Source organism: Thamnophis sirtalis, unplaced genomic scaffold, assembly GCF_051295495.1.
Source record: "Thamnophis sirtalis isolate CommonGarterSnake01/CBP01778 unplaced genomic scaffold, rThaSir2_p1.2 scaffold_7, whole genome shotgun sequence".
Lineage (NCBI taxonomy): Eukaryota > Metazoa > Chordata > Lepidosauria > Squamata > Natricidae > Thamnophis > Thamnophis sirtalis.
Genome location: NW_028261387.1, coordinates 93,029,229 through 93,095,101, shown reverse-complemented (window position 1 = coordinate 93,095,101; position 65,873 = coordinate 93,029,229). Strand labels below are relative to the sequence as shown.

The 65,873-nt window shown below is 39.6% G+C and overlaps 1 protein-coding gene across 2 annotated transcripts; it reads right to left on the bottom strand.

The window, feature by feature from the left end:
- Window positions 1–10,518: 10,518 nt before the first annotated feature.
- Window positions 10,519–62,573, bottom strand: ZBTB46 (zinc finger and BTB domain containing 46). 2 transcript variants are annotated; one of them, XM_014072978.2, is made up of 6 exons: window positions 61,938–62,573; window positions 52,102–53,071; window positions 38,303–38,584; window positions 32,124–32,293; window positions 29,438–29,489; window positions 29,121–29,351 (listed from the first exon to the last, which is right to left on the bottom strand). In XM_014072978.2, the coding sequence occupies exons 2-6, from the start codon at window positions 53,036–53,038 to the stop codon at window positions 29,179–29,181; spliced, it is 1,614 nt and encodes a 537-aa protein (XP_013928453.2). In that variant the 5' UTR covers window positions 53,039–53,071; window positions 61,938–62,573; the 3' UTR covers window positions 29,121–29,178. The 2 variants fall into 2 exon arrangements, with proteins under 2 accessions (XP_013928455.2, XP_013928453.2); XM_014072980.2 differs by lacking the exons at window positions 29,121–29,351; window positions 29,438–29,489; window positions 32,124–32,293 and adding exons at window positions 10,519–13,141; window positions 18,246–18,421.
- Between the last annotated feature and the right edge of the window lie 3,300 nt (window positions 62,574–65,873).

Sequence of the window (65,873 nt, the reverse complement as noted above, 5' to 3'; positions counted from 1 at the left end):
TGTGTCCTATCAAATGCAGGGGGGGAAAAACGTAGCTCTGGGAGAGAGTTGGACTTCGCTTTGCAAAGATGTGTAACGAGTGACCGAACTTTTCGTTTCTGTTAATTCAGGAAGCTTTCTATGTACACTTAGCCCAGACGTGCGCGCACACCTACTTTTGAATTGGTAAAAAAAAAAAATACAGATTATTATTTTTAACTGTACGAGTCTTGTAGGCTTTACCGTTTGATCATTGGCTAGTCGGGCTTAAAATTGGGGATCGAGCCTCACTAGGAGCGTTCCAATCGGCAAGGAAATTCCATGGGGGAAACCAGATTCGTTTAACAACCGTGTTACTAACTTAACTGCTGCGAGTCATTTAATAACTGGCAAGAAAGGTGGTAAAATGGGGCAAACCTCACAAGTGCCTTGTGGGAGTTTTGGGTTGAATTGTGGCTGTAGGTCAAGGACTACCTGTATAGTCGGATCCAGTGGCCAGTGTGTAATAGGACAACGCAGAACTTCACAATTTCCAGCCACAATTGGGAAGCGGAATTTCCATGGCTAAGCAGTTTGTTATTAAGTGAGCCATGCATGATTTTACAACCTTTTTTTTCTTTGCCATGGTAAAGTGAATGTGGTTAAGTGGATCACCCAGTTGTTAAGTGAATCCAGCTTCTTTGAAAGCTGGCTGGGTCATAAAGATGCTGACAGGACCCCAGGATGCTGCAACTGTTATGCATGCATGCATGCATACATACATGCTGGTTGCATGGCCATAAAATATTGAAAACAATAGCAATAGCAGTTAGACTTATATACCGCTTCTTAGGGCTTTCAGCCCTCTCTAAGCGGTTTACAGAGTCGGCATATCGCCCCCAACAACAATCCGGGTCCTCATTTTACCCACCTCGGAAGGATGGAAGGCTGAGTCAACCTTGAGCCGGTGAGATTTGAACAGCCGAACTGCAGAACTAGCAATCAGCTGAAGTAGCCTGCAGTGCTGCATTTAACCACTGCGCCACCTCGGCTCTTAAATGCCATAAATGCAACCAGGTTGCCAAGCTCATGAGCAAGTGGAGGGGTGGGCAGCAATTTCCAATTCGGATCGGACCATTTTTGGGGTCTCTTGTAACTTCCGTTGCTAAGTTCTACCAACTTAGTAGTTCAAAGGCACGTAAAAAATGCAAGTAGGAAAATAGGAACCACCTTTGGTGGGAAGGGAACAGCGTTCTTTGCTCCTTTGGTGTTGAGTCATGCCGGCCACATGACCACGGAGACGTCTTTGGACAGTGCTGGCTCTTCGGCTTTGAAACGGAGATGAACACCGCCCCCTAGAGTTAGGAACAACTGGCACATATGTGCAAGGGGAACCTTTACCTTAAGTCAGTTTCTATACTATTTTAACAGTAGCATTTTTCTAGAAAAGAAGTCTTTTAGTGGTGTTTCAGCTCCAGTTCACACAACACATTGAAGCAAGACAATGAAAGCCCTAGCACCGTGATTGCAAACTTATGGCATGCCTGCCACAGGTGGCACACAGAGCCATTTCTGAGGGCACATGAAGTGTTGCCTTGTTAACTCCAGCACGCATGAGCACACTGGCCAGCTGATTTTGGCCTTGATTTTCAACCTTTTTTCGCCCTCCATACCCTTCAGGAAAGCCTCCTGAAGCCTCCGGAGGGAGAAAAACAGCTTATCGTAGGAATAGATACCACAGGAAACCAATTTAGGTGGTATTAAAAATTAAACATGGTTACAAGAGCTAATTCCAGGTCCTGCAGAAAAATTTCCTTCACTATTAGCCTTCCAGATGTGTAGATTTAAGCTCCCAGAATTCTCGGAGATAAATCATGTTGGTTGGTGAATTCTGGGAGTTGAAGTCTGTAGCACAGGTGGCACTTGACTTACAACAGTTCATTTAGTGACTGTTTAAAGTGACAACGGTACTTGGAAAGTCCATTTTTCACACCTTTGTAGCAGCCCCATGATTATGTGATCAAAATTCATACTTAATGACCATTGATGTGTCCCGAGGTCAAGTGATCCCCATTTGAGACCTTTTGACAAGCAAAATCAATGGGGAAGCCTGGTTTGCTTAACAACTTTGTTACTAACTTACCGACTGTATTTAACAACTGGGGCAAGAAAGGTCGTAAAATGGCAAAATTAAGTGTCTCGCCTTAAAACAACATAAGATTTTGGGTTCAATTGTGGTCAAAAGTCTAAAGACTACTATTATAGCAACAGCACCTAGACTTACATACTGCTTCACAGTGCTTTCCAGCCCCCTCTAAGCGGTTTACAGAGTCAGCCTATTGCTCCCAACCGTCTGGGTCCTCATTTTACCCACCTCGGAAGGAGGGAAGGCTGAGTCGACCTTGAGCCTGGTGAGAATTGAACTGCTGGAAGTCGGCAGGATTAGCCTACAATACTGCGTTCTAAGTACTGTGTCACAGTATTGAGAAGTCCTTCCAAGTTCGTCTACCCAGGGATTTCCAACCTTGGCAAGTTTAAGACTTGTGGACTTCAACTCCCAGAATTTTGGGAGTTGAAGTCCACAGGTCTTAAAAGTTGCCAAGTTGGAAGCCCCCCGATCTAGACCAAACCCCCTGCTTGGTGCCGGACTGAATACAGTATCTCTGTTAATTGCGCATCCAACCTTAGTTTGAAGGAAACTTTGTGAATGCTCCAACACTGGAAATCTTTTAAGATGTTGGATAACCATTTGTCTGTAGGGCTGTAGGGTTTCCTGCCTAGGCAGGGGGTTGGACTAGAAGACCTCCAAGGTCCCTTCCAACTCTGCTATTCTATTCTATCTGGATTCATACAACTTTGGCTTCCCCCAAAAGTCAACGCAAATTATATTTTCTCAATTTTTTGAAAGGAGCTACCAAGGAGAAAACAACACACAGAACACTGACAGGGCAAGCTCCTGTATATATAAACAGAGAGAAAAGCCCACTCCCTTCTAGCATTGATGATGTTACCTAGTTGGGGTCATGAAACATCTTTCCAGAAAGCAACCCAGCTGAGAGGGCACCAAGGATCCCACAATTATCCTCTCCACACACACCATTCTAGCACTGATGATGTTACCTAGTTGGGTCGTGAAAGATCTGCAGGCAAACAGCCAAGCTCAGAGAGCACCAAGGATCCCACATCTAAATGGCAAAACTCGGGAAATTATTAAAAGGAATACAGTGAAATTATAAACGGATACACTTTAGCAGCAATGTCCTGATTTATTGAAAGTGATTTTTTTTTTGTACGCATTGAAATTAATCCCATGACAAAATCTAATCAGACAGGCAGACGGTGGGCTGGCTAGGCCTGTGTTTCTCATCCTTGTCAAATTTTAAGAGAGGTGGATTTCAATTCAACTGTCTGGGGAATTCTGGGTATTGGAAATCCACATCTCTTAAAAGTTGTCCAAGTTGAGGAACACTGATCTAGACGCACAAAGTTTGAAATGGTTTAGAAAACAAAACCGGTTACCTGAACTATGGGGAAAAAAGTACAAACGACGTATATCCCCAAGACCTCGGGGCATTAAAATCTTTCGTCCCCTCATCTCCCCAATATTAAACATTGCCAATACAAACACAAGTTTATCATAATATATAAAGTCAGTATAATATAGAATATTCTCAAGGGGGGGAAAAAATCAGTGCTTAAACGCTGTCCTCGTTCTCTTTAGTAGGCAGGGTGAAAAAGCACACCGAAAAATAAATATATATATATATATTTATGAAAGCGCACAGAGAGAGTACCCCTTATTCTGAAGGAATCCTTAAAAAAAAAAGGCAGAAATCCAATTCATACATTAGAGCAGTGCTTCTCAACCTTGGCAACTTGAAGATGTCCGGACTTCAACTCCCAGAATTCCCCAGCCAGCGAATGCTGGCTGGGGAATTCTGGGAGTTGAAGTCCGGACATCTTCAAGTTGCCAAGGTTGAGAAACACTGCATTAGAGAACCACAAAAGAATTTTTTAAAAAAACACCATTTGGTATGGCTTTTTTTTTTCATCAACAGTTGCACGTGTCACAGAATGAAATAAAATGTCGTTGCTATTGCATTTTTTTCTCCCAGTTTTTGCATTTAAAAAAAACAACAACAACACCTGAAGTTTTCAAGTCTGGCATTTTAACAGAGGAAGAAGCTGTGCAAATGTGGAAGCACGGAAATGAGAACGGCCTAGCAGAAGGCTGCTGGGATTGAGCCCAACAAGCGCTAACTTCAGAGAGGCAAAAAACCAAATTGCAATCCTGTTAGACATTCTGATGACTTTTTTTTTCACTAAAGTGAATCAAACTTCTTTCAGCCAGCATCCCTTGAAGTTATCCACCATGGCTGATAACGCCGTTCCGAGATTTCTGGCTGATGTTTTTCCTGCAATAGCACGGATTGAACAAGGGCTGTTCTACAAACAAGATTCAGGCAAATCTATCTTAATTATTGATTTTTGTAGCGATCGCTTCAGAGTTTCTGGTGCAAACACATGTACAGAAGTTCCTTGCAGATCTGCTAACCGAGCGTTTGCCACAAGCGTTTGAGGGAGGCTCCATCTCCTGGAAGAAGACAAGTCACCGAGTGGCCTCTTTTCCCTTTTCACCATTCTGCGCAGCGGGGGTCAGGCTTCATTGTAAAAAGGGGAGGGATTGTGGTTTTAAAGTCCTGCAGGAGAGGCTCCTCAATCCCTCCCTGCCTTGGGACGAGGTGGGGAAGAAAACCCAAAGCTAATGGTATTTGAAATTGGAAGGAAATTCATCCCGGGAAGACATGCAAACCTAGTATCTCAGGATGGTTTTCAATCCTGGCATCTTTAAAATGCTGGAAGGATTTGAGCAGATATTTTAAAACCATAGATTGGATTCCTGTTTGCCTCCAGGAAAACGTTTTCTTAATCTGACGATTGCCAAAATAGAATCGGGTGTTTCAGATTAAATCTCTGATTGTGTCAACTTTTTCTTTCTTTCTTCCAACTTGCCCTCCCTTAGAAGAGGGATGAGAGACAGCTCCTGGATATAGAAAATACTTTTTAGGCAGAAATCTACCCCGTAGCTGCTGCGAGAAGCAAAATAAAGCTATTGCCAGTTCGGAAAGATCAAATATATTCAGACGATGTCTGGCTAATTCAGTGTGATAGCTTTACGTCAGAGGTGGTATTCAGCAGGTTCTGACCAATTCTGGAGAACCGGTAGTGGAAATTTTGAGTAGTTCGGAGAACCGGTAAATGCCACCTCTGACTGGCCCTGCCCCCATCTATTCTCTGCCTCCCGAGTCCCAGCTGATAGCAATAGCAATAGCAATAGCAGTTAGACTTATATACTGCTTCATAGGGCTTTCAGCCCTCTCTAAGCGGTTTACAGAGTCAGCATATTGCCCCCAACAACAATCCGGGTCCTCATTTTACCCACCTCGGAAGGATGGAAGGCTGAGTCAACCCTGAGCCGGTGAGATTTGAACCGCCGAACTGCAGAACTGCAGTCAGCTGAAGTAGCCTGCAGTGCTGCATTTAACCACTGCGCCACCTCCTGATAGGGAGGAAATGGGGATTTTGCAGTAACCTTCCCCTGGAGCGAGATGGGAATGGAGATTTTACAGTAACCACCTCCCTGCCATGTCCATCAAGCCACACGCACAGAACCAGCAATAAATTTTTTTGAGTCCCGTCACTGCTTTACGTGTTCAAAAGCTGCATGGAGTCAAAACTGTCGCCTCCAGTCCCAATAAAAGGTCTTCATCAAATGAAACGAGGAGGAACTGCCATAATTAATTGTGGTTTTTTTTTTTCCATCCTTCAGATCATTGATTGCAAAATACCCCCCAGTGCTTATTGCGTTGAAATACAAAGGAAATTCTTTCAACTCATGAAACTATTTTAATGTGGGGTGGGGTGGGGGGAGAGAACCTGTAAAGCTGGATGGATCTGCATGACAACCGGTAGGGTTTTCAACAAAGATGCAGCTTGCATGTTATGAGTCCTACCAAAGATGGAAAAATCACGTCAAAGCCTCTTGGGACAAAAGCCAAGACCAGCTATCATAATGTCCTTTTCTGAGATCACGAGTAGATGATTGGACTGGAAGGGAAAAGAGTTTCCCTTAGCACAATTGAGGTAGCAGTCCAAGGATTTCAGGAAGAGTTGGGTACAATAGCCAAAATAGTCAGCAGACTGTAGCGCCCATCACCCCAATCTCTCTTCTCCCCCCACATCCCTGCAAAGGGGATGGTCTGATGACAGCCCTGTGGGTCACATCTTTGGAAAAAGTTCAGAGAAAAGCAACTAAGACGATCAAAGGCCTGGAGACTTGGGGGGATTTGGGTTTGGCTACTTTAGAGAACAGAAGGAGTAGGGGGGACACGATAGAATTCCAGTGTTTGAGGGGCTGCCCCAAAGAAGAGGGAGTCAAGCTATTCTCCAAAGCACCTGAGGACAGGACAAGAAGCAATGGGTGGAAACTAATCAAGGAGAGAAGCAACTTAGAACTGAGGAGAAACTTCCTAACAGTGAGGACAATTAACCAATGGAAGAACTTGCCTCAAGAAGTTGAGGGTGCTTCATCACCAGAGGTTTTGAAGGAGAGGCTGGACAGTCACTTGTCTGAAATGATATAGGGTCTCCTGCTTGAGCAGGGGGCTTGGCTAGAAGATCTCCAAGGTCCTTTCCAGCTCTATTCTATTCTAACACCCACTTTGGCAACCTTAAGACATTGGACTTCAACTCCCAGAATTCCCCAGCCAGCCATGCTGGCTGGGGAATTCTGGGAATTGAAGTCCAGAAGTTGCCACGGTGGGCAAACCCAGCTGTAATACTTGGTAGGCAGCCAGAGGTACTACAGCATCCATCAATGCCTCTCGTCAACTCTTCAAGGCACCGAGACTGGATACATTTTTTCCCCGTCCTACGGTTTACTATTGAATAATCCAGGAGTTCCCAGCTCCAGGGGACTGCGGCCCACTACCGGACTACGGAAGTGGCAAATGAATGAGTGTGTCTGTTGCTCACACGCTTACCCTCATGCCCCCTGCCCCGCCAGTCCGCAAAGCTGGAAAGGTTGGGGAACTCTGGAATAATCCATAATTGGCCATGAAATGGGCTGCATACAGCACCTGAGCCCCTTTTCTATTTGGTCCTCTATCCGCACCTGGCTATTAATTGCAGAAAATTCAGTGGCAAGTTTTCCTGGCATTTCTAGGCATGGAACAGGCAAAATGTAAAATACAATACACCTCCCAATCCACACCTAATCATTCCTCATCGAAAATCAAAAGCCAGACGTAAATCCATGTTTGCGAACTCCCAGGGCTGGATTTACACAAAAAGTTAAGTCTAGCGCAACACGCGAGCCCGGCCTTTGATTTCCTTTGGCATTTTGCCTGTTTTTTGTACAGATCGCCGCAACTGCTAGAACAGCAAACATCCCCGGCTTGTTTGCAGAACAAAGCAAGCATCGCATTGGAGTCGGTGGCTGGCCCCGTTGAGCATTAGGATTGCGCAAGATTGATAGAACTCCATTCTAGCAGCTCACAAAGCAACCGTAGATAGGAATGACCCATTAACAATGCCTCCTAGGTAGAATCCCCTCATCATCATCATCATCATCATCCTTTTAACAACCCCATAATCCCTTGCTTGGTGGAATCTGGGCAACTGAATGGAGCTGAGTATTTACTGGCCGAATGCCCTTCCTGTTGCCAGTGCTGAGTTTTGATCAGCAGATACATTCTCATTGTGCCCAGAGACAGAAATATCTGCCTCTACCTAGGATCGAACCCACAGTCTCCTGATTGTGAGTTGAGAGCTCCACCTCTAGTCTACTGCACCATTCTCCTAGGCAGAATTCCATGAGGTGGATAAAATAGCAGTAGCACTTGAGACTTATATACCACTTCACAGCCCTCTCTAAGCGGTTTACAGTCAGCATACTTCCCTCCCACAATCTGGCCCCTCATTTCATCCTCAGAAGGATGGAAGGCCGGTCAGGACTGAACTCCTAGCAGTAGGCAGACTTAGCCTGCAATGCTGCATTCTAACCACTGTGCCATCATGGCTCTTAAAAGCTGTGCAACATGGCTTATGCCCCATAACAGTTACGTTTCCTTGTTCAGAAACTCACAAGATGTCAGCTGCTTTTCCAAAACCTCTCTATTTGTGGAATATAAAACACAGCCTGGCCCAATGGCTCAACCTCAAGCATCATGTATTCTACCGAATTTGATTAGTAAAAATCTGGAGGCGTCCCCCTTGTGCACAAAAGAATTGCAACCGACATTGGCCATAACTTTACAGCCTTTAATGTGGTTGCTTCTCCTCTGCGTTGTCGATAAACAGCTGCAAAAGCAAAGAGTCCACTATTTTAAGCAGAAAGGAGAGAGAAACGAGAGAATGAAGAACAAAAACAAAATAGCCTCTTCAAAATATCATAAGTAAAATCTAACCAGCATGGAACAGGGAAAGAAAAGGGAACGAGATAGTGACTTAAAGAGAACAGGGTTAGGTGGATTGTATTCAAATCTTTTGCCACAGTTATATGCTAACATTGCAGATTAGACCAACTAGGGACCGATTCTGACCACACTTACAAGGGCAGAGGGAGGAGAAGGCACAAGGAAAGATCCAGGAGAAATTAGAAGTGCTCCCCCATCCCTCTTTTTGTATAGGACTGCACTTCATATATGTAATTGGAAGTAAAACCCAGGTTTGCTGGAGTCCTACTTGAATAAGGCAGCAGAGTGGGAAATCCAGTTCTCAGGTCTGGGTAGGAGGGAAATGGAATGTCTCCGAAACCTGAAAACTGCCCCCCCCCTTAAGCATCAGAATTTGAAGCCAGCTGTTGTTGTTTCTTTTTAAAACAAAGATGCCCGTTGAGATGGAATCAAGAGGGAACTGAATCTTAGGAATGCTTTTGGAACCATCATTGAAAAACAAGAAAGTTGCTAAGGCAAGGGAGAGCCGAGAAACTGAAGAAAAGGTTTGTATCCTGCACCCAGGGAGGTGGGTGAAATTGTTGATTTTTTTCCCCCCAAGCCCTTTAAAAAAGTATACAAAAACCTAATCTTAAAATATCGCCCTCTGGTTAAAATACAATATAAAATGCAAGAAGTTGCAAAGATCTGTTAAAAATTATCCTTCCCCCCCTCCGATTCGCCTTTCTTTCATTTGAAAATGATAATATTTGGTTGGATGTTTTTTCAATGGTTAAATGAACACACATCTTCACTTCTTCAAAGAAGTCCACATTCATGCAAAAGCGGTATTTTCTCCAACCTGCTTAACCAGGGCAGAGCCAGACTTAACACCTGCATCTATACCTTTATTTAATTATTTTATCTTTTTCAAAAGGCAACTGGTGAACCGATGAAGCTTCTTAGATGAGAAGCGAAACCTCTTCCTCAAGGAAAAAAGAGGCCAGCTGCCTTTTGAAAAAAAAAACACTTTTGAGACAACTATGACGTGGATGACTGAGAATCCCCAGAGACATTTTTCAAATTTATGTGCTGCTCGTCTTGGGGTTGAATGCTAAACTTGGTTACTTTTAACCTTGGTTTTGGTGTCTTAGCAGGTGGTCTGAACTCTATTAGGTTAGTTTATGGTTCAATTATTCTGTAAACTCAGAAAACAAGTTGATGCAGTAACTATGGTAAGCATGTTGGGTCAATGCAGGCAATAAAATGCATTCTTTGACTTCAAGAAAGGAGTAGCTTAAATCGCAGCCCTCCAACGAATGGGGAGTGTGGGGAAAATAAAAACTATGATGGGGAAAAGGTGAGAACTGATAGATTGGAAAAAGACATGAGCAGAACAGCATGTTTCTTAAACTGCCCTCTCTGTTCTCTTTGCTGTACAAGCTCCGCTCCACTAAAGGAAGAAGGAAAGAGTGGAGCTGTGATATGTACTGAAACAAAGATAGGTAAAATATACAGCTTGGGGGAAACTGCTCCTTAGTGCAAACTTGAGTGTCATTTTTGATCGGACCTCCCCAGTGAGAAATGCAAAATTTAAACAGGGAGCCTTTTAGCACCGATAAGCTGCTTCTGCCATAATGGCTACTGCCGCCTTTCTTTGGATTTGAAGCCCTTTTAGGGGAGACACAAACAATCCGCCTTACAAATTAAGTTGCAGGATGCCTGGCATGGAGCCCATCCAGTCCCTGGGGCACCCTCCTAGAATCTATAGAAGCATAAGCAGATGATTCTATTGCTCTTAATAATCCGTTATTTTCTGTCTTTCCACGATCTCCGGTTAGATTAGACAGAAGCACAAGTATAGGCAGTGTTTGAAGCAGGGTGTGTTTCAAGGCCAGCCCAAAGTAAGACACCCAAATTACTGCATTGATACAATAAGGCCTGGATGTACTTTCTTGTCATGATCACAGGGTGGATAATGCTACCTTAAATCTGGCTCTGTCAACTGACGTAGGGCCCCTGATACGGGCATCCTGTTTTGGAAGTAGACTGGTACAGATCTCTCGCCTCCGTCCCACCTGTGCGTTGGTTCTTTTTATCTAATGTTACTTTTAACGCGTCAGGGTTCGATGTTGCAATGTTCCAATTCTGTGATTGTTTTATTCAGTTGTTTGTAACATCATAAACTGCCCAGAGTTATTTGCAGAGCCATGGGCGGCGTACAAATTTAATAAATAAATTTAAAATAACCGTAAGTACAAACCCCTGCAATTCTGCGCCACTTCGGCACTCATTTTCTAACTGGCTTTTGGTATGTTAAGCCAAGGGTGCTCCTCTACAAACCTGCATAGGAAGTTCTTTAACTAGGAAAGGATGCTTTTCTTTCACTTTCTCTCTTTTAGAAACATTCGTGCGATTCTTTCTGGAGGATTAACCGTGCCAGGTGTCGTTCATTCTTGTACACTTCTCCCTCCTCCACTGACTTATGAAGAAGCTACAAATGAAAAGCAATAGAGAAAATGACACAAAACTCTGAAACCAGGATGTTCCCAACTCCTTAGGTTACATTATTAAAACATTCAGAGATTCCAAAAGTTAGAAAAAGTGCCAGAGAAGGAAAGGATATATTACTCTTTAGAAATTATGATATGTTACCTTGGTTATCAGATCTGACAATACACAGATCCTGTTACACACACACACGCACGCGCGCACACACACACACAGAGCACCTTTAACTGTTTGACCTCTCTAACTTGTTTTTTTTTTAAGTCAGTTTTAAGATAGTGGTTTTGAGGCTCACGGTATTTGGAATGAAACTGCAGGTTCTGCAGCTAAGAGCTTTCAGATGCACTTTTTCTGCTTCAGTGCAGGAGGCAAAGATGAAAGAACAAGCATTATTGGCCAAATGACCTTTTTTAAAGCTGTCCCAGAAAAGTAGTCAGAAATCCTATTCAATCATTACAGAGAAGAAAGGACACGAAATATCTTGTGTAAATACAGAAGGTTGCTACCCCAAATGTGCAGATCCTAAAACTCCAGGTAAAGAGGTACTAAGGCCTTTGGACAGTGGTGGGGTGCTGCCGGTTTAACAACCGGTTCGGTGAGCATGCACTTTGTGAGCATGTGCTTTGCGCACACGGTGCTGAAAATGGGAGCATTTAGAAGCTCAGCTGCTGCTTACTTACCAAGTCAGCAATGGTAAGTAGAACAGCTAAGTTGAGCTTGAAAGCAGGAAATAAAGGAAAGGACAGAGCGGGGGGGGGGGGGGGAGCAACCGATCATTGGAGCAAACCAGTTCGCTCCCAGCTTATCGTGGGAGCTACCGGTTTGCCCAAACCCCCACCCCTGCTCTTGAAGGAATATGTGAGATTTCCTTAGGGCGGTCAAAGACATCTGCTATCCAGGCTGGGAAACCAAGTGGAATTTTCCTGCTCATGATGCTTGCTATATTGATGTGGTCTTGATTAGAACTCATGCCTTGAGAGGGGACTGTGCCACAGACAATCTGTACAGGCCCCCCCCACTCGACCCAACGGCAAAGATCGGCCCAGCCGACGTAGTGACTCGATGCGTGGCTTTAGTAACCACAACCCAACCCAGCCGTTTCTTAATGGAGCTCGGCCAAGAAAACCTTTTGGCTCCTCACGCGGCCACGATGCTCGGTTCCAACATCGCCTCTGTCCCTGAACGAGCGAGAAAGAGACACATCCAAAGACAGAAAAGTGGATTTTCTTTTGAGACTCAGCCACAAGGGGGCATGTTTGTGGCGTGGGTGTCTCACTCTGCCCTCATTTAGCAAGCAAGTTATAAATGGAGGCAACCTGAGGTTATTCAAATGCCAGTGGGCTAAATTAATCCTTTGATCAGCCCACTTCAGGGAAAGAGGACAACAGTTCTAGAGAAGGCTGCTACAGGCGGTCAGACCTATTGTTCTCTCCGGCTGGGCTCTCAAGCGCTCCCACTGTTTTGTTTACCACCGGTAACCTTGATACCACGTTCCCCTGCTGCGGGAGGGTAGTTATTTTCAAACATTTTTGACAATTATTGTTGGAGAAGCACATATTCTCTCTGTGTTAAGTTTGACCGTGGAAAAAATAATATATATATTATTATTTTCTTCTTTTCCTATTTTTAAAACGGTTGGAAGGATTTAAGAGAAGGAAGTGACAGCATCGAGGGAAAATGCTTATTGATGCAAAAAATCCGACAGAGAATTTATCTTCGACCAAAAAAAAAAAAAAAAGGTCCTCACACATAGTACGTTTCTATACACGGGGACAATCGCGAGGCTGCTGCAGCTTTCCTGATACAGCTCTTTCCACCGTGCGATCCCCAAACCGGCAGGAAACACCCCCCCACCAAAATCCCTAAGAAATCCAAGCGAAATCCTTCTCGGCCTCCCCAGGGTTCTCCGGGGCAGAGTCAGCGCCATCTTTGTCGTTTTCCAAGATGGCCTCGTCTTGTGAAATCTCCATCTCCTCTTTCCATTTCAGGTCGTCTTCCTCCTCCTCGTCTCCTTCCGCCTTGAGGTCGTCGGGGTCTTCAGCGTAAGGGCCCTCGGGGCCGAACAATCCATCCGGGGACCCGTCTCCCCCACCGGCTTCCAAGCGGCCAGCCATGCCGTGACCGGAACAGTCTGTGCACACGCCGTGGCGGCGGGAACCGTGCTTGATGCCCACGCTGGCGGCGGACATGAACACCCGGCTGCAGACTTTGCAGACGTATTTTTTGTCTTTGCTGTGAACCTGGGAAGGAAGACAAAAGTTAAAGCAGGTAAATTAGCGGAGGAAAAATGCCCTCGGGGTATAATGTAGGTCCGTGATGGCGAACCTATGGCATGCGCGCCACAGGCGGAACGCAGAGCCCTCTCTGCGGGCATGCGAGCTGTAGCCCCAGCTCAGCTCCAATGTGCATGCGCCTCCCACTATCCAGCTGATTTTCAGGTCACTGCCATGCATGCGCAGGAGCGTGGCGCATGCGGGAGACATGCACGCATGTGTGGGGGGTAGCACAGCCCCCCTCCCCGCGACCTGTTTTTGATCCCAGGAGGCTGCAGGGAGGCTTTCGGCATGCGATGACAAAAATGTTAGCCATCACTGATATACTTTATACAGGGGGTCCTCGACTTAGGACAGTTTGTTGTATACTGTTATTTAGTAACCGTTCAAAGTTGTGATGTCGCTGAAAAAAAGCGACTTACGACCATTTTCCACATTTACAACTGAAGCAACACACTTAATTTACATTCGGATGCAGGGTCCCGGGGGTCAGCTGATCTCCTTTTGAGACTTTCTGACAAGCCAAGAAAATGGGGAAGCCAGATTCCCTTAACTACTGTGTTACTAATTGAACAACTGCAGTGATTCACTTAACATATGTGGCAAGAAAAGTCGTGAAATGGGGCAAAACTCGCTTGACAAGTTTCTCACTTAGCAACATAAATTCTGGGCTCAACTGTGGTCGTAAGTCGAGGACTACCTGTATTGTATCAAACCCTGGTTATGTTCTTTTAAGTACTGCCGAGATTAAATTGTGTTGGTCTTAATATTGTTCAAGTCTCCACACAACTATATATCTCGACAGGCAGAATCTGTGCCAATCATTCTCTCCCTGCCCAGGCATTTTGTTGCCAGATATAATCAAAAATGGGGGAAACTTTTAAGTATATTTTGTCAAAGTGACCACAGATAAACAAATGTTTATTTTGATTTAATTCCATTTTATTTTGCCTCCAAAGGCCTTGGTTATTATCTGTCCTATGCCACAAAAGCATAGCAAAGCACAAATTAAATATAAATATTCTTTATGAAATAGTGTGTTATCGCAACTTTATTACCTTGTAAGTAAGTCAAGGCGGTGAACATACAAAATATTCCTTGAGGGATCATGGTGCTCTTGGAGCTTGGTTGTTTTCTTGCAGAGGTTTCATTACTCAAATTAGGTAACATCATCAGTGCTAATAACAACATCAGTAGCACTGATGATGTTACCTAGTTGGGTGATGAAATGTCTGCAAGAAAACAACCAAGCTCAGAGAGCAGCAAGGGCTACTCTTTTCAGTTGCTATTTTCCCCACAAAAAACAACCCCTATATATTTGAAAGGACATAAATATACAAGCATTTTCCTTTTTTTTGCATCTTTGTGCAGATAGTTTTTAGTTTTCATTATCAACTGATGATAGCTTGTCCCCCTTGTGCATGCCTTGCAATCTTCCGATTTTTATTTTTATTTTAAATGTACCTGAAATTCGACCACTGCGGTGAGTTTAGTTTCAAGAAAGAACAAAGAAGAGATTGGAGGCATGTGTGTCTGTAGCTGAATTAATGTCTCGGGCTACCCAAAGCCCGCCCCAGTGGAGCAAATCAAGGGGCATCTTGGGAGCAATTGGTCCCTTGTCCAGATGGCCGAGGCAGTCATCCGAATGGACAAGGATTCGCAGAGAGAAGGAAGAAGGCAGCAGGTTCTGGGTACTATGGCAACAGAGTGTAGTGGCCCCTAAACATTGCTGTTGAAGCACTGCAAGCTAGCTGCCCATCTTCATCTACAAAACGCCGCCATTTGGCAAGGCAAGATGCAACCTTGCACCTGCGGTAAGCAGACAGTAGCGTTATCAGCTGAGCGTTGAAAGGTTTTTCCCCATGGGAAGGAAGACACGCCATTTCCAGGAGGCAACTGGGTGCAAGACAGCCTGTCTGCAAAATATCCTGCCCCCATATCCAGAGAACAGCTGGGAGGAAACAGGATTTCTTTCACGGATGCGCTTCCTATGTTTGGCTCTTGCTACAAAAGTCTTGGGAATGGTTGAAAGACCGATATGAGACTTCCATTCAATATTCACACACATTTTTTTTCTCTTTTAAAAATCTGAAGCGTTTGAAATATTCTGATGCCAGGAGGCCACCGATTTCTTCAAACTAAATACGGGAGGAGTGTGTGGGGATGGATTAGGAGAACTCTGGTCTACTCATAAAGCACATTTAACTGGTTAATGATTTAACCTGGTTTTAAGTCCAAACTGACTCCTAAAGTATTCCAATGGACCGAATGTGCATGATATGACATGCTACTAAAAACTATAACCAAGATTTAACACTAAACCTGCTAGGGTGGTGATGGCTAACCTTTTTGTCGAGGCGTGCCAAAAGCTTGGGGAGCATAGGAGGGGTCAGGCATGCCCACACCCATAATGCAATGCCCTCCCCCTGTGCCTCACTGAAGCCTTCGTACGTCTAGTTTCTGTGTTGGGCTGTTTTTCTCCCTCCGGAGGCTTCAGGAGGCTTTCCTGAAGGGTATGGAGGGCGAAAAATGGTCTAAAATCAAGGCCAAAATCAGCTGGCCAGCGTGCTCATGCGTGCTGGAGCTAACAGGGCAACACTTCATGTGCCCTCAGAAATGGCTCTGCGTGCCACCTGTGGCAGACGTGCCATAAGTTTGCAATCACGGTGCTAGGGCTTTCATTGTCTTGCTTCAATGTGTTGTGTGAACTGGAGCTGAAACACCACTAAAAGACTTTTTTTCTAGAAAAATGCTACTGTTAAAATAGTATAGAAATTGACTTAAGGTAAAGGTTCCCCTGCACATATGTGCTAGTTGTTCCCGACTGTAGGGGTCGGTGCTCATCTCCGTTTCAAAGCCGAAGAGCCAGCGCTGTCTGAAGACCTCTCCGTGGTCATGTGGCTGGCATGACTCAACGCCAAAGGCGCAGGGAACACTGTGACCTTCCCACCAAAGGTGGTTCCTACTTTTCTACTTGAATTTTTTACTTGCTTTCGAACTGCTAGGTTGGCAGAAGCTGGGACAAGTCACGGGAGCACACTCCGTTACGCGGTGCTAGGGATTCAAACTGCTGAACTGCTGACCTTTCTGATCGACAAGCTCAGCATCTTAGCCACTGAGCCACCGCATCCCCTTAGGAACTGACTTACAACTATTCATTTAATGCTGATTCAAGGTTACAAAGGCGCTGAAAAAAGTGACCTATAACTGTTTTTCACACTTATGACCATGGCAGCATGCCCACGGACATAGGATCAAAATTCAGGTGCTTGGAAATTGACACCCTGACTTCCAACAAGCAAAGTCAATGGGGGAAACCGAATTCATTTAACAATTGTATGATTCACTTAACATCTGCAGTGATTAACTTTTTTGCCTTAATAGCTGTGGCAAAAAAGGTCATAAAATGGTGCAAAAACTCACTTAACAACTACCTGGCTTAGCAAAGAGGTATTTTGAGCTTAATTGTGGCCGTAAGTCAAAGACTATCTGTAATACAATATCTTATCACCAGATAACAGGCAGATCGCTTAATTAGTCTTCCTGAAATAAGTTTCCCATTAATTTATTTCTATTTATGGTTCATTTCTGAAAGTGACAGGAGGTATGTAGTTTTAGCTCACTCAAGAAAAAGAATTCAGAAAAAGTCATGTGTAATACTATGAAAAATAAATGCCACCATGATTACCATTAAACTAGAAAAGTACTCTTGTAGTATAAAAGGAAATATTTAGCTACTTAAGTAATCTTTGGAGCATCACTTATCCCCAAAGCAATCTTCTCTACCAACACGTATATCTTACTAAATGCTGATCACATAATTTGGCAAAAATACTGCTCTACTTTATAAACCTATTGATTTTCAACAACAAAACAAACTATCTGTCAGTTTTATAGGATAAGTGGCAGATAAGAAAGAACGCTGCTCACACATACCAGGAATGGGTTTTTAAAACCTGCTTCTCAAAGTCAATATGTAGATTCTGTTCATATCGAACATGCCTTGTTAATGTTATTTTACTCTTTAATTTGGTCTACTGGTTAAGGAAGCCAGGAGACTGAGAGTTCTAGTCCTGCCTTAGGCACAAAAGCCTGCTGGGTGACTTTGGGCCAATCACCAGGAAATGGTAAGTTCTAGTTCCGTCTTAGGCATGAAAGCTATTGTAGCTGGGTGACTTTGGCCAATCACAGGAGACTGTACTAGTCCCGCCTTAGGCCCAAAAGCTGGTTGGATGACTTTGGGCCAGTTCCTCTCTCACAGGATTGTTATGGGGAAAATAGGAGGAGAAAAAAATACCATGTGTCTTTCCACCTTGAGTATATATTTATGTAAATATGGCTGTACGTGTGTGTATGTTCCAGCATAACTCTGGAATGCTTCAAGCAATTTCAACCAAAATTGGTACACAGATGACTTACTCTCTGGAAACAAATACTATGGGGGTAAGACACCCTTAACACCGCTCAGTGTGTGTGTCTGTGTGTGTGTCTGTGTGTGTGTGTGTCTGCGTCCGTGTGTGTTCCAGCATAACTCCAGAACTCCTGGGCCGCTGAAATGAAAAGGACTGAATTATATCTATAGTGTCAAGTCACAGTACTTTTGACAGTGATAGTGTGCATTTTGGATTCAAGTTCTGTTAAGATAAGCCTGTTGTGCCTTAAAATGGCTTCTACTGTACAGCCCAGTGGAATTGCCATGGTAACAGCTTTGCAATACTCCACAAGGGGGCTCCCTCTAATACAGGATTGGGATAAAAACATACCCGGGCTACACCGGGTTATCAGCTAGCTATTTATAAAAATATAATGAAAGCAGAATAGAAATAAATAAAAACAAAACCATATTCTTGTTTCGAGCGTACTTAATGTTTTCATAGTTCTGTTACAAATTTTTAAATCCATCACTATATGCGATGTTGGTAAAAATTATGCCCCAATAAATAGAAAGGAGGAAGCAAAAGCTGTGGGCATAATATCTCAGTCAATCATCCCTCTGCTCACCCACATCCTCTTTCTTGCAGATCTCAAGTTTCTATCCCACTTTGCAACGTCTCTAGAGGTCCCAGCTTACCAAAGTGTGCCGCTTCATGTGCTCCCGTCGGGTGAATTTCTTCCCACAAATTTCACACGGGTAGGGTCGTTCTCCTGTGTGGGATCGCATGTGCCTTTTCAAGATGCACTGGTGCATGGCTGAGAAGCTGCAATAGGGACACTTGAACTTCTTCCTGATGACTGTGAACTCATTTACTGAAAAGAAGCACATGGCAATTCAGGTTACAGCTCTCTCTTTTGAGGTTTTGGGCACAATTTTGTAAAAAGAATGAAGGCAGGATACAAACAAACAAACAATAAAATAGCCAATCTGATCATTTTTCAGAGAATCTCTGCACTGTCTCTGGGTTTGGCTTCAGAAAAATAATTGTTAGCTTATCTTGTAAGTTTTCAACATTTTAAAGATAATATAACTGTCATTTTTTTTACTGTGAGCACACTAGGTAAAGGTAAAGGTTCCCCTGCATATGCATGCTAGTCATTTCTGGCTCTGGTGGGCAGGGCTCATCTTCATTTCAAAGCTGAAGAGCCAGCACTGTCCGAAGACGTCTCTGTGGTCATGTGGCCGGAATGACTAAATGCTGAACGCTGTTTCCTTCCCACCAAAGGTGGCTCCTATTTTTCTACTTGCATTTTTACATGGTTTCGAACTGCTAGGTTGGCAGAAGCTGGGACAAGTAATGGGAGCTCACTCCGTTATGCGGCCTATGGATTCAAACCGCTGAGCTGCCGACCATTCTGGTCAACAAGCTCAACGTCTTAGCCACAGAGTCCCCACGTCCACACCATGAGCACACTAGCTCACATCAAAAAATGAAATTCTGTTGCCTGCTCAACATTTTTATTTGTGTTGATGACCATACTACATTTTGCAAGGAAAGAATTGGAGCCATAACTTAACTGCTTCCTCATTCAGGGAAAGGGCTAAAAGAAAAAAGAAAAAGTTTAAAAGATCCTTTGAGGCCCAGATATGGGCCAACACCCTTAAGTATTTCAGAATCTCCTCTAGCAACATCTGATCAATATTGTTTTATAAAATGTAATATCTATTTACACGTCTGTTCGAGCATTCTGTGCTAGATGACTGATTATATAATGAGGCATGGAATAAGAATCTTTAGTGAAAGACCATTTTAACAATTACAATAATTTCTATAGATTTAAAATTATAGGTAATTGAACAAAAATATTGCTGTACATGTATTGGATTACCTATTCCAGCTGGTGGAATAGGTATTCCAGTTCAATGGGCAGGTTCAGCTAATTGTGGGAGACGGGTAATTTAAATCAACATTTGTTCATTTAATGGAATCACACTCACTGTCTTTCAAATGTAATGTACTTATTTCAATAGAAATATCTCTAGATGTGCTGAACTTAGTTGTTTGCCTGCAGACATTTTATTATCCAGCTAGGTTACATTATCAGGGGTAGTGAGTGTGAGGTTAGCTGCAAGTAGCTTATACTGCCAATTTGGTAAGGGTGCAGTCTCCTCCTTGGTTGTTCCTGGATTAGAATATTATCTTTTGCCTGATTTATTTCTTGTTGTTATTGTTTTGAAGTTTCATTGGTTTTTTTTTTCAAGTGCTTACATTATTTCTAAGTATTTTTAAAGCGTTTATATTGTTTTCTGGAAATGAACAGCAAGATAATGGAAATAGTGTGTACTTTTATGTTGCAAAGAAATTTACTTATTCTGTCTTAGAATCTGGAATGACTCTCAGAGGTTTACACCTTAAAATAAATTTAGAATGGCCCTTCGAGGAACAGTATTAAGCAATAAAATTGATTTAAAAAAACAACCAACATGACAAAGTGATCAATTGGGAAAGGTAACATTAAACTTCAAATACCTCAAGAAAAAGTTCTGTCTTAAGGAATGATTTATGGGTTAGAGCAGTGTTTCTCAACCTTGGCAACTTGAAGATGTCTGGACTTCAACTCCCAGAATTCTGGGAGTTGAAGTCCGGACATCTTCAAGTTGCCAAGGTTGAGAAACACTGGGTTAGAGACACTGGGCCTATCAAGGGAAGGCCATTGTGTTAAGCACTGGCTACCCCTGGAAAACTTTAACTGACCCCACAGTTCTCACTTGTACATGTAATCCTCAACTTACGACCACAATTGACTCCACATTTTTGTGGCTAAGCAGGACAACTATTAAGTGAGTTTTGCCCCATTTTACAACCTTGTTTGCTGCAATTGCTATATGAATCACTGCAGTTTTTAAGTTGTTCCAAAGGTGTTTTTTTTTCCAACAGGCAACTGGACTTTCTGGTTTTTTCTTTGAGGACATTTCGCTTCTCATCCAAGAAACTTCTTCAACTCTGTTAAGTTAATACCAGTAATATGGTTGTTGAGGGAGACTTTGCTTGTGAGACGGTCGCAAAAGGGGCTCACATGACCTTGGGATACAGCAATGGTCATAAATATGAACCAGTTGTCAAGCATCTGAATTTTGATCACATGATCATGGGGAAACTGCAAAGGTGGTATGGTGATGACATTTTTCAATGCCGCTTTGTAACTTTGAACTTTCTAACTTTGAACAGCCACTAAACAAACTATTATATGTATAAATATGAATTGAGGATTATTTCTTTAGTACATAATCAACTCACGGCAGGCAAAAGATTGGCAGATCACCCCAAATTCTTGCCAGAAGACATGATGAAAAGACAATCTGACAACACATGTGCTATTCTCAACCACAGTCCAACCCCATGGGCTGTTCTCAATCACAGTTTCAAGTGGAAAACTATTAACATCTTGGATTGAATCCAGAAATATTAAGGAGTTCCTGGAGGCTGGGCATTCAGACAAATCATCCATCAACAGACACATAGAGACAAACCACATTTACACACCTTTAAAAAGAGATAGTGCCAAACCTAGGAAGGAAGCAAAAAGACTGCAATAGTATTTCTCCACAGAAGTCAATATTAGATAAACAGGGATCAACATCAGACAAACAATCAGGCAGAAAACAATTCTTTGATCAAGGAACCACCAAGGAAGAAACTACAACCCCACCAAAACTGCCAGAGCAAACTACTGCATGTAAACAGGCAGTTAACCTCTCACTGACTCATACTGATAATGTTATCTACTTGGGTAAATAAACATCTGCTAGCAAAAAATCAGGTTTAGAGGGAGCTAATAATAACCCCATACGTATGAATCTTTAAGGGTCCTAAGGCTTTTATCTAAATTAATGGCTAAACAACTATGTTCATTTTTTTCTATGACTATATCACATATTTAATCTTAATATTTGATAACCAAATTTGTTATATCAGTTAGTGTCAGAATTCAATTGCCTTAGAAAGAAGATCCAGCAGGTGAAACTCTAATTAGTATATTGACACTATAGGTAATGAAAAGAAAACAGGATTGAAGAAAACAAGAACAACTTTATAGCCAATAATGCAGAAAATATGGATTTTGTCACAATTCCTCATTTTAAAATCCCAATGAAATTTGGACTTCTGTAGTAAAAGAATTATCGAAATAAGATAACATTTTGTATTTGAGATTAGAAGCAAAGAAATGCAAGGGAGTAATAAATCCACTCACACAAGAAAAGCAATTATTCCTCTATTGCCCGATCATCTCTAGAGAAAACCAGCCTATTCCCTCATATATATAGAATTCCAGGTAGCTACTAGGTGTCAAGATGACATATGCCAGCTTCAAACATATCAGATTGTTAAAGATGAAGGACAGAGATTCAAGAGGAAAGGAATAATATTTGAGACTGAATAAACAGGTAGGAGAAAACAGTAGCTATGGCAGTGCATCTCAGAGTGGTTTCACTCTTTCCAATCAACAATCTAATCTAATCCTAATCTAATCATTTTATAGGCGCTCAAGGCGTCTTTCTCTAGGATACCCCTTCCTTTTATTCTCACAGCAATTATCCTAGGATATAGATTAGGTTGTTTAATTTGCATCCTGTCTTTATTATTTTTACAACCAACTCAAGGTGGCAAACATACCCAGCACACCTTCCTCCCCACAAAGAAGAGGGGGTCAAATTATTCTCCAAAGCAGGACAAAAAACAATGGTTGGAAACTAATCAAGCAACCTGGAATTAATAGTGAGGGCAATTAAGGAGTGGAACAGCCTCCCTCCAGAAGTTGTGGGTGCTTCATCACTGGAAGGTTTTAAGAAGAGATTTGTTTGGAATGGTATAGGCCCTACTATACTAAAGGGTTTCCTGCCTGAGCAGGGGGTCGGACTGAAACAGTGGTCCCCAATCTTTGTGGCTTGGCGGCCTGGATGTGGGGGGGAGTGGAAGTGGGTTGCACGAGCGGCGCACATGCATGCAGCTTGACTTGTGCAAGCAGCAAACCAGCACGCACATGCACGATTGCCCACTGGCCCACCACTCGTGCAAGTTGAGCTGCGCACATGCATACTCCAGCCCACCACTGGCATGGCCCAATTCTAAATAGGCCCGGAAGTGGGCCAAGGACCAGAGGCTGGGGAAATCTCTGGATTAGAAGACCCCCAAGGAGACCCTCCAACTCTTGTTATTCTTTGTCCAGATGACCTCTGGAAGACCTTGGAATTGGCTCACAGCTTGTAACAATTACCTTGTCAATGAACAAAGTTGCAAGGCTACACACTCCTTGGAGTGAGCCTTGCTGGCATCATCAGCTTCCACTGAACTGTAAACCAAGTGGAAACAACCCGCTGAGAGCATTTTGCATAAGCCCAGCCCTTGGGGAATTCAATTTAGTGGGACATGCATGGGAGCCTCTCGCAGGCAGCCATTAGCTTCTGGCCTCAGCAAGTGATCTGCTGTCTCTTTCTTAGCCTAAAAAAAAAGAACCAAAACCAAATATTCCAGAAGCCGTTTCCCCCCAGAATATCAAATCTAATCTGCTGATCTCTGCCGGTTCTTGCTGTGTTTTCTTCTTTCCCCACCCACTGTTTGCCAAAGAGCACAATAAATTATTTAGCAGCCGCCAGACTATAAAATTGCAGGCTAACTGTGTTAATTGGAAGGAGACAGGAAAAAAATATATGTTTGCATACATGGCAAACATTTCGCTACCGGTAGTCCATAAAACAGGGTAACAGAAGAGTTTAAAAGATTTGCTATTTAAAAGGCAAAGGTTGCCTTTTAAAGGCCTCATAAGCTTGAGAATAATTTCTACTGATTTCCACATAAGATACCACAAGGGGAAAAGTTTGCTTGGGTTTCCCCCCCCCCCAGTTCAACTCAATACAATTTATATTATTTATTTGTTGAGAGGGGGGGATAGAGGGAGAGAGAGGGAGGGAGGGAGGGAGGGAGGGAGGGAGGGAAATTATTTGCACGTCTCTATTTAAGGCATCAGGCTTTCAAAGATCATTGAAATTTGGCATATCAACCGCTATGTGAAGAATTCCAAGATTGAGTATTTATGAAAGGACAACAGGACAGAATTTCACCATTCTGTAGCCAACATATCTGAAAACTACCTTAATCAAGAAACATAAAAGACATGTTTTAAATTATTCTACTAATATTTGGTCCCTGAAACTTTTTTCGTTAGCTGCTTCTATGATTGGTGATTCTATGATTCCACGATGTAGAAAAGATGTGGAGACTCTAGAAAGAATGCAGAGAAGAGCAACAAAGATGATTAGGGCACTGGATGCTAAAACATATGAAGAACGGTTGCAGGAACTGGGTATGTCTAGTTTAATGAAAAGAAGGACCAGGGGAGACATGATAGCCGTCTTCCAATATCTCAGGGGTTGCCACAAAGAAGAGGGAGTCAAGCTATTCTCCAAGGCACCTGAGGATAGAACAAGAAGCAATGGGTGGAAACTAATCAAGGAGAGAAGCAACTTAGAACTGCGGAGAAACTTCCTGACAGTTAGGACAATTAATCAGTGGGACAGAAGTTGCCTCCAGAAGTTGTGAATGCCCCAACACTGGAAGTCTTTAAGAAGATGTTGGACAGCCATTTGTCTGAAACGGTATAGGGTTTCCTGCCTATGCAAGGGCTTGGACTAGAAGACCTCCAAGGTCCCTTCCAACTCTGCTATTGTATTGTACTATATTGTGCATTGGTGCCTCTGCTTCTATACACAACCAAGTTAAATATATTTCAATCAAGATAGCTTATTTAAAGAGGCTGTTAGAGGAAAGTACAGGTAGTTCTCAACTTATGACAACTGAGCCCAAAATTTCTGTTGGTAAGCGAGACATTTGTTAAGTGTATCTTACCCCATTTTATGACTTCCTTGCTATAGCTGTTAAGTGAATCACTTCAGTTGTTAAGTTAGTAACATAATTGTTAAATAAATGTGGCTTCCCCATTGACTCCGCTTGTCAGGTGGCCGCAAAAGATGATCACGTGACCCTGGGACAATGAAACGGTCATAAATATGAGTCTCCAAGTGTCTGAATTTGCATCACATGACCATGGCGGTGCTACAACAGTTCTAAGTATGAAAAACGGTCCTAAGTCACTTTTTCAGTGCCGTTGTAACTTCGAATGGTCATTTTCCTAGGAAAGAAATAAGAGTTATGCATACCAAACCTCAAATATTGCTTTCTTCTGTGTCTTGATAAAGTCCTCCACTCACTGTTGACTCTTGGTAACATCATGGACACATCCATGTAGTTATCTTGGCTTTTAGGATTTTTTAACATTTGTTTTCCTACCTCTAGCATATTCTAGTGGTCTCCCTTTCAAGGGATAACTAGGTCTGACTTTGTTCAGCCTTTTATGTATTCAGCCAATCATGGCTAGATGCAGACAGTCCTGCTTAAAAAAATCCCTGTCCAAACAGCACGGCGAAGCCTAGCAAGACTAGCTTATCATTACCTGAACTGACATTATATGAGATACCATCTGAAGTGGATGGAGATATGAAACCTGCTAGTCTAGAGTAAAGGATTCCCTCATTGTATTAACTGCACAGATTCACTTCTTTACGCTTTATAGAATTACTTGTACTTACTAATCACTTCTCTCGGGGTAAAACAATAAAACATACTACAAAAAGAGAGAAATTACTTCACGGGACACCCACTTTTGCACAAAAGTCCTTTCCCAAACAAACTTGCGCATAGATAAGGGGAAAAAAAGAAAAGACCACCAGCAGTTTGTGTGACACAGACAACACAATTTCCTCACTAGTGCATTTACTACCAGAGAAAGCACCCACTCTACCATGATAATCCACTATCCAAATTGTCTTCCCTGTGAATGAATCCATGTTTTAAAAAGCTGCCTAGAATTATTCAAGGGTCTTTAGTGACCCTTGGCCAGCACAAAGCCTCTTTCACAATGTGTTTTTTTTTCCATTCTCTTTTCAGCTGGCAGCTTAACTCTGTGACTTAAGTGTTAAAAGTATTGATCTTGCCTTGAAGCAGATGATATTCAATTTGACCTGGAAGCCAGGCCTTTAATTCTACAAATCACACTTACGCACAACTGTTTTGCAGATGGGCCTGCAAGCACATTGACTTGGCAGTTTTGAAGGGAGTTGTGTTTCATAATTATAGGTGAGGACCTGAGGTACCAAATTATTTTTCAGAAGTCAAGTGTTTTTCTCACAGTAGCATCCAGCTATCTTATTAGGGATCTCCTTGCCTCGCATATACAAGTTCTTCACTTTTTTGCAAAAAGAATAAAGGGCAGCACAATTCAGGGTTTGCCTTTGTGTACTTGTATTGATTTGAATTACGTCAAACAACTTCTTGCAATGTTGCTCTGATTTTTAGTACAGGAGAATGAGAGTTTGTAATTGAATCAATGTGGAGAAATGATAAATATGAAAAAAATACATAATATGTTGACAACTATCAACTTAAAAAAAAAGGTTATGATAATAAAAGATTTTTTGACAATTTCTTCCAAGTAAGGATCGGGATGATCGGGTCATTTTTATATTTTAGCGTGCTCAACATTTTCCAACAGTTTCAAAATCACTATGGATAAAATTGTCAAATGGGTGAAGAAACTGGATTTCAGAAAAGTAGATGTTGGCCTAAGATTAGGAAATAAAACTTTTAACACTAAATATTGCAATCGGTTCGGCTGTTCCTTTCAGGACCTACTGGATTCCTACTCCCATACCTGACATTTCATTAGAGTATGTTGCTACAAATACAACTCTCACTAATGAGAAAAATCCTTACGGTTCATCTTCATAAACACTGATACTACCACCCTTAGAAAGAACGGTTTGATCACTAAGTTGTCTATAGAGCTAGTCTGGTTTAGTGGTTAAGGTGCTGGCCCAGAAATCCGGGGACTGTAAACTGTAGTCCCACGTTAGGCACGAAAGCCATCTGGTGATCATGAGTCAGTCACTTCCTCTCAGCTCAACCCACTTCATAGGGTGCGGGTTGTGGGGAAAATAGTGGGAGGAAGGAGTATTACCGTATATATGTTTGCCACCTAGATTACAGTACTGATAAAGTAATAAAGGTGGGATAAAATCTGTAGGAGATGAGCAGGCTGAGCAGGAGGGCAGGGTTAAACCCTTCCATCAGTTTGAAATTATTGCACCGAAGCAATAGACATAAGTCAACAACACCACCACCACCACCCCGGTGAATTCCATTCATCCTTATCTAGGGTCAATTTACCTTGACCATTACTAAATGAGATTCTTGTTATAGGTAGCAAGAATAGATTCTTAGCGCTTTGAATTCAATTCCTGTTCCTGGTTAAGGGCATGGTTATGCAGTGGTTAAAGTGCAGTGTTGCAGGCTAACACTGCTTACACTGCCAGAAGTTCAATTCCTTCGATCCTGACCAGCTCAAGGTCAACTCAGCCTTCCATCCTTCCGAGATCAATAAAATGAGTACCCAGATTGTTAGGGGGCAAGATGCTGACTCTGTAAACTGCTTAGAGAGGGGCTGTAAAACACTGTGAAGCAGTAGATAAGTCTAAGTGCTATTGCTATTATTTGTGCCTGACAAAATCTAACAACAACAATCTAACTTCTTCAACTGTTCACATGAAACAGAATGATGGTTATGAGTAGCTTTTCTAGTCCCAAAGAACAAGCAGTTCTGTTAATTATAAACAAATAAAGTGTGTGGGTTATTATCTCTCTTTTATAGGACATCCTGTAGATGCTTTTAAATTAGGCTTGTATTATGCAATCACCCTACCACATTCACAGACAATCTATTACAAATGAACTACAAAAACTACTCTTTTTTTAAACTGTCAAACAGAGAGTCCTTGATTGGATACCCTCATGTAGGTGATGGACTGCTTCCTTTCTAACTTATTTTAAAAGGCCAGAAGAATTTTGTAGGCCTACATCAACAGACATAGAATGTATGCACATATCCAGGAGGCCTGGGGGAGAAAAATATATTTCAGAATAAACGTAGCAAGATATAAAGTTCCAATGAAGACAAAATTTGAGAGACCGCTTGCTGCCAATTACCTCCCACAGACCCATTAGATCTCACAGGGTTGGCCTCCTCCGGGTTCCATTTACTAGCCAATGCCATCTGGCTACTACCCGGGGGAGGGCCTTCTCTGTGGCAGCTCCAGCCCTCTGGAATGAACTCCCCGCAGGGATTCGGACCCTCACCTCTCTCCAGGCCTTCCAAAAAGCCGTCAAAACCTGGCTTTGCCGGCAGGCCTGGGGGTGATGAGTTCCCTCCCCTCTCGACTTGTATGGTTGTGTGACTCTTGCTTATTTTAATTATCTGTAGTTCGTTTTATGTTCCCCTTTTCCCCTTTTGAATTGTTCGCCGCCCTGAGTCCTCCCGGAGAAGGGCGGCATACAAATAATAAAATTCTATTCTTCTATTCTATTCTAAAATATGGTTAATGTATTTTTACTCTGTTGAAGAATCAACGCAGATGTACTTCTAACTAGTATACCGCTACTAAGGCAGAATTACACTAGGATTGCAAAGTGCTGATATCACACAGCGTTAAAATGAAATATATTATAGATAATTTAAACCAACTGTGAAAATATAGTACAAAAATATTCTAAATGTTTTCTCTAAAAATTATGCATACCAAATCTTTAAAAAATTAAAACTTTCACATTTAAGATTTATGCATAGAATTTAGAAATGGTAAGAGTAAACAATCCCTTTCTGTACCTGATGTTAATCAGGATTTACTTTACATTAAAAAGATTTATACCGCAGGACCAGCAAAACTTAATAGAGGTAGCCCTCAATTTACGACAATTGGAACCAGAATTTCCTTGGTTAAGCAAGGCAGTTGTGAACTGAGGTACATCCCATGTTATGACCTTTTTTGTCATGGTTGTTATGCAGTTTGTTAAGTAAATCGGCTTCCCCCACTGGCTTTGCTAGTCAGAAGCTAGCTGGGAAGGCCACAAATGGTGATCACGTGATCCCTGAATAAATACATGTTAGTTGCCAATCGCCCCAATTTTGATCATTTGATAGTGGGGTTCCTGCAACAGTTGTGTGTGCGAGGACCAGTTACAAGTCTCTTTTTTCAGTGACATTCTAATGGCAGCAAATGAACCGTTGTTAAATGGAGAACTACCTGTACACTACCCAGATGAGGTGTTAGGTATTTCAAGGTCTGAAGAGCTGAATTCCATGCCACTCCTAGTTTAAGATCATATTCCTGATTTTCAATATTCTGTCGTAGACGTTCTTCGGGTGGCTGCGTGGAAATTAGATAGCAACCTTTCTTATGAGTAGTCAGGTTTTTCCAAGTACGAAAGAAAGCCCTTCCCACAAGAAGAGACATTAGCTGGAGTGTACAGACATAGAATGCTGATTTAAGTCCGTTTTGTCTCGAAATAATTTGAGGCCGTGAGGGCACTGCATCTTCTTCCAATTGAAAGGGGTTGTTTTTTCATGCCGATCCATGTTTGACTTTAGTGTGAAGCTTGCGGGACATTTTGAACACTGGAAGCGGGCAAGGAGACGTGTGCTCAGAAGAACCAGTCAGGTTGGGCCTAGGATAGTCAGTCATATCAAGAGGAATAATCATAGGGAATGTGTGTTCTTGGAAATGTCCCTTTAGTTTTGTCAAACATTAAAAAAATTTCCTGCAGGAAATACAGCACAGTGTCCTGGGTCCTGGAAAACCCAAAAAACAAATCTTCATGGTCCAAGTCCATGTCTTCAGATTGTGCAGTATTCATATCTAAAACAGGAGTGAATACATTAAATTTTAGTTTTTATACTTAGAATCATACATGACTGAGCTTTGTGTTTTTTTTCCCCATTTACCTGTGTGAAAGCCATCTAAACGCCACAATGCTAGAAATCTATCATGAGTGATCTGAAATAGAAAAGCATGATTAAATTAATGAACAGTCAGAAATTCCTTGTATTTGGTTTGATTCTTTCATATCCTGCAGCACTAAAGATACAAATAATATCTATTTCACAAATAATTTGGTACTGAATCTGGCTGTAATTTCATAAATATTAATAAATCTTCTCCACAATATTATTTTTATCCCCAAAAGCTAAGCATGCTTTTCCTGGACATCCAAATTCCAAGAACAAGTCATTGAACATCTATAATTTTGCTCAATTTTATTGTTCTTAAAATCAACCTTGTTTCAAGTGAATAATACAGAAATCAAACCTTTCTTTAGATATTACATTTAATACTTGGACAGAGAGTTGACTATAATTTCATATCAATGCACTTTTTTAGGCTATGAGTAAAACAAGTATTAAATTTCCTTATTAAAAAGTAGTAGTATAGCAACAGTTGTCTTAATTACTTCATTATAAATTTTGATTAACTGAAACTGAAACATTTATATAGATTTACATCTTGCCATTCATCAAAGAGGATTAAAGTGCCACATTGGTTCTCTGGCCACTAGTGTTTTTACTCATTAATTCTTGAACTAGCTAAATTTAGGGTTAGGGTTTAGGAGATAATAGATTATATTTAGCCCATAGATTTTTGGCCATGCAATGCAATTTTCTCTTCCCTCCTATAATCCCACCATGTGCTAAAAAAACTGCTCTGGGGGAATGGAATTGGCCACCTATAAAACATCTTCTGAGGGTGATTTCTTAAGTGCAGTAGAAGGGAAAATCTTATACATCCCATTTCGGCATGGACACAAATATTTTCACCTCCAAACAACCAACAGGACTCCATGTAATGAAGTGCTCAAGAGCTCCCACAATGCTTCCTAGCTGTGAAGAGATTTGGAATACCTTCTCCAATGTATTGGTTCTATTTATAGAGGACTCAGCTGGTGAGAGGGGAAAGTGAAACTCTCTCATGCCTTCTCACTTGCTGCTTTTAGAGAACGTTACTGAATTTCTTACAAAATTGTTTTATTCAACCTAATATGAAACTATTCCTATACTGTTCCTGAACAGAAAAAAAATCCCCAAATTTGAATAATTTATTTTGAAATTTCCAAACAAGGGCAAAACCAGACCCATTTTTGGTGAAAATGGGACGCGCAGAAGGTTTGGGATGCCGGCAGAGTGCTCCTGGGGGCTGGGGAGAGTAAAAATGGAATGTGCACAGGGTTCGGGAGATAAAAAAGGAGCCCATTTTTTGCAAAAACGGGATGCGCAGAGGGTTTGGGAGGCCTGCAGAGTGCTCAAGGCGGCTGGGGAGGCCAAAAATCGGACACACTGAGGCCAAAATCTATTTTTTCTTCTTCTTTTACTCTTCGAAATCTAGGTGCACCTTATACCCTCGTGTGTCTTATAATCCGAAAAATACTGTATATCTCATGTGAAAGATCGTTCTTCTTTACAGGATTAGCAGATATTAAGTCAGGACACTAATCACTGAGAACACTATGAAACTTTTAGCTAAAAATTAAATGTAAGTCTTTTAACCTACATTTTACAGAATTTTAAATTACATTTTACAGTTATCAAACAGTACTTCTCTCATGTGTTTGTGTTTAGAATAATGGCAAGCCTAAAATAATTCCATATATCTTGATCATATATTTATCTAAACAACGGTTTGTGCTTTATGATACCTGTGGTATAAGGCTGGCTTCCAAATGTATCTGAATCTGTCCAATGAAAACCTAAAAATAAAATCTGTCCAATAAAAACCTGTATTTCTAAGCAATAAACAAATGTGTTTTCATGTTTGTAATATCGTTAACTCCAGAATCCATTGACTTCAATTAGGCTTATTTGCAGAAAAGTAAATACAAAATAGCTGTCTAACTGGTCTACATATTTAATGCAGACCCACTACTGTTTGAAGTGGAAGGCATAAATCACCATGTATCTATGCATTACAAAGATATCCTTAGCCTTTACAAGAAGAGGCAAAAGAGGTGTACAGGTAGTCCTCGACTTACAACAGATCATTTAGTGATCGTTCAAAGTTAAATAGCACTGAAAAAAGTGACTTATAACCATTTTTCACGTGTACTTTTGTAATATCCCCAGGATCATGTGATCAAAATTCAAATACCTGGCAACTGGTTCATACTTATGACGGTTGCAGTGTCCCAAGGTTATGCAAACCTTTTGCAAACTTTTGACAGCAAAATCAATGGGGAAGCCAGATTCACTTATCTACTGTGTTACTAAACAACTGCAGTAATTCACTTTAACAACTGGGGTAAGAAAGGTCGTAAAAAAGGCAAAACTCACTTAGCAAATGTTTCACTTAACAACAGAAATGTTGGGCTCAATTGTGGTCGTACGTCGAGGACTAATGTATAATGTTAGCAATATAAGATCATGTATTTTAATAATTCTGTGGTCATAAGACGAGGACTACTGTATAGTGTTACCAATATAAGGTAAATAATGTATTTTAATAATTCTGAAATATTACCCCATCTAACAAAGTGCGGTATGCTACCTCAGGCCACAGGTTCAGGATTAATTCTAAGTATCTCCCAAATATTTGACAATACCTGGCCCCATAAAGCATAATCATAGTCAATTATTATCTTACCTGAGTTGAAGATAACACTCTCTTAAGAGTTTCTGGAGATACGTTATCAGATGTGGTAATGATGGGAGTGGAGATCTGAGTGGCAAGCTGTGATGAAACCAGCTGCGGAGGTGGTACTTCCATTTTGCCATTACATTCGCCCCTGGAATTATTCAACTGGGTGCCAGCCCCTGAGGAACACAGGAAACGGATCTCACCCACATGAATTACCATCAGCTGATGGTTTTACAAAAGTCAGAGAATGGACTGCTGCAGCTTAAATCTTCTGTCCGTAGAGGGAACGAGGAGACAAAACAGTCCACGACCACAGGTCACTTTAAATAATCTCCCCACCCAAAAGTGCAGAGGGAACCAGGAGACAAGGTGATGAGAGCAAATTCCAGATGCCCTTTGATATTGGCATATTATTCCGTCATCATCTTTCTTCAGCATTCAGTAGCATTCAAAATATTTTCAAGTATCGCTTTTCCAAAAGGTTTCTCAAAACTTTTTGAAATAAAAAATGATGCCATAACAACAATGATTTTCAAGTTACTCTCAGTCAAATGCTGACTTTCAGATGTTTCCAGAGAGGGATTCTTCTATAAAATCAAACTGCTTCGATAATTAATTTTACAAAGAGGTTCAGATGTCACTGTCTTCGAGGTATAACATAATTGTCCTTTTCTATTCTTTGATCCTATCTTTTTTCTTACCACAAAAATCAGTATTTGTGAGGAAAGAGTGCAACAGATGCAGTCTGCTTTTTTATTAGATGCTTTGGAAGGGTCATAATTATCCTGTCTAGTTGAGCTTGATGCCTGGCGACTTACAAGACTGTTTTTCAGTAACAATACAGAAGCCATCTGCGTGCCTGTAGGAGGGTTTTTTTTTAAAAAAAAACTTCTCAAAATAGACTGAAACTCTGGGATTTCCTGGTGGTCTCTCCTCCAGGTAACTGAACTGACCCTGCTTAGCTGTTCCAGTATCATCCAAAGTTGGATATGTGCTGTAACACAGCTTCATAACAAAATATATATGAATCTCAATCAATAAGAATGAAGATTTGCTTAAAATACCAGTGGAAAAATGTCAATTTCATTAAAAAAAAAAAGAATGAAATGTTACATGAATTTAAATTTTATGGTACCTATGTCCCATAGATTATACAGGCTGAAGAGTATAAAATATTCCTACTGCTGGAGAAAATAACATGCACCAAGATAGAGCTGAGTGTAGCTAAACCAAGCGTAAGCGCTCACTGGAATCACAGTAGTTTTACATTTTAATAGCAAATAACTTACTCTATAGAAAGACATTCAAGAAAATATAGCATGTAAGGAAAATCATTTCTCAATCTCCCGCATTAAGATGTAATCTAATTCATATATCATGCTGAAATCTAACATGGTTTGCTAGCTTAAGCATCAGTGCTGAAAGAAATGAACTATACAGCACCTTATTGTAAAATACTGTTAAAACTTATAGCAGATTCTTATGAAAAGAAACAACAGCAGCACAGCATGATATGGCTGAAGGAAATGTAAGACTTGATTCCAAGATTTGAACATAACAATGAAGTGTACCAAATATGCAAAGCAGTTGTTCAAGCATTAGGGATGCCAAGAAAACACAGTTCTACAACTTGTACTTCCAATGCAAAAAATGAAGAGCAGTGTGCAAACTTTCATCTTATTATCCTGGATCTTATTTATGTAACTTATGTAATATATAGAATAAGTAGAGAATATAGAGGCATCTCAAGTTGGGGGGGACCTAATGATTTCAATCCCTTCCACTAAATATTGTGTATGGTTGTATTAAAAATGTTCCAAGACAGTAACTTCACCATAACTCTATGCTTGTTCCTATAAAAGCGGTACTTTATGGGTACTACATCAGAGCATAACCCATATCTAGAGCAGTTTCTAAAAAGAAAGCTGATAGAAGGAGCTGAAAGAAGATTATAAGGTTATCTAAGTTAATTAGGCAGACAAGAGCTTCTTCTAAAAAAAACCAAAAGAGATATGATTAATAGGTTTTAATGCTATACTGTATATCTCCTCCTCCTCCCTCATTTTAGAAGTTTCAAAAATCAAGCAGGCAAGTACAGAAATATTTAGTTTTTAAGTTGTAGAAAATTTGACTACTTCATATTTTTACATTACAATAATGAGCTAATGAAACAAATACTACAAATGTAAAGCTGTGAATGGCTTAACTCTGGATAAGCAGAAATAATAATATTTGAAACTCTGATTACAAATAATAAGACCTATTCACCATACTTTATATGAAAGCATATCATATAATCAAAGGCAAGGGAAACCACTTATGACTGTTTCAGCATCCCCATTGGTCATGTGCTCAAATTTTAAAGGAAGATCTTTTGTAAGAGGAGAAATATATTTCCAGGGTATTACCTTATTTTTTGCCCGGGGAGGAAAACACTCATTTCCAAATAGGTTCCCCCCCCCCCCGTCCCTGCGCCACACACACACACACTGACAGCTACAGCCCTTTCTGAAAAATAACTACTGTAATTCTTCTACGATGGTTATCTATGTAAAGCCTAAAGGAAGAAAAAGCTGCATTCCAGGAACCAACATGTCTTTTCTGACTCTAGCTGCCATTGTACCCAAGGCCTTGGAGCGCACTTAAACATCCAGTTCACTTTGTCAAGAGTTCCCTAAGGATGATAAGACAATTAAGATATTACACAATGACCCTGCAGGAGTGCACAAGATTACAGATGTACCTTGTGTTTCCAAGAGTAAGAAAAATGAAAGAAGACTGGTTGTCTTATTGGCAAGGGACCACTGATAAATAAGAAAACACGCACACAAACACACATACACCGCCTCACACACACAGGATGAGAAAAAAATGAAAGTCTGTTCTCATTCTCTGCATTTTAAACAAAATTAACAAACATAACACCCTATTGATCAACACTATAATCTATTATGAATATAACTAGGTCCATTATTAATGTTACAGTACATGAGCAGGTACAACAGGGCTTGAGGACACAAGAACATTGATGCCACTTCAATACTAACTTCTAAATTAACTGTCCCAAATATTCCATTTAGGTATGAAGTAGAAACCCTATACAAAACCTGAACTCAGATTCCATCTTGTTAAACAAAAACACATTTTAGATTGATCAGAAGAGAAAGGACTAAAGTCACTGTGGGAAAACATTCCAAGGTTCAATTCTGTCAGGTACTGCCGAAAGATATCATTGTTAATGGTATTAAAGAATACTGAGCATTGCAAAAGAAGTAATAGGAATGAACTCTACCCTACTCCATCCCTTACTGAAGTTCCTAGCACAGATCATTCATCAGACGAAAACACCAATTTCATTCAATACACTGAATTGGCTCAAATGGGGTCCAAGTTAGAAGCATCAACTATATCCAGATTTTGATGCCACTCGACTGGGCCTTCTATCTGATATGTTGAGTTGAAAAACATGATTTTATTTTTCAAAGAGTAATTCTTGTGGTTATAAAAAAATAAGCATTTCATTTTCTACTTCAGCAAAAATAAATTAGTAAGAATGGAAGGGAAGGGGAGGGGAGGGGGGAGGGGAAGGGAGGAGAAGAGAAGAGAGGAGAATTCTTTATTGACCAAGTATGATTGGACACACAAGGAATTTGTCTGGTACATAAGCTCTCAGTGTACATACAAACAACAAGTGATAAATCATGATCATAATCATAAAATACACTTATCGTAAATCATAAGATACAAACTCAGTGATGGTCATAAGATACTAAATAAATAAACAAGATAAATCATAATAGAATACTAAATAAAGGCAATCAACATAAACCATGAGATACAAATAACAAAGTTATAGTTATAAGAAGCTAAGATAATGAGAAAGATGAAAAGATGAAGACAATAGGTAACACAGCCCTACTAGGTGGCTTGACATCCTAAGGTGTAGACAGTTTTGTCGGAATTAGTTGTTTAGCAGAGTGATAGCAAGGGAGGTGGCTCAGTATTATTACTCAAATGCTTAATTTCTTCAATAATAAGCACCAATACCTGCCAGGTAACTACTCCAATTATTTCAGTACCTATTAAAATAAGCCCATATTTTTCTGTCCAGGAATCAAATTCTGTTTTCCTCCCTATAGTGCAGCAATCTGAAACACTCCAATAGAGTAGCTTTTTTATATTAAATCAATATTACAGAAACAGTATTTATAATGCAGAAATTGGAGACTTTCATTCCACAAAGCATTTGACATGTTTTACAAGTCTGTATGTTGCACTACAGTTTGAAATAAAACCACAGGATCTTCCTGTTTGCTACAAGTAAAATGGTGAATGAAATAATTTGATAATTGATTTATCAAATTCATAATATGCTTTAAATCATAATGAACAGGCAGACTATAATAAAATAAAATGAAATCCAAACCACTATATCAGCAAGTCAAAGTAAACAAATTAGAACAAATAAAGCACAAGACTATTTATTTATTTATGTATTTATTCTAGGACACATTCACACCACAGCACAAGATTTATAAATAAGAATCAAGCCAAAATTTGGTTCCAATAACAATCTTCAAAGACTTTCAGAAGAATATCATTTCACTATATTCTGGAAGGTCACCACTGAAGGGGACATCTACTTTCTGAAGGAAAGTTGTTCAAGTGTACGGGAGTCACGATGAAACAACAGTATTTTCTGGTTCCACCTCATCCCACCTCATGAAAATGAGGGACAATAAGCAACTTATCCTGGAAGGATCTCACTGCAGTAGACAGTCCTGAAGATATCTACTTTCCCAGGTATATTTACAGATAATATGTGAATGCCTGCTTCAAGAAGGAATAGCAATAATTGACCAGACTGATGCCAAGTAACAAATTTTGTCCAAGTAACAAATTTTGCCAAGAAACAAAATTCCAGTATTGCCTAGAATTTGAATAAAACATGGATGCAGAGCTTTAAAAAAATAAACCTGCAAAACCAAGGTCCATTAAATCAAGGTCTATTCTCAAAGAGGCAAGATTTTAGCTACTTTGAAGAGGAAAACTTTGGGAAAATGATAAGGCCATTCAGGCATGTATTCTGTGGTTAACAAAATGAGGAGCAAAGCACCAATGGCAAATCGCGAGTTATTATCTCTCTCTATATACGTGAAAACACTCATGCAGGAATCACGAAATCTCCAGAACCGGAAAACCTACAAACGGGAAAGTTGGCATGTATGTTCCTCTTGGCTTCTAGGTGCTCGGTAACAAAGGATTTTTCAAAATGACCATCAGAGCATGAGTATTTCGTATATTATTATTAATTCACTCTGATGCTAAGGAGTTAGACGTTCTACTCCCCCAACCTAAAAACTTGGATGTGGGCATGGCCAGCACATGACTCATTCGGCCTGCTGGCTGGGAGTTTGGAGATAGGGGAGGCTCTGTGGGGCAAGCCTGAGGGAGAGAAGGGGAAAGGAGAGGTTGATGGTAACTACTCATTAATTTTCAAGCTGTGTTTATTTATCAAGCCTGATCACATAGTTTTGTAGTGGAGCACAGGTATTCAGCTAGTATTTAATACATTTACTTTATTGATCCTTAGAATAATATGATGGCTCAATCAGACTCTTGACATACTTAACGTTAGGCATTTTAACCATCCCAGTAAACACAACATACACATTAATAATCAAAAAAATAAATCAGCCCAAAGTGTTCCATATAGAAAGCCAAATTTGTCTATCTGTGTGAATTAGTCTTAACTAAACACAAAAGAGTTAAACTGCAACATTAGAAATACTGCTATCTGACCAGCAAATTAAATAGTACGGATACCACATATCAGAGACTCCTATAACTGAATGTTCTCAAACAATCCAATGGGAAAAATAACCTTAAATCTAAAAACATGCCATCACAAGAGGAAAGCAAGGGTTATACAGAGGGGCATTTTTCATGCATTATGAAAGGTACAATCAAAACATAAATGCATTGCCCGGTCTAGCCGCTACTTGTGAGACCTGGGATCTAAAATGTTTCAGACACAGAATGTAGATTCTAAAGATGGCTGAGAACATTTCAAGTGGCGTCCATCACACAGGGACATAAATTTAGAGTGACTTGAATTTGATTTAACAGCTCTTTTATGAATGCTAATTAACCTTTTAGTAGTATGCACAGAAACAGCAACTTACAAGACAATGAGTGTGTGCCTCTGGGTAAATATTCAAAGAGCAGAGAACTTTCTTCTCCCAGCATGTCAGCTTTCAAGGACAATAAGCTATTCTTGCTCATAAGAGCTGCCCGCAAGTTAGCAACTGCTAGAGCCTGAAGTGCATCCTCTTTCTCTGGAGTAAGTGGCTGAGAGAGATAACTCACATCACCTCCTAGGAGTGCTTCATCAACCTTTGCATAAAGATCCACTCTCTCTATTCTGTTGTCAGAATTGTTGGGCTCTGCCCCTGTCAAATCCACACCTGAATGAAAGAGAAACAAAGAAACAAACATAAATTTACATTTAAGCATGGAGAATTAGCAGGTGCATTTGTAAAATCACAATTGAACTCACAGTCAGCACCAGTATTCAGAGCTAAAAGGCTCAAAATATATCCTTCCCCCCCATTGCATTTCATATCCATGTTATGATCCTTTCGCTGATATTATTTCATAGTGTACACTTTGCAAGATATACAATATATATATATATATATATATATATATATATATATATATATATATATATATATATATATATATATATATATATATATATATATATATATATATATATATATATATATATATATCACTTTGTTGTCTTTGCTGCTATAGTGCAGAAGACTAATTACCCAGTTTTAAAAAAATACTCCAGATTAGTTTTTTGTTTCTTTTGTTAATTCTGCTAAAGTTTAATAATGTGTTACTGTTAAACAACATTTTATATTATTTCCTAACTTAAAAGGCAGATTGAAAAAGCAGGTCAATCATGAAATTTATTACTCCCATAACAATATATCTTCATTTTTTAACAATGGCTTTCAAAGATTGTAGTAGAATGTGAAGATTATGATAGATCTGACAGGAAGTTATTATAGGACGTAAATTGCCAAGTTTTTTAAATTGATCAGCTCAGCAAAACAAATATTAAAAATATATTTAGTATTTTTTTACTAATATCACGTGATACTTTTGAGCAGAGATGCAAAAACCCCAGCTTAAGAAATTATGACAAAAATACTTATGATAAATGCTAAAGAATCGGAACTGTACCCTAGCCAGCTGTCTAACATGCATTATCAGTGAGGAGCTCTCCCATTTTTTCTTGTTTTTTTATATATTGGAAACTGCATTTAAAGATGCCTTTTGAATTCAAAGGTGGAACTGCCACTCATGTACAAGATCTATTTTCTCATATCATACCTGATGCACTGATACTGTACTATGCTGGCCAAAGCCGGCCTCGATATCCAGAACCTGAGCTGAGTGGTTAGAATGCAGTATTGCAGGCTGATTCTGTTGACTGCCAGCAGTTCAACCCTGATTGGCTCAAAGGTTGACTCAGGCTTCCGAGGTTGCTAAATTAGGAGCCAGATTGTTAGGAGTAATATGCTGATTCTGTAAACCGCTTAGAAAGGGCTGTAAAGCACTGTGAAGGGGTATATAAGTCTAAGTGTTATTGCTATTGATGCCTTCGCATGATTTCCCCCTATGATTTAATGTAATTAAATAGTCTGAGTTATAGATTTGTCACTGGCAAGCCAAAGACCACAAGGACATATAGCAACTTGATAGAATCATCTCCTGAATAACTTTTTTCAGAAATCAGGACCAGAAAAATATTATTGCCAATAACAATAAAGTCACTGAGGTCTGTCAAAGACACTCTTGCCCTGTCTAGTTACCAGATATTGCCACTGAAATCACACTATCGCAATCAATTAAGCAACTTGGAAACAAGGTTTATTTTTTTAAAAAATCAGGGTAATCAGTATCTATAAATAAGCATTGAACTACCTCACTGCCCTTCATCTTCTTTGGAAGCAGAAGAACAAACCATTTTCAAATTCTTAGTACATAGGAACCAATTACACTGGAAAGCCAGGAAAATCATTTCCAGATTTTTGTTATCCTGTTTCAGCATTCTATTTTCACGCCCACATCAGGGAACTGATGAACCAAGAGCTGTACTGTCCAAAATTAAATTTACTGCTCCTATATGAAGAAGGGCAAGACCATGAACTATGATACAATGGTGATAGAAGATGACACAGATAAATGAAAAACTTAATTAAATTGTGGGAGCTGTATCAGACATTGCAGGAATACAAATTGAAAAACCTCCTCCATCTGTTACAGAAAGGAGTTGGAGCAGTTAATAACTAGAAACTCAAATTTTTAAAAAATAAATAAAGCTTTTATTATGGGTCATTTTTTTTAAAAAAAAAATCTGACTTCTGCTTACCATTATCAACCTGAAAAACAAACTGAATAAAGTGATAGAACTAGAGTTCTGATATATGTAGAGAAAAAAGTTGTGAAGACATTTGAAACGTTGGTCTTGATGTATGATAGAGAACTCAATTTATAGGATTAATAAACCCCTTAAAAGAGGAGTAGACCATACTGTTTTGGCCATATTCAGTCTTCTAAATTTTGCTAAAGGCACATTCCCATAAGTGGAGAGAGTCAAAATAATTTTAAATTATAGCTAATTTTCAATGCCATTGTCTCTTCTTTTCCAATGAAAATCATTCATTTAAAAATATTATATAACCATTGTCATAAACAACTATATGCCTTGTCCCATAATGGTATTTATTTTACCACACATTTACAATATTGAAATCAGTTCTAGTTAGTTCACAGGGACTGGATTTATACACCTTCCAAGGTCGGTAAAACGAGGAACCAGACTGTTGGGAGCAATATGCTGACATTTGTTAACTGCTCAGAGAGTCCTCTAAAGCACCATGAAGCTGTATATAAGTCTAAATACTACTGCTATAGTAACCAAGGGTACGCTGATGAGACATGCTTATTTATAACCAATTCCTCTTCCATTCCCCACTTAACTGATTGTTCTACTGCTGTTCCCTATTTCCCCCTGGCATTATTCTTCAGTACTAACTCAGTTCATAAAGCCAAATTAATCCTTGATGAGGAAATTCAATATATTAATAAGATTGGGGGCGGGTAAAATGAGTGGAATTATTTTAAACTCATGGTTCATGATCATCCTAGGCTTGGGCATTGGGGTACTGTGACCCATAGAGTGTCCATTTTGCTAAGCAGGTGACGTCTTGACCATGCAATGAGATCAGAGAGACAGATGGGAATTGCAGTTGGCCTGCCTTCCACTGTGTTACCCAATGGCCTTTCTGCATGAACTGGCTGAAGTCATTTTGAGAATGAAGTCGTATGCCACAGGGTAATTTTCTAAGGGGACACTCATGCTGTTTTGGATAATCCATTTGGGGATTTTATGGGCTCCATGGCAACCACCAGGCCTTTTGGTGCACTGGTGGTCACAAACACAGGACAGGCAAATCTCTTGATTTCATCTCAAACACTCTTGATCTGGAATTCACTCCATTGTGTGAGACGGGTGATTTGATGACAGGAGGTGTTGAAATCACATGATTATATATAAGAACATTTGCTGGTATAAAGTTTTATTTTAGCATTAGTGTTCTGCCAGAGATTAAGGGAATCAACCTCAGAAACTCTTGCAGAAATGCAGCCCATCTTAGAACCTCTTCACTATTGACCATCATAGCTTATTAAAAATAGCCACAGGCATTGGCCAAATGGGCTCAAACAATGGATAATGCATCATATGCAACTGTAGAACCTCCTTGGAGTTCTTGAAAAATGTTGCCAGAAACCCCTGGTAGAATCCCTTTCTGCATAAGACTGAAATACCAGTGATGGCATAATTGCAGTATCTCTTGGAAAAGAAAGGGGGCTACAATATGGCTTCAAGGCTGATTTCTTCATCTTTCTATAAGAGCACCGTGGAGACAAATAAAATACTATTTTGTCCCCAGAGCTATTTAATATCTGCATGAGGCTACAGATGCAGTCACTAAGTAATTTAAACTAATGAGATCAATATGCCATTGTGGGTCTGAAAAAACTTAACAGAACAGAGAAGAACCTGAAATGTCAAAATTTGGATATAAAAGTCTAAATAATAAGGACAAGCTATAGTTAAAAAAGCTGGGTTGCAACAATTAGAAAAGATAGTAGCAATTTATTTTAAAGGGCAGCATAAGTAGATTAGTGAATCGTGTAGTCTCTAATTAAGCCAATCATTAAAGCAAACAAGAACAGCATTCAAAAATAGAAAGGAAGTAAACTCCAATATAGAGAGTTAAATGCATTATTGCAGGAAAGGCAGTTCTTATGGGGAGGAGTAGATGCAATAGAAAATTTTGAGTTTGAGGAAAATGGAATACAGGGTGGGGAAGGGAAATAGACACATAGATAAAAATGGGGTTGGGGTGGAGCCCATTTAAAACTAGGGTGTAGTCAAAAAAAGGTCTGAGTTTCAAGCAATCTCTCTTAGCTTCTTTTTAAAAATAACTTGACCTAACCCTTTCATAAAGGAGCCTTAAAATAGAGCTATTCCCACAGCCTCATTGCTTTACTTATCCTGTAATTGTTCCATGAAACCCGAATATTATAGTCTACCAATTATTGCTGTACAATTACTCAGGACTTCCTCTATTCATTTTACTAAAGCTAGTGACTGTTCTGGGCAACATTTTTCTACACACTGCCTTATCTTCAGCTTTTTCTCTTCTAATCCCCTCCAGCTGCACCTGGTAACACAATTCCACAACCTCCATCAAATTAGCCATCATACAACTCACATGTCCTCTCCAACTCTGCTCTCGGTGGAAGGTCGGCGTGCCTTACCCAACCCACTGCCCCAGTCCCTTTCAAATCCCATCGTCACCTAGAACTAATCATTTCCTTCCTCCTAAACCTAGTCTCTCTCCTTCTCACTGCTGAATAATGGAATAGTTTATTCACAATAAACCTATTTTTTTTTAGAAATGAAAATATTTTATTATTTTGTTAATCTTTTTTCTCTTTTTACTCTTTTATTTTTTATTCACCACCGAAAGTCATAAAAGTAGAATACATTCTTGAAAATCACTCGGTCGAGCTATTTTATTAATTCAAGGAACATTTCAGTGGGTATACCACTGGTGGGTTCTGGATCCCGTTGCAACTGGGTGGATGAGCCCTCCAGAGCACCATACTGTAACGGTATCTGGTGCTCCCAGCAGGGGAGCCAGGATGTACCGGTTGTATCCCATCACTGGAGTATAAACACACACGAAAAGAGTGTACTAATTCAATTGGGTTTTATACTATAGAAATCATAAGACTCTTGAAAGTACACATGAACAGAACATAAAACATCCATGGTAAAAAAAAAAAGACATGTTTATAATGCAAAAATAATAGTCAGGAAGAAGATCCTGATAAATCGAGAAAGTGCTAAAAGATCTGGGACATTAGTTTGTATTTGACAAACTGATTTGCAAATCATTTAATTACAGTTCCAGTACTATCTAGTCTTAATTCCTAGAGAATTAAGTCTAGGGCTAGACTGAAAAACCAAAAGATACCCTGGAAGAAAATCACGCCCAAAGTGCTTTCATTTCATTAATCCGTTATGTAAATCACCAGGAATTGAGTTTCACTCAAAGATAGCTTCACATTTATTAGAATCAGCTTAAAGATTGGTGATTCTGATCTTGGCTCACCTAAATTCATTAAGCAGCTACTGGACTGGTACTAATTTTTCAGTTCCCATTCTCCAATGTAATAATGGTAAACAGGGAAAATATTGCTTAAAATCAGCTACTGCATGGTGTTTTAAGGACTGTCAAGTCAGAAACATGATTAATGAGCAATAAATGTATGGTATTATTATTAAGATTTATTTCCAGTGCTAAGGAATAGACTTGAATGTAGTGATTGACAGTTTGCAAAATGGAATGCTAAATATTTAATTCAGAGAGATTTGGGTCTATTTAAGATTTCCTAGATTTCAAACAAATATAGATTCTGTTCCAATTCCAGGTTAAATAAAGCTTCATACAAAGTGGTCAGACTGTTGATATATCTACTTCAACTATCTGTGTAAACAATCAGAAGCTATCTATAAGATTTCAGAAGATTTTTCCCAGATCTAACATGGCATGCCAAAAAAAGGAATCTAGGACCTCTTGAACGCTAAGCATATTTTCTACATTAGCAAATAGCTGTGGCCATGTTTCCCAACAGTATATACATTTGAGAAGGTAAAATATACAATCTTTCTCACGGCCTTACCCTTCTTTCCAGATACAGATGCAATGTTAAATAACTTTCGTTATACATTTCAGAGAGGACTAGCTAGCAGAATGTGTTGTACTGATCTCTAAAAGCTTCTGTCCTTTTTCAAGGACTGCATGAGACGTATTTTCCTTTAGTTCTTTTTGTCTTTCCTCATCCTTCAGTTTGTTTCTGATGATTCTGTAGGTGATCAGAAGCAATTATTTTTTTACTAAGCACTGCATCTTATATTTTTCCTTTTTAATTCATTTGGAAGCAACCCTTTATTTCTCCCTTCAACAGAATATGTTCCCATTTTAAAATCTACAATTAAAAAGAAACTTCATATTTTCACCTTTTAAATAAAATTTAGTTTTGTTTATCCCTGGTAGGATTAGCCAATCTCATAAGGCAGTGCTTTTTAAACTGTTTGTAATGATCTGACGTGACAGTTTGACCCAATCATCTCTGTTTCATACAGTCATTACCCCCACCCCAAAAAAACCCAGAATCTGTTGTTTTAACAAGTATCTCAGCAACAGTAGGGCCAAATTGAAGCCTTGACTGACAAACAAGAAATTACAAATTGTTCTATACCCCAAAGATAAGCCCAAATTACTCCTTGGGGATAGTTATCCCCAATTTTTTTTAAATCACTGTCTTAATTATTCTTATAACAAAGCACCTGATAGAAGCACACAATTAACAGGAAGGAATTGTGCATGGTCTCATTAATCAGGTTCAATGCCAGTTTTGAAAAAGGGGTTGAGTTACAAGTTTGTGGAATCTAGATATACTCCATACCCTGATTTGTGATTACATTAAATCAGGACCTCTGCGAGTTGCTTCAATTGCATTGTGACAGAATCCCTAATAGATATGGGATCCTTGCTTATAAGATAAATATGAAATGTTTCCTCATCTGCCACATTTAAAAATCCTTCCTTTTCTTTCTCAGATCAAAGAAGTCAAGTGATTGTAGCAGGAATAGCCAAGGCATTATCCTCAAAAGCAGAAAGGCAGGTCCAGGGTAGGAAGATTCCAGGGTTTCTGGGTGAGAAGATGTCAGCATTCCTATCTTTTACATTAAAGATTAAGCTACGCTGCCATTATTATGAACTACTTTATTCAAAATATTTCTGCCCTTCTGCCCCTTTAGAGAGGACATGTTTAAGATCCTACCCCATCGAATGGTGAGAAGGATGTGAGGCAGAAGACTGGCTTTCTCTGTGGTTGCCATGATCTTATACAATATGTGTTTCTTCCCTTTGTTCTTGGTATGAAGAAACTTCTTCTTAAACAGACTTTTCCACTTAAGTACAAGGGTGACTTGCCTGGCCCTTTCTGGTTATGTTCTAATATTTTTATGGTGAAGAGATACATTGCTTTTTGGAAAGACACTGATTTTTAAGGAATATAAGTTTTATTTCTTCATATTTTTAGATATAGATCACCTAGTGAAAGGATAGTGTACAATTTTAATAAATAAAGTAAAATAATGTTTCCCAAGGTTTTGATCTCTTGATTTCTTTTTCTACTGATCACATTCCCTTTTTTGTTGATGTACTGGTTAGTTTAAAATGGTTTTAAATACATTTGAAGTAATTTATCACCTTAAAATCTATAGACACCTTGGTGTTAATGTCCAATTAGAAATCAAGAGACACACTTTTAAAGAACATTTGTAACTGAATCCTAACAGCAAAGGAAAAAGAAACAGACAAGCATTCACTGAGAACTGCTTTCTCTTTTTTCCTATTCTGGGTCAGTTGGTTAATCAGAATGTTAGGAGGCACTGAGGAAATGACTGCAGCAGGTTTCTGTACAAGACAGTTCAGTTATTAGATGTAATGCATACTTCCTGTACTCCGTCAGGTTCAGTTTTCTCTCCCTTTCTTATTTTGTTTTGTTTTCCTTCATGTGTTTCTCTGAGGTATCTGAAAATGTATTCACCATTCTGTGAACAACTGATTGCTCCCCAAAATATAACAACCTGGCTTTTGAATGTATCTATATTTATGACAAAAACCTAAACAGCTCAAAATTACCTGAAATGTTTGACATTTTGGCTTAAATGGTTATTTTATGTTTATGTATTTTTGTTCATGATAAAGACCTGACTTAAACCTGTGACAGCATGGCATGCTGAAAGCTAACTCTCTGTTGTTTACGTGTCCTTAAGACGCACTGCTATTATTCATCACTGGCCAGCAATGAAAGAAGTTAATTGAGAATCAGAATTTGAACTTACAGTAGTTACTATTCCAAGATTATTGAAAAGATAGTTGATAATTCTTCTAGTTAGAATATTTTAGTCGAATGTGCATTATTTTTACTGTTGTAACCTGACATACACTATTTAATTCAAGAAAGTTCATCTTCCTGTAATATGATGACCATTGCTTTTATTATACAGAACCTACTGAACACTTGGTTCTTAAACCTAATACAACAGGTTGCATACCTATAACAGAATATACAGCACAGAAAAAGTGTATGCACAAAATTTCACAATAATATACTCCAGAAACTGATGAAGAACTGACATTGTGCTATATAAATCCCCCCCCCAAAAAAAACCATCAGGAAAGAAACTGTTACAAATATCTTATTACTGCTTCCTATTTACAAAAGATACACAGTGTGATTTAATAAAATACAATTGCACTAGCAATAATAAAATAGAAATGAAATTTGGCCAGAAAGAATCAGCTTTTTTGACCCAAATGCCCTCTAATATAGCATAGATTTCTTACTCTCTAAATTTTATTCACAGGAGATGGAAATAAAAAATGACATTCTCAGACAGAAGTTTCCTCATCAAGATCCTGCTTGAGAATTACTGTCCACTACATACAACTAGGGACTAAAGAAGGGCCTCCAAAGATGATCCTTACAATACCTTGATTTCAACTAAACAGGACTGTAAAACCCAAACAACATTTGGGACTAGATCAGATTTTATTCTGCAATAGTTCTGTTCTGCCTTATTCATAGAACCTGCCAAAAGAGCAGGGGGGGGAAGGAATCAAATTGTCTTTGATTGGTTATACTGCTGCTTCCCAGTACCTCTCCATTTTTTTCCTAATCACAGAAAATATATTAAATGTATTAAAGAGAAGAAAATAAAATAAATATGCAAAGTTTTCATTGATAGTACAAAGAAGTAATCCCCAACAAGTGATCAGCACTAATAATGTTATTGATTTGGGTAAAGAAACCAAGCAAACAGCCAAACTCAGAGAGCACCACAAACTCTACAGGGAGCTGTAAAGATAACATAAAAACTGAATTATATGATCCATGGGTATGTAGTCTGGATAATATTCCAGGGCAGTAATAATTACATTTCCAAATACTTTTTTTTAACATTGGCCACACATAGTGCACTAATCTAACTTGGATACCAATAAAACCAGAGTGTTGCAGATCTGCCTTTTTCTTCTTCTTTTTTTTTGAGGGCAGCATTTGATATGATAAAAAGCATTCCTGGCATTACCTTTGCCCACATCTTAGGCTAAATGAAGCAACATTAAAACACTATTGTATTTGAGTCTTCAAATAATCTTTTTTTTTTAAAAAAAATCCTCTTTTTAATGAAAAGTGAAGTTGTGTAGAAAGAGACAGACATACAATTTCTCTTTATTATGATGGCAGGAAAAAATTAACCCCTTCGCCAGCTATAAATCTGGAACTTCTCCCCTGATAGTATGCACAGACCCTATCCAAAACAATCTGAAGGAGCCTCCACTAGGAAATGGTTTGTAATGAAAGACTGATATTTCCATCATAATTAGATAATAAATGTGGAACAAATGGGGCTATTAAAATGAAATCATATACTTAAAGCTTTACTACAAGATGGTGAATGTCCAGGATATTGTTTTCATTATGTCAGAAGTGCTGGCTCATTCATCATTTAAAACCCAAGTTGTTCATTACTGCCAGCATGCACCTTTGGACGGCTACCAAAAAGCCTGCCTTCATCTGTTCGGACTTCAAGTTGGAAGAATGACTTACAGTAAGTGGTCTGAAATGCCAAAAATAATCCCGATATTGGTAACATATGCATTTCAAACCTATTCTTGATGTTATATGAGTGTAACATTTAACCTACGCATTTCTCAAATACATCAAAGTTGTAGAAACTGATATGAGTAATGTATATTAAAAATGTGAAAAAGTAGTTTTCAAGAAACAATACAATATTTTCAAAGGTGCTCCTCAGTATATATACTATGTGATTTCCTATGTTCAACGTATCTTAATATTACTGCTGTTTTAGAGTATGAATTGAAAAACCTTGGCTGGGAGTTTGAATATAAAACAGGATTTCCCATTTAACATGTTAAGACTGAATCCAAGTCACACCCCTTCCCCCTGCCTTATGATGAGAAAGAAATGGGGTCACTTCCAAATATCTGTAATGTCTGTAAACTGCCTTGAGAACTCAGGCATATATAAATTGCACACATAAATAAAATAAGCAAGTGATTGGCTATAAATACATTTTTCTTTCCCAATACTGAAACTTAATAACATGGGCCAAGGTATGTCCATATCCATCCCCATGGGACCCAGATCCCAGGAAGGAATCTGGGAAAGGGTCTCCCTCATATTTCAGAAATGAATTGTGCTGTTTTCAATAATTTCTCAATTTGAGCTCTATTTTTCTTAATAATTGCAATTAGTCATATGGATATGGATTCCAGGGATAAATAACATACAAATCAGAAGAATATATATACACGAACTAGAACATCTTATCCATCCATAGACTCTTACATACTTGCATTTTGCAATCATCAGTGTCTTGCCTGAAGCATGATAATATATGTATATAAAAGTTCCTTAAGTAAATTACTGTATTTTCATTGTCTGGAAGAAATCCTTGCTTTTGTACCTATAATCTTCCATGGCTTCCAAGTTGCTCCACACCTACAAGGCATGCAAGGGTTCCATGGCAGACAATGTACAATTTGATGGTGAGTGTTAGAAGAATGCAAAATTGAAATTATGTTCCTTTGTGAGTTTGTTCCAATTCTAAAAGTTCTTCCTAAATGCAAATGGAAGTGACAAGAAGAAGTGTGACCAAAATTGGATGCACTATACCAGGTGTGGCCTTACTAAGGCTTTATAAAGTGGTACTAATACTTCACCTGATTTTGATTCTTTGCCTCTGTTTACAAGAATTGTATTCATTTCTTTTGACTCCTGTCGCACACGGCTAGCTCATGTTTAAGAGGTCATCCACTAGGACTCCAAGGTCCCTCTCACATACTGTTTTTGAGCCAGGTTTCGCCTAATCTGTACTTTCCTGCCCAGGTGTAAAACTTTCCTTTTCTCCACATTAAATTTCATTTTGTTGGATAGGGCCCATTGTTAAGTCTCTCAAGATCTTTGTGGGTCCTGAGCTTGTCTTCTGTTATGAAGGAGTAAAAATATCAATGGAAAATTAAAAGGATTTTGGTATGCTAGCAGATTTTAAGATTAATGAGATACATTAGTAGTGATAGTATTTTTTCTAATAGATAAATATAATAAATATGAATTGTATGATATTTATTAAATTTAGAAACTGCCCATCACCTTGACAGAGTGTTTCTGGGTGGTGGTTGTGGCCCGACAGCTGCCAGTGGAGTTGGTGGCAGAGTCGGACGATGAGGAGGTTGGGGAGGAACATGGGCCAGTTCTGGAGTCTTGCTCTGAGTCAGACACAGAGATAGAGCCGGGGCCGTCCAACATTTCCCACCGGAGAGGCAGCTGCCTTTGGAGGTTGATATGAGTGAGGAGGAAGAACAGCTGGGGCGTGTTCCAGATGCATGTATGCGCAGAGCAGTTAGAAGAGGTGAGCAAAGGAGGAAATAGAAGGAAAGGGGAGTAGTTGTCGTAGGAGACAACAATTCGTATTTCTGAAGATTTTGCTCATTGTGTGTCATGCCACAGAGACTGCCTGCCAGAACTTAATTTGAACTGATAAGGTCTGTTACTGTAGTTAACTCCTTGAAGGACTATTGCCTGGACGTTTTAGTGGGTGAATGCAATTAATTCACAAGAGGTAAATAAAGAGAGGTTTTTCGTGACAAGGAGTCTCTTTCTTGCTTCTGCTAAGGCTGGGTCAGAACAGTGATCTACAAGTAAAATATTAAAACAGAAGCCAAAAATTTCAACATTAAAATTTAATGAAAAGGTGGGTGGGCTTTCAGGGTGCTAAACAGTCCCATGGCCCCTGTGAGCGCCAAGCTAGAGGGCAGAGCCAGGTCTTTAGGCATTTCTGGGGGCCCATCTCACTTCCTGGAAGAGAATGTTCCAAAAAGCAGGGGCAACAGTCAAGAAAGCAATGGCATAATTGTGTTAATACATGAAACATGTTAAGATGGTAGAAATTAAAATTGACACTGTTGAGAATTTCTGTGATTAAAAATGAATGTTTTACCTAGAACAATGATTTTGTTTCAGATGGTGTCTGTTTTGACGATTGATGTATTTTCAAGCAATGGAAAAAAGATGTATCTAAATGTGAGAAAAATGAGTTAAATATAAAATATTCTAAGAGCCAATTTGGCCTAGTGGTTAAGACACCAGGCTAGAAAGCATGAGAAAGCAGGACTGCGAGCGTAAGTCCCACCTTAGCCATGAGAGCCAACTGTGTGACTTTGGGCCAATCACTTTCTGCCCAACCCAAAAGGAAAGTAGTAGTAGGAAAGTGTGTTGGGTATGTTTAGCACCTTGACTTATTTGTTAAAATAATAAAACTGGGACACAGATAAATAAATAAAATAAAAGAAAGAGGAGAACTGGTCTACCGAATTTGAAATTTTATATTGCCTTTGTTGTTTGGTTTGGAAGAAGGAATGAGCGTTACTGAGAAACAAAAGATTTTTAAAGTTAGATTATGAACTGAATTTTGGATGGCATGGATGTTTATGGTACAATAAAAAAGTGGATTGTAAAAATCACTTTATTAGATATGCCATATTGAGAATATGGAATAAATATAAACATTCAAATGAAGTCAGAACATTTCCTTTCAAAACTGATGGATATACAGTTTTTTTAAAAAAAACCATGGAAGAGTATGTCAATATAGGATTACCGTGGCAAGATTATTTTATTCATAAAGATGGAAAGATCCAGAACTACCCAACATGGAGGAAATGGGTTAGTGAAACTGAGGGAACCTGATGACAAAATTGACAAAACCTGACTGGAGAAAGAACATTATCGATATTCATCAATGACTAGAGGCCCCTTTTGGTTTTTTTGTGTAAAAAATGATTTTATGACATTAGAAAAATCATAGAAAAAAGGGGAATAATATCTTAAAGAGGGTGGTTTGATTAGAATCTATGTATAACTGTGAGAGGAAGATCATGTCACTTCTTTATATTTCTTTTTCATGTTTTCTGTTCTTTTATTTTCTTTTATCTATCTCTTTTTCTCTTTCAGGTTTATCTTTTTCTTTGAATGGATTTGTTAAAGATGTAAAATCTTTTAATAAAAACTACAATATTTACAAATTTCTAGTTTTTAAAAAAACGTAATGTATTCTAAACAGTTATTCATGAGCATTATAGAATGCTCATGATTTCTAGCATAGAAATCAATTTCTAGCATAGAAATCAATTTCTAGCATAGAAATTGAATTAGATGTTCTTACTTGCTTCTTGATTACTGTATGGCCATCCAGGGGCAGTCAGAAAGGGTGGCACTGGTGAAGTTGTCCTGCTGTCCTCTCCAAGTTGTTGTGTGATATGCCGCACAGTGTCCTTATTTTTTCTATTCTTTCTACGCCTTGTAGGCTGCCACCCATCTGTAGCTCCTTGTTCTGAGAAAGCATTTTGCATTGCACTGTCTTTGGCAGACTGTAATTCATTCACTCCATAATGAGCAGGAGAGATCTGTTCTTCTTTGACACGCAAAGTCCCATAGGCCAAATCCGTAGACCAAAGAGACTGGGATGAAATGTCCTCGTGACTATCCGATTTTGGCTCCTGATCCTCTTTGCCACAGGTGCTTCCTCCTTCGTGACAGCTAGCAATAGCTGAATCTCCAGAAGAGTTTGCCGGACTTGTCCTTCGAGCCAGCCAGGGAGAGATGCTCCTCCCAGCTACGACAGCAGAAATCAGAGCATCCGTACTGTTGCTAGAGGAAGCCCCAAACTCATAATCAATAAGGTCATCCGATGCATCAGACTTTATGCTTATGTCAAGAGCAGCCTTTATGAAATTGTGGCAAGCTTGCACAATCTCAGTCATTTGAAGATAGCTGGCAGCTGACATCACCTCAATAACATTCCTGCTGGTCAATGCAAGGTGCGCCGAGTACATGAAGTCAATGATTGCTTTAAAGCCCTGTGCTGTTACAATATCCAAATGAGTGACTGTGGCTTGGTCAGAGGTCTTCTGCACCTGGCAATACAATGTCTTGAAGTAACGACTACTCCCAAGCAAAATATTTTTATGAGCCTTGAAAATCTTTCCTTCCACTATAATACAAACATCGCAGAGGATACCATGCTGCCTTTGTTCGTTGAGTTCCTGAAGCAGATGATGATAATGGGAGGCAATCTCCATGTCTTCCTTCTGATGATTCATTTAAAAGTATTTGCACTCCCACGTCTGCACACTCTGTGAGGAAGAAAGAGAGAGGTTAACACCGTTGACACCAATGGACATTTTTCTCTCAATGCAGACAGAAACATCAATGCCAAACATCCTGGGGGTCGTTAGTGGGAGGGAAAGGCTAAAAACCAGCATATCTGCTAAAATTCCTGTAATGATCAGCATTCTACATTAGCAAAACCATTTCAAAGGCATATTTACAATGGGTTTGATTCAACTCTGACAGATGATTTCATCAACTATTATTGTTGTTTAAAAGCTGAGTTATAGGGTATTGAAATAATTACCGTAGCATTTTGTACTATCTTTCAAATATAATTAAGAAAAGAATGAGCAGTTTTAAATTCTAAAAAGAACTTATAGTATGCAAAGATTATATCAAGCTACTGCTGAAATTGTCTACAAATGCAGATTCTGTTTTTCCAGAGAGATAGCAGTAGCTGTCAAGAAAGCAATTACACCAGCAAACTATGTACTGAGAGAGCTATACATTAATTCACTTCAACCTCAGTTTATTTACACCTTCAGGTGAACAATCCTTATGGTAACCAGCATAAAGTAAGCTATGTCTTTTTCCCTTTTATTGTTACAACTCTTAATGCATTTATTACCTCAATACAATGGTATTTGTGCAATATTGATTATATAAACATACATAACGTTTAGATGACTTGGAATATGAGAATATGGGAAATAAAATGTCCCTCTGTTTGTGACACTCAAGCAAGGAGCATGTTGCCATTGCTTATACTACTCAAACACACAGTGTATCGTGCATAAAAAATATAAAAAAGAGGAGGGAAAATCTTAGATAGAAATGCAAAGCCATGAGAGAAAAGTCTCCAATCAGGAGTCTTACATTATATATTAAAACAATACATATACAGGTAGTCCTCGAAATACAACACAGTTGTGCCCAAAATTTCTGAGACATTTTTAAAGTGAGTTTTGCCCTGTTCTATGATCTTTCTTGCCACAGTTGTTAAGTTAGTAACACGGTTGTTAAGCGAATCTGACTTCTCCATTTGCAATGCAGCCATTATAAACATGAGCCAGTTGCCAAGCACCTGAATTTTGATCAGGTGGCCTTTAGGAGATGCTACAATAGTTGTAATTGTCATGACTCACTTTTTCAGTGCCATTGTAACCTTGAACAGTCACTAAATGAACTGTTGTAAGTCAAGGACTACCTGTAACAAGAAGCAAGAATCGGGAAACATTTAAATATTCTGTTACAACAAAAAAGAAAATGCATAATTTGGTATTACGTCCATATAATTATGATTTATACTGTTATTGTTTCCTGATTGCTTATTTGTACCCTATGACTATCATTAAGTGTTGTACCTTCTGATTCTTGATGAATGTATCTTTTCTTTTATGTACACTGAGAGCATCTGCACCAAAGACAAATTCCTTGTGTCTCTGTCCAATCACACTTGGCCAATAAAGAATTATATGCCAAATGATCACCAGAAAAGCCAGATCTTCAAGGGGAGGGAAAATCTCTAGTTCCAATGGATAAGAAAGTTTTCCAAAGTAATAAGAAAGTCTAGGTCCAGGCCCTTGAAGTGGGCTTAATCTCAGCAAAGGGACTCTTAACATTCCTTCCTTTCCAGTTCTTACCAAATGTTGTAGACAGATTCCACTCACAACAGGCTGTCTGAAAGATACCAAGCCCCTAAACCATATATGGCTTTAAGGCCACAGCCAACACCTTCAATTGCATGTGAAAGTTAACCAACAATCAATGCAGGTCCTCCAGAAAAGGTATTAAATAACCTTAGTGTGTCCATAACTAACTAGGCTGCCCCATGCCGAATCAGCTGTAAAGGTACTCCACGACTTACAACAGTTCATTAAGTGACCGTTCAAAGTTACAACAGCATTGAAAATAGTGATTTATGACCGTTTTCACACTTATGACCACTGCAGCATCCCTGTAGTCATGTGATCGAAAGCCAGATGCTTGGCAACTGACTCATATTTCTGATGGTTGCAGTGTCCTGGGTCATGTGATCACCTTTTGTGACCTTTTGACAAGAAAAGTCAACAGGGAAGCCAGATTCACTTAACAACTGTGGCAAGAAAGGTCGTAAAATGGGGCAAAACTCACTTAACAAATGTTTGACTTAGCAAAAGAAATTTTGGGCTCAATTGTGGTTGCAAGTTGGGAAACTACCTGCAGTTTCTGAATGGTCTTTTAAAAGGCAACCTCATGTACAGCAGTGTACAATAATCCAAATATCTTAAGAGGAGAGAAAGGTAGCCATGCAGGAATCCTGGACAGAAACACACATAGTATTATTACTCATTTCAAATTTAGGTCAAATATATAAGTATAACCAGGCTAGTTTCCATGCTAAACACAATAAAGTGTTTAGCTAACTAAAACCTAATTTCTTCAAGCTGAACTGGCTTTTTCCATTCTGACTTGTAAATCTAGATATTCATTCCTGACATAGTAATATGGTCTTCAAGTCAACAGTGACAGTCAAACAGAAGGGGAAAAGTGACAGGCTGCTTTGAGCAACATCTTGGGACTAGACCATCAGATAGAATCTGAAACCAGCCTTGACCAGTGCCATTGGGACTGGCTGGGGACCTCAGCCTAAGAATTTTCAAGTGTTGAAACAATATCTGTAACAGACTGACAGAGTATTTTATACTTTGAATTCATCCCTTATGACTACCACGATAATCTAGTCCTTTTACCTACGTTGGAAATGCTTTGGGACAGCTTTTTTTAAATCTAAGATTATATGACTTTGAACTTTTATGTGAGAGCTAAGTGAAGACGCAAACTCAGGCTTAAAAGTTTTCGCTTTTTGGAATTCCATGAAATGCAGGTCTGATTAGCATTTAGATTTAGAGATTGCTTTGACAACATATGTGCAGATCCATGTTCGTACAGAGAGAACAATGAATGCATCTTCTCCCCCAAACAACATTCATACAATAATCATGATAGAGTACCTTTGTTACTCTTAATTTTGTGATAGCTTCCTTGTAAACACATGGCTCAATTTAGATGAACATTATTTTCTTAATGTAGTATTAAAGGCAACTCTGCTGGATCAGGCTAAAAAGCTGCCTACTGTAGCATCCTGTGCCTATAGTTCCTGTGGGAATACGTACTGTAAACAGGCCATGAAAGCAACAGTCTTTCTCTGCTATTGTTCCCCAATGACTGGCAGTCAGAGGCATGCTACCTCAGACCTGAAAGAAGCATACAAGCATCATTAATCGTATTATCCTCCATTAATTTGTTTAATCCCCTTTTAAAGTTGTCCAGCTTGGTAGCCATTGCTACATCTCAGGGAAAGTAATTCCATATGCAGAATATATGCTGTGCAAAGGATATTTTTTGTCTATTTTGAATCTTCTATCATTCATTTTTTTTTCCACATGACTTTAAGTTTTTACTTCAAGATTTACCATCAAATCTTGTTTATCCTTCCAAAAGTGTTTTGGCCCAAGCCTGTCTTTCTTGCATTTAATACATTCGTCTTGTCTGAAAGTATCTATTAAGTTTTCTTCATCTGGGTCAGAATTTAGACAGTTGATTCATAAATGTATATACATATAAACCTGTCAACTATTGCCATTTGGAATAGAGAAAAATTATACAAAGCAGAGACTAGTAGTAAGAAATATGCCAAAGAAATTAAAGGCATGAGATAATAAAATATAACTAAGGGGGTACATTTAGATTGTTATCTTACCCAATTCCTTTCCATACCTTTTTACATCTGTAAATTATTCTTGTTTCCACTAAATCTATATCATCACTTCATAGACTGGCCTGGAGAAAAGGCAAGTTTTAATAGAATAGAGGACCAACCGAAAGTTCAGGAGCGAACTTCCGGTTGGCCTACTGGGCCTGTTTTTTGCCCTCCCCAGGCTCCGTAGGCTTTCCTGAAGCCTAAGGAGGGCAAAAATGGCCCAACGGCTCTCCAGAGGCCCTCAGGAAAGCCTCCGGAACCTGGGGAGGGCGAAAATCCCCCCCCCAGGGGTCGCTTGCACATGGGCGGTAGGGGGTTGCTCTCGCACATGCGCAGGTTGGTGGGCACACCACACACGCAATAGTGCACGCACACACAGTTTTGTCACACTTTTAGAAAAAGATTAACCATCACTGCTCTATAATATCATTTGAAGGCAGAAGTTGAAACAATTTATGTCCAAGATGTGAGGGGTCTGTAGATATTTTCACAGCCCTCTTTTTGACTAGAGCAGTACACAGGTCCTCAATGGAAGGCACGTTCGTAGCAATTGTTTTTTTCTGCAGTTCTAATTATCCGTTGAAGTCTGTGTCTGTCTTGTTTGGTTGCAGAGCCAAACCAGACAGTTATGGACGTGCAGATGACAGACTCAATAACTCTAGTAAATGAAAATTTCACTATCAGTGAGTTAATGAAAACTTAATGGGAGCAGAATATGCAGTACAGTATTCCGATCCAAACAGAGATGTGCTTTGGTTCTGGCATGGGTATCCTATGCCAGGAAAAGACATATACTCTTTAAACAGCAACCAGAGGAACTGAAAGGAAGAGAGGAGGTGCAAACATCAGCTCCAAACATGTTCAAGCTCATATAGTATGATTGTGTATTACCAAAACTACCAGTAATGAGATTTGACAAGATTAGTAGTGGACTGAATTAAGTGTGTTATAGAAAGATCATCCAATACTCATCCTCTAAGGCAGCCCAAATATATTACTCTTCAAAAACATGCTATTAACAGTCAGGCTGACATGTTGCCACTGAAAATCCAAACATCATTTGATGTCTTTTGATCAGGAGATCAGCTATGTGAAGCACAATAAAAATGACCTCAAGCCTCCACCAGTTTTAAGTCAATGTAAACACAATTTTACTGATGAGCAGGTACCATAATGGCTACAGCAATATTAATCTGTGGCAGCAAGGAAGAACCCTTTATTTTCCTACCAAAGATACAAGAAAGATAGAAGAAAGCAAAAAATCCCATTTATGTTGGAAAAATCTTATTTATGTAGCAAGCATATGGAGGGAGGGGAGAGAAAACAAACAATAGCAAAGAAAATAACTGTAACCTCTTAAGTTCAATTTTACTGTATATTATTTAAGTAGAATCTGAAATAATGGCTGGAATTAACACTCCTCAATGAACAAGACATGTTTAAATTGCTGATGTTGAAGAAACCATAGCATCCTGCATCACTCATAATGCTAAATCACAGTGAATTTACAAAATAACGAAGGGTTAGTATCAGTGGTGGGTTACGGCGGCTACACCCCGGTAAGAGCATACCGGTGCCTGCTGGGCGCATCAGGTACTGTTCCAGTATGGTACTTAGGAGGGCCCACCCGCCGGCCAGCGTTCCTTACCTGTATTTGACCCAACCAGGCCATTTGAGCAGCTGGAGCATCGCAGGGCAGTGGTGCGCATGCGTGCGCAGCGCACATGGTGGATGCCCAGCCTCGCCGCAGCGTACCGGTTGCGACGGGATCTGGAACCCACCACTGGTTAGTATAAGGTGTTGTTGTTAAGTTGAATCTGACTTTCCTAGAGACATTGCTTGTCAGAAGATTACATTACCCTGGGATACTGCAACCATCATAACTATGACTCAATTACCAAGAGTCTGAATATTGATCACATGACCATGGGGATGCTGCAATAGTTGTGTGAAAAATGGTCATAAGCTACTTTTTTCAGTGCTGTTGTAACTTCAAACAGTCATTAAATAAACCTGGTTGTAAAACCAGGACTACCCATATATCTTCCTTTGTATACTTCTGATTATTTTGACTACCTTCCTCTAAATTCATTTTTCTACCCTCTTATTAAAATGCAAAACCCCAGATCTTGATCTAGTATTTCAGATAAGCCAGAATAAAATAGAATAGAATGATTACTTCCAATTCATTGTACTGTGGTTGCTTTATTGTAACATATATTGCACCAGGGTTTTTCTTTTTTGTAGTGGCACATTGTCTATTAGTTTTCATTTGTGATAAATAACAATCTCATTTTTTCAAATAAATAGCTTTCAAGATACATATTCTATATCCCGTATCCCTTTTTAACTATTGTAATGCTAAATTTCTCATTATTTCTAATTTATTTTATGTCGTGTTTTATGTTATTTTGTGTTCACAGTTTTCATTCTAACAAAATTATTTACATTTTATTTTCTTTAACTAAGATAATACTTGTCCATTCTGGCTTTGCCGTCTGCAAAATTGAATACAATTCAGTTGATCAACTATCACTAATAAATGTGATAAAAACCAAGCATCACACTTCTTATAAACACTTGCTGGCTGGATTCATGCACTGTCCTGGTTTTATTATAGTCCATATATTTTTATGCAGTCTATGGCTTAACTATATATTATATACCCCCATTGTCCTGTTTTCTACAATATAAGACATGGAATATGGTTAGCAGATACAAAGACTAAGTTCACATGAAACCGATTATGGGGACTAGATTTCTGAATACAATACTATTTTCCAAGATATACTATTTTCTATATAGAATACTTACAAAACAAAGAACTAACATTCTGTTTTTAAAACAAATGTGGAATAATTAATCTGGCAGGATATATATTCTTGAGAATATTAGCTTTTAGTACTACTGCAACACTGAAAGTTTAGCTTTAAATGTTTAATTTGCACTATTACTATTGAAAAAAAAACTTAAACAGTTGAACTAACAAATTTTGTGAGAATAACTACTTTAGCCAACAGAAATTTGAGAATACATCAAATAGTCTACTAAACCTGTTATGGCCTTTTATATAGAAATAATTAGTAATTCTGGGAATTATGAATATAAAAGATAGCTAACAGGAGATAAAGGGATAGGTAAAGAAAAGCTTTCAAAGATTTTAACTAAGTGTTTTCATCTTTTTATTAACAAATTAATAGTCAAAATAATAGCTAAAATTACTTTTACATAATAAGCTAGAATGAGATAAATTATATGTAAATGTATGCAATCTTTTATTAATAAGAGCATTACAAGAAAGTGAGGTATTATTGAACAGGTTCACATAAAGTAGGAAATTGAAATTTCCTCATGGAGTATAGCTGTCTCATATGCTCAATGCTAGCTTCTTTTTAGAACTATCCTAGCTTCCCCACAAAAAGTGTGCCAAGATTGTATTATAAAGCATCTCTTTTAGATATATCACCTGGAAAAAACCTAATTACTACCATAAAACTACACTAAAATTACAAGCCATGGGGACAATATGCCCCATTTCCTTTTTTCCCTTATATTTTAAGATTTGACCTGTATATTCCACATCAGATATTAAAATATTTAATTACTAAATGCTACACTTTTGAAAAGACCACATAATTTGGATCAGTTTTTAGAAGAGTTGCACATATGATATATCACAACCTGAAGTACACCCTTTCTATTAGAACAAAATTTCAATCAGTGATCTAATTTACCAACAGCAAAATTAGTATTTCATCAGAATAAATGACAGCCACAATTAGTGCTGAAGCTGATATCGTAAATGTAGCACAAGTTCTAAATCAAGACACAAGTATTTTACAGAATGCAATCTGTCATGTGATATAGTTAAGTGATAATTGTTCATTAAATAAATTAAAACTGTAAATGAGGAGTCCTTGATGTTCCACTGTTCAACCCTGAGCTACATATATTGAAACTATAAAGTCGAGGGACATACATATATACTGTATCACAAAATTTCAAGAATGAATTTGCCTAGTAGTAGCTTATTCAACCGCTATAAAATCATTCCAAATCAGCCAGTCAATAAAACAGAATCAGCTGTCCAGTATTATGCACTTTTGTGAAATATACTATAATTATTAAAAGTAACCCAAAACAGCCAAAGTTTTCAATACACATGGAAAAAAGACTCTTCTGAGAATTGAAGATTTGTGTCTCATTTTTTAAATCAAAAGTTTTGCTCTTTGGAAAAAAGCCTTTTATAATAAAAGCAATACCCCACACATATATACAATAGATGCATAGGTAGGTAGGTAGGTAGGTAGGTAGGTAGGTAGGTAGGTAGGTAGGTAGGTAGGTAGAAAGGAAGTACTGCTTCATGATATATACAACCAGTTCAACCAGTTCAGCTCAGTACAGGTACTTTCAACAGCACAACTTGCTATAATATCCTTTTTATAATATCATGAAATAAAGCTGATAATCCTCTCAGTACTCTATGTCAAACAAATTCAAGAAACTGAAGATAAGGAGAAAACTCAATTAAGAATGAAACCGTTCTTGCATATACATTTCTTGTCCTAAATTAAATATATACAGTATATCACTTAGGTTAAGTACTCAGTTTCTCAATTTATTCCAGTTAATCCACCACAAGAACACTTCATTGTGTGCTTTATTTGTCATCAGGGATTTCCCTATAAAAGGCTACTTACATTTATGGAACAAACCTAGCTATTTACACATACAAAAAGAAAACGCTAACTTTGAAAACTCTTCCACACCGTTACTGTCTTTTTCTATTCTTTTTTAAAAAGAAGCCTATAACTTCTTCTTTCCTCTACTAATCATTCTCTGAGGACAGCCCTTCCATTTAAAAGGTACTTACCTGCCTATATTTTCAAACCGGTCTCTTAAGTTTTTGCAAGCATTTTGAACTTCCAGAACTAAAAGGTAACTCAATTCTAAGGCTGAGTTTCAAGGTACGGGGGTGACTTTCAATGTTTACCGTCTGCAATTAAAATGGAAGCAAAGACCAGGCGATCTGGGTCAGGTTTTAGGGGAAAAGGCAATAATCCCAAACAGAACAGGCATAGCTTTTAAAGAGGCAGAAAGAGAAAGCAGAAAGTGAGAAAATATACATGTTTCATCAACATTATTACCTCATTCCCTTTTTCTTTTCTTTTCTCCCAAGCAGTTTGGTGTCGCTCTATCCTCTCCCCTTCTCTCACTTGAGTAACTCTTGGTCCAACTTGCACAAATGCTTAGTTTTTAAAAAGTTTTTTAAAAAAAAAAAAAAAATTAAATATCTCTTTTATCAGTCCAGCCCAGCCGGGGTGGTTGGTCCTCTTTGGCGAAGTGGCGCTGCTATGAAAATGCCCCCTTGTCTCCCTCCTCTTCGCTCCCTCCAGCTGGGTGTTGACGCAGCAGAAATTACCAGCTGGAAAATTCCCCTTTTGGAGGTGGGGAGGGAGGGGGAGGGGAGCAGCAGGAGGGGGTTAACCCCCTGCCAGTCAGCCTCTGCTGGCCCTCAGCCCTCCCACCCCTTTGGCCCCCCAGCCCCAAATAAGGCAGCGCGTCCAGGGGCGAAAGGAGAGCAGAGGACGCCCCCTGCCCCATTTGCAGGGGGATCATCTCCTCTCTCTCATCTCCCCCCCCTCACCACTAACCTTCAGGATATTCCAAGAACAGACCTCAAGGTGGCTTCTCCCCACCCCATCAACCTCAGGGGACGAATTGGGGAGGGGGAATCTGCTCTCTCTCTCTCTCTCTCTCTCTCTGTCTCTCTCTTACCCCATCTTCCTTCAGAACAACCCCGAAAGGTGGCCTTTCCCCCCTCCCTCGTGGTTTGGAGGGGGGGCTCCTCTTTCACCCCCCAAACTCCTTTCAGAATAGCCTTCATGTTGGCCTCTTTAACCCCCCCCTCTCCCACTTCAGGGGGCGCATCTCGTGTCTTTCACACACACACACACACACACACCCCACTCCTCTCAGAATAGCTCTCAAGGTGGCCTCCCCCTCCTTAGCCTCAGGGAGCCCTGGGGGGGGGTCTCATTTTTCACACACCCCCATCTCCCCTCAGAACAGCCCTCAAGGTGGTCTCTTCACACACACACCCCACTTCAAGGGGCGTCTCTTCTTTCACACACACACACATACACAATTTCCCCCCAGAGTAGCCCTGAAGGTGGTCTTTCTCTCTCCCCCTTCAGCCTCAAGGAGGGCTTGGCGGGGGGGGGGGTGTCTCCTCTGCCTCTCATACACCCCATATCCCCTCAGAACAGCCTCCAAGGTGGCCTTTTCACCCCACCCCTCCTCAATGGGCTATTGGGGGTGTCTCTTCTCTCTTTCACCCCCTCAGAGTAGCCCTCAAGGTGGGCTCTCTCTTCTCTCTCCCTTCCCCCCCCCTGCAGCCTCAGGGAGCGCTGGGGGGGGTCTCTTCTGTCTCTCTCACCCCCCCCCAATATCCCCTCAGAACAGCCCTTAAGGTGGCCTATTCACCCCTACCCCTCCTTAAGAGGCTATTGGGGGTGTCTCCTCTTTCACCCCCACCATTTCCCGTCAGAATAGCCCTCAAGGTGGTCTCTCTCTCTCTCTCCCCCCCCCAGCTTCAGGAAGCGCTTGGGGGGGGCATCTCCTCTCTCTCTCTCTCATCTCCCCCCCTTCTTTCAACCCGCAAGGTGGCTTTTTCTCCCACCCAATTTCACTAAAGCCTCAGGGGGGGCCGCTGGAAAAAAGGGGGCAAGAGAGGGGGATTCACCTTGAACCCCGCCCTGAGAGGAGAGAGGAAGGGGCTCCTCCGACCCTCCCGGGGCACTGAGGGGGCAACACCCCCCCTCCCTCCTTCCCTCCCCCTCCCCCTTCCGCGAGGGAAGTTGTCAAGTTGCAAGCGCCTTTCGGCCTCAGCTTACCTGAGGGGGCAGCGGTCACTCGCTCTCGCCGCGCTCCCCTCACGGGGCTGGGGGGGGGGTAAAGGGGAGCCGCGCGGAGGAGGAGGGGGGGCGAACCGCCGGAGCGCGTTCCCGCCTCCTCCTCCTCTTTCCCCCCTCCTCCCACCCCCAGGACAGGGGGAGGGGCGCGCGCGCGCTCCTGCCTCCTCACCCAACTTGGCCGGAGAGATGGGGGGGAGGGGCCATTCCCGAGCCCGGTAGAGCCGGCAAAGGCAAGGAGAAGGAGGAGGCGGGGCCGGCCGGCGCTTTAAAAAAAAAAAGAAGAAAGAAAGAAAGCAGGCGATCTCGTCCCTGATTGGGTAGAGAGAGGACCCCTGTCTCCTTAAGCCACGCCCCGATGGAGCCTCGCGCTTGTGTTTCTCCCTGAGAGAGAGCGAGAGAGAGAGAGAGGTGGGAGCAGCGCAACTGTCAAGCGGCCGGACCTGTGGGGAGCGCTGAGCATGATGGGATACTGAGAGAGAGAGAGAGAGAGAGAGAGAGAGAGCGAGCGCAGCCCTGACAAGATTGTTGCCAAGGGCAAGCGGGGGTTTCCGTTGTCCTGGCAACGGTCAGGGCCTTTCCTGCCCTCGAAGGAGGGAGAAGCGGCAGGAGGGAACCGGTCTCCGCGGACGGGGAAGGTTCACACGCGCTGGTCCGCTCCCCTCGCCCCGAGGTGCCGTGTTCGGGGGAATAAACCTCAAGAAGCCAGTGGATTCCAGACCTAGGAAGGTTCCCACAGGTTTCCTAGCGCTTAGGACCCCCCCAAAGGAATAGAATAGAATAGAATGAAATTGGGAAAGAATGAACAGAATAGAATAGAACACAACAGAATGAAATTAGGAAAGAATATAATAGAATGAAATTAAGAAAGAATATAATAGAATGAAATTAGGAAAGAATGAAGAGAATAGAATAGCATAGTATAGAGTAGAATAGAATGAAATTGGGAAAGAATGAAATTAAAATAGAATAGAATGAAATTGGGAAAGAATGAAGTTAGAATAGAATAGAAGGAAATTAGGAAAGAATGAATAGAATAGAATAGAACACAACACAACAGAATGAAATTAGGAAAGAATAGAATAGAATGAATTAGGAAAGAATGAAATTGGAATAGAATAGAATGAAATTAGGAAAGAATGAATATAATAGAATATAACACAACACAACACAACCAAATGAAATTAGGAAAGAATAGAATAGAATGAAATTAGGAAAGAATGAAATTAGAATAGAATGAAGAGAATAGAATAGTATAGTATAGAGTAGGATGAAATTGGGAAAGAATGAAATTAGAATAGAATAGAATGAAGTTAGGAAAGAATGAATAGAATAGAATGAAATTGGGAAAGAATGAATAGAATAGAATAGAACGACATTAGGAAAGAATAGAGTAGAATAGAATGAAATTGGGAAAGAATGAAATTAGAATAGAATAAAGTAAGGAAAGAATGAATAGAATGAAATTGGGAAAGAATGAGAATAGAATAGAATGAAATTAGGAAAGAATGAAGTTAGAATAGAATAGAATGAAATTAGGAAAGAATGAAGTTAGAATGGAATAGTATAGAGTAGAATAGAATGAAATTAGGAAAGAATGAATAGAATAGAATAAAATGAAATTGGGAAAGAATGAAATTAGAATAGAATGAAATTAGGAAAGAATGAATAGAATAGAATGAAATTGGGAAAGAATGAAATTAGAATAGAATAGAATGAAATTGGGAAAGAATGAATAGAATAGAGCAATGAAATTAGGAAAGAATGAAGTTAAAATAGAATAGTATGGAGTAGAATAGAATGAAATTAGGAAAGAATGAATAGAATAGAATGAAATTAGGAAAGAATGAAGTTAGAATAGAACAATGAAATTAGGAAAGAATGAATAGAATTAGACTAGAACAGAACACAACAAAACAGAATGAAATTAGGAAAGAAGGAATAGAATAGAATTAAGAGAGTTGGAAGGGACCTTGGAGGTCTTCTAGTCCAGCCCCCTGCTCAAGCAAGAGAACCTACACTATCCACAGGGTTCACACCACAGGCTAGACTGATAGGAAGCTGGGCAAATTATGCGTTCCGGGTGTCTGCAACAATATAGGTAAGTCCTTGACTTACAGCAATTCATTTAGTGACTGTTCAAAGTTACAAAATCAAGGACTACCTGTA

What these genes read in the sequence shown, in the direction of transcription:
- ZBTB46 (XM_014072980.2), bottom strand. Translation starts at nt 53,038, where the DNA reads ATGAATCATCAGAAGGAAGACATGGAGATTGCCTCCCATTATCATCAT. An exon ending in ATACAGTAATCAAGAAGCAA is followed by an intron (nt 38,585 to 52,101) that starts GTAAGAACATCT and finishes TCTTTCATTCAG; the next exon opens with GTGTGGATTTGACAGGGGCA. An exon ending in ACATGAAGCGGCACACTTTG is followed by an intron (nt 13,142 to 18,245) that starts GTAAGCTGGGAC and finishes CTTCCTTCCCAG; the next exon opens with GTTCACAGCAAAGACAAAAA.